This window comes from Hyla sarda, chromosome 4 (assembly GCF_029499605.1).
Source record: "Hyla sarda isolate aHylSar1 chromosome 4, aHylSar1.hap1, whole genome shotgun sequence".
Classification (NCBI taxonomy): domain Eukaryota; kingdom Metazoa; phylum Chordata; class Amphibia; order Anura; family Hylidae; genus Hyla; species Hyla sarda.
Genome location: NC_079192.1, coordinates 263,452,009 through 263,524,097, shown reverse-complemented (window position 1 = coordinate 263,524,097; position 72,089 = coordinate 263,452,009). Strand labels below are relative to the sequence as shown.

At 42.5% G+C, this 72,089-nt stretch overlaps 1 protein-coding gene across 3 annotated transcripts; it reads right to left on the bottom strand.

Moving 5' to 3' along the window:
* Positions 1 to 14,504: 14,504 nt before the first annotated feature.
* On the bottom strand, positions 14,505 to 36,057 carry PHLDA1 (pleckstrin homology like domain family A member 1). Of its 3 annotated transcripts, none has more exons than XM_056574088.1 (3): positions 35,881 to 36,057; positions 32,247 to 32,825; positions 14,505 to 19,025 (listed from the first exon to the last, which is right to left on the bottom strand). In XM_056574088.1, the coding sequence occupies exon 2, from the start codon at positions 32,724 to 32,726 to the stop codon at positions 32,283 to 32,285; it is 444 nt and encodes a 147-aa protein (XP_056430063.1). In that variant the 5' UTR covers positions 32,727 to 32,825; positions 35,881 to 36,057; the 3' UTR covers positions 14,505 to 19,025; positions 32,247 to 32,282. The 3 variants fall into 3 exon arrangements, with proteins under 3 accessions (XP_056430063.1, XP_056430062.1, XP_056430061.1); XM_056574087.1 differs by lacking the exon at positions 35,881 to 36,057 and adding an exon at positions 35,141 to 35,220; XM_056574086.1 differs by lacking the exon at positions 35,881 to 36,057 and having other exon boundaries at positions 32,247 to 33,050.
* Positions 36,058 to 72,089: the final 36,032 nt, after the last annotated feature.

Here is a 72,089-nt window from a genome sequence, read left to right as displayed (position 1 = left end):
CTATCTTGGTCCTTTTAAAGTTTTGTGTCAAATTAATCCTGTCTCTTACAAACTTCTTCTTCCTCCTTCTCTTCGTATCCCTAATGCCTTTCACGTCTCTCTTCTTAAACCTCTCATCCTCAACCGTTTTTCTCCTAAATCTGTTCCTCCCACTCCTGTTTCCGGCTCCTCGGACATCTTCTCTGTCAAAGAGATTTTGGCCTCTAAAAAGGTCAGGGGAAGAACTTTTTTTTTAGTGGATTGGGAGGGTTGTGGTCCAGAAGAAAGGTCCTGGGAACCTGAGGACAATATCCTGGACAAAAGTCTGATCCTCAGGTTCTCAGGCCCCAAGAAGAGGGGGAGACCCAAGGGGGGGGGTACTGTTACGCCGAGCGCTCCGGGTCCCCGCTCCTCCCCGGAGCGCTCGCTACACTTCCCTCACTGCAGCGCCCCGGTCGGTTCCACGGACCCGGGGCGCTGCGTTACTACCTCCGGCCGGGATGCGATCCGCGATGCGGGTAGCGCCCGCTCGCGATGCGCACCCCGGCTCCCGTACCTTACTCGCTCCCCGTCAGTTCTGTCCCGGCGCGCGCGGCCCCGCTCCCTAGGGCGCGCGCGCGCCGGGTCTTTGCGATTTAAAGGGCCACTGCACCGCTGATTGGTGCAGTGGTTCCAATTAGTGTTTACACCTGTGCACTTCCCTATATCACCTCACTTCCCCTTCACTCCCTCGCCGGATCTTGTTGCCCTAGTGCCAGTGAAAGCGTTCCTTGTGTGTTCCTTGCCTGTGATTCCAGACCTTCTGCCGTTGCCCCTGACTACGATCCTTGCTGCCTGCCCCGACCTTCTGCTACGTCCGACCTTGCTTCTGTCTACTCCCTTGTACCGCGCCTATCTTCAGCAGCCAGAGAGGTTGAGCCGTTGCTAGGGGATACGACCTGGTCACTACCGCCGCAGCAAGACCATCCCGCTTTGCGGCGGGCTCTGGTGAAAACCAGTAGTGACTTAGAACCGATCCTCTAGCACGGTCCACGCCAATCCCTCTCTGGCACAGAGGATCCACTACCTGCCAGCCGGCATCGTGACACTCATGTTTATTTTAATGCAATTTTTTCACTTCCTGAAGAAACCCTCTAATGGGTGAAAAGGTACTAAGATGGTAAACCCCATTGTTAGGCCCCTGGCTGTGTTAAAGTGGTATTCAGAGGGTACAGTGTCTGGCAGTGTTATATTAAGAGGGCATGGTATGTGGCAGTGTTATATTAAGAGGGCATGGTATGTGGCAGTGTTATATTAAGAGGGCATGGTATGTGGCAGTGTTATATTAAGAGGGCATGGTATGTGGCAGTGTTATATTAAGAGGGCATGGTATGTGGCAGTGTTATATTAAGAGGGCATGGTATGTGGCAGTGTTATATTAAGAGGGCATGGTATGTGGCAGTGTTATATTAAGAGGGCATGGTATGTGGCAGTGTTATATTAAGAGGGCATGGTATGTGGCAGTGTTATATTAAGTGGGCATGGTATGTGGCAGTGTTATATTAAGAGGGCATGGTATGTGGCAGTGTTATATTAAGAGGGCATGGTATGTGGCAGTGTTATATTAAGTGGGCATGGTATGTGGCAGTGTTATATTAAGAGGGCATGGTATGTGGCAGTGTTATATTAAGAGGGCATGGTATGTGGCAGTGTTATATTAAGAGGGCATGGTCTGTGGCAGTGTTATATTAAGAGGGCATGGTATGTGGCAGTGTTATATTAAGAGGGCATGGTATGTGGCAGTGTTATATTAAGAGGGCATGGTATGTGGCAGTGTTATATTAAGTGGGCATGGTATGTGGCAGTGTTATATTAAGAGGGCATGGTATGTGGCAGTGTTATATTAAGAGGGCATGGTATGTGGCAGTGTTATATTAAGTGGGCATGGTATGTGGCAGTGTTATATTAAGAGGGCATGGTATGTGGCAGTGTTATATTAAGAGGGCATGGTATGTGGCAGTTTTATATTAAGAGGGCATGGTCTGTGGCAGTGTTATATTAAGAGGGCATGGTATGTGGCAGTGTTATATTAAGAGGGCATGGTATGTGGCAGTGTTAGATTAAGAGGGCATGGTATGGGGCAGTGTTAGATTCAGGGAGCACAGTGTGAGGCAGGGCTTGATTTAGGTGACATGTTGTGTTAAAGTAATAGATTGAGGGGACACAGTGCCTGGAGGGGTAACTGGATTATTGTTTTTAAATAGAGGCTATGAAGAGTAAGGAACCAAAGCTGTCTGGGCATTCAATGGGGAAATGTAGCTGGAAAAAAGTCATGGCACAAGATGAAAAAGTATAGAAAAGACCTGTGATGTCACCTGGGAGTCACTGATATTGTTGTGTATTCGGCCTGATTGTGTCCCATGCAGTTCTGTAGTAACTTGTACGTTCTGCAGTGATGACAGCTGAAACAACCACTCTCAGCATACCCTTACCCCAGCTTAGGTCATACTGGAAGCTGTGGTTACACATGGTAAAAACTTCTTTAGCAATTTACCCTTACTCAGCAAGTATGGTAGCTGTTGTTAAAATTTTAAATCCACCCCCTGCATTCCAACCTCTGCATGCACCCTGTTAGTTTCATGTCAGCATATATATGGACATTTATCAACGGGTTTAGTCAGGTTTTCTTTACTATAATTGTCGCAAAATTGTCGCAACTGCGACTACGCGATTTCTCGTGCAACATTTTGACTGGAAAGCAAGAAAAGCAAGTTTTCCAAAAATTAACTACGTAGTAATAATTTTAAAATGGACTACGAGTAGTTAGGTATTTATTAACTGCGACAGTCGCAACTGCGCAAAAAAACAGGGTTAAAAATTTACTAAATTTACTCCAGCTCAAACATGGAGCAGAAAAAGCTACTACCAAAGTAAAAAAGGAAAAATTGCTTACGTGAAAGAAAATTATCAACAGGCTGAAACCAGTTGATAAATAAGTCACACATAAGCAAAAAAAAAGTGGGGAAAAAAATTACTCAAAAAAAGAATATATAAGCAAACATTGATAAATGTCCCTCATAGTGTCCAGTCAACTGAAATTTTCATTGACGCTTTGCAGCAATTTAAAGTGCTTCTGAACTTGATCTACAATGGTTAAAAATGGTTAAACACACTGTGATAACGGTTGTACGGCATATACCTTTGTGGTGGCCCAGTATGGGAGGTGTTACCCTGTGCTCCTGCTGTCCTGTCAGGCAGCCTCCTTTAGTGTCCCAAAGGCCCCCTCCACTTGTTTCCCCATTGTAAATATGTTCTACCATGTGAAGTGTTATAAAATGTAATGTTGCTTTAAGAATTATACCATGTGATGTCATGCGATTGTTACCCAGGAGGTACCAGTGACCAGGTGATCCCAAGAGTGACCTATGGGCTCCCTGCTAGTCTACCCTTATAAGCCCTGGGTGGAGCTAGCTTCTCTCTCTTTGAGCTCAGGCGCTTGGCGCTTAGAGCTCTTTCTTCCTGCTGAGGTTCAGTGCAGTCGTGCCTAGTGTGTGTGTCCAGAGTGTTGGAGACCTCAAAGTCAAGTCCTGCAGCCACCATCAAGTCAAGTAAGCTAAAGTCACAGCTTTATGAGTCAAGCTACTGTTGTCCGTAACTTGGCGTCTGAGTCTTTATTGCCCCCGTGCCTAGCCCAGGATCCAGTGGTATACTATCGGGTGGTCACAGGCAAAACCACACCCTGGCTTCACCAATACAAGGGGTTAATGCCATCTGCCCCTAGGGTTACAACATCTGCCCTGCACCACACACCCCACCACCACACCTTAGTGTTTGGAGCTTTTGGCTTTATTCCTAAAAAAATCATAATGTCTTTCTCATCTGAGGTCTCATCTGAGGTCAGAGCTCCCAGCCTCTAGTGATTGGTTTTCTCTGTGCATGCGTGGGAAATCTACACAGAGCTGCTGGCGAGCTCTTTGTGTCAACCAAGCAGAACGGGCCTGACATCAGAGGAGAAGTGTTGTGCCGCAGGGCATAGCAGATCCCAGGCCAAATTGTTTTTATTGGAATAAAGCCACCAGATCCACATACAAAGATGTCCACTTAGTGTATTAAGCTTTTTTTTTTTAAATGTGTCACTGTGCGCCTACTTGTGCCAGTGGGCACCATTTTGCTCTAAACTGCGCCAATCCCATTACTAATGTGAAAAAAAGACCATTTTAAAGTTGGTCAGAAAAGAACAAACACCATGCAGTTTCATTGTGCCTTTATAAGACAATAAACACCAAAAACTGTAGGAAAACCCTTTGTAAATATTTGATGGGACATAGGAAAAACATAGGAAATGCTTCTGTGAGGGTTTCTGAACTGCTTTGTGGGTCTCAGTGAAAAGGAAAAACCCAACAGAAACACTTCATCATAATTGAAAGATTCTCAGCTCCCTGCCACATGCAGCCCTATGCAAGTGCCAATCTTCTAGATGTTGGCGCACGTGCCCTATTACAAAATGATTTTGATGATTGCTATAAGCATCTGAATGGTCATCAGCTGATCGAGTGCCCTATTACACAGGGCAGTTATCAGTCTGCTCAACCAATAATCACCCTAGGTTCACACTACGGAATTTCTGCCTGCAATTCCGCTTTGAAACTGCAGGCAGAAATTCTGCTTACTAAAATGTACAGTATAGTGAATGGGTTTCCGTTCACAAATTCACACTTCTAAATTGTGTGGAATTTGTGAACGGAAAATCCGCTTGAAAATTTCTGCCTAAAGAATAGCGTTGCTCATTCTTCAGGCGGAAATACTTGCAGAAAAACATTGCAGTCTATGGCTAGGTTTCTACTAGTTTTTTTTTTGGGGGGGGGGGGAAACGCCAAGCAAAACGCCAATTCTGCCGCATGGCATTTTTTCGGCTGCGGCCAGATGTTAGCTGTAAATCAATGAGAAATTGCAAAATTCTTTTTCCACTTGGTGTTTTTCAGTTTGCCGTTTTTTTTTATCCTTTTGGCGTTTTTTCACTCTTTTTTAGCTCCTTGGCGATTTTGCAAAGTCGCAGCATGTTGAGCCAATGGCATTTTCCCCCCTGAAATTGTGACGTTTTTCTCCCATAGGAGACATGGGTTTTAACTTTGGTGCTTTTGCAGGTGGTTTTTATTATTTTTTGGACTTTAGCGATCCAAAAAAGTGATGCAGATATCTTTTTTAATAAAATGTCATATTGTACCAATAAAAAATAAAAAAGATTCAGTAGTGAAGGAAAAAATTGTATCTAATGAAATTTATCCTTATAACAAAATTTTAATTAATTTTTAAAATGTGATCAATTTATATGTGCGGGCAGGGCACTAAAAATGTAGCCGACAATAATAAAAAAGGTAGTGTGTCTGTGTTCTTCACTTTTTTCTTTATTTTTTTCATTTTTTTAGGTAGTACTACTACTCCCAGCATGGAACACATTGTTCCATGATGGTAGTAGTAGTACCTGTACTAATTGACAGATCACCTGGGTTTCCTCCTGTATATTTTATAGATGCGGCGGGCTGCTCTACTATGGTCCCCTGCACGGCCGTATATATACACATATTCATATTTACCGCAGAGAGCTGTGATTGTTCAGATGGTTCCAGCCAATCACAGCACTCTGTGGGAAATTTGAATAGGTGTATATATACGGCAGTGCAGGGGACCACAGAAGAGAAGCCGTCCGAATCTATACATCATACTGGAGGATCACAGTGGGTGTCAGGAGTGACATCCGCTGTGATCTTTCCTTAACTGCACGTTCTACTGCTCCCAACATGGAGCACACTTTGCTCAATGCTGGGAGATGTAGTAGCTTTCTTAATAGGCAGATCACAACAGGTGTCAGAAGTTACACTCACTGCGATCTGTCTATTAATGCAGTTACTACAGCTCCCAGCATCCCTGCAACAATCCGGCCAATCATCCCTCTGGGCAGAGAATATGAATTAATGATGTTCTATTTACATCAATGGCCGGAGTATAGTGCAGAGATACGAGCGCTGTATAGAGCCGCTACACATCTCTGCTATACTATGGACGATCGGATCGGGTGTCACGACTGACACCCGGGATTATATGTTTATTAGTACAGGTACAATTACTCGCACCATGGAACAGTCTGTTCCATGCTGGGAATAGTAGTACTACCTACAAAATGTAAAAAAAATAGAGAAAAAAAGTGAAACACACACTATTAAAATTTCGTTCTAAAAAATATAAATTTCATCCTTTTTTTTTTTTTTTTTTTTTTTTGGTACCCAACAAGTTTTGGGTACCAAGAAAAACGCCAAAGGGGCAAAAAATGCAATTTCCACTCAAATGCAAAAAATGCCAGGAAAAAAACAAGAAAAAAACGCCAAACACAGGAAAATGCTTTGGCGTTTTTTCTGGTTTTTTTTTTTTCTTGCGTTTTTTTTTATGCAACACAAAAAAAAAAAAAAAAACAAGTAGAAACTTAGCCTATTGGAGACTGCTGTGTCCGCGTGGTCCTAGCGCCGACTGATTCAGTCGGTGCTGGCTGCATTCGGAATCTCTGGGCACAATTTTCAGACCTGACATTCCGCAGTGTGAACCTAGGCGGAATCTCCAGGCAGAATTTCCGCTGGAGATCGAGCCGGTGACACTAGGACCACATGAACTGCATTGCATTCCCCATAGATGGCAATGCATTTCTAAGCAGATCTCTCAAAAGATCCCCATCTATGGGGACGGCAATGCAGTCCGCATGGTCCTAGTGCCGCCGGAAATCCTACCCAGAGATTCTGCAGTGTGAACCAAGCCTTACTCTCAGATCCAGAGGCATTGATTGATCACCAAGAGTAGTGGACACGGAGAGCAGGGGGTGGCTGGTGATCGAACATTTATCACCTATCCTTTGTTTTAGCCTAGAATATGCCTTTAAGCAGACATCACCATAAGGTACTGATACAAAAAGGTAAATAAAACCGAGACATGAATAGGTTGTCTGCTCTGTGGTCTTCAAGGCCTCTAAACTAATAGGTTCCCTGTTGCGTGTATTTGGAATCTGTGTATTTATAAAAAGCTTCTATAGCCCAGACTGTAAGATATAGTACATGTGTTAACATAAGGCCTAAATCTTGTAGAGATGTAACTTTAAGCTCCCATACCCTAATGTCAAATCTGTAAGGTCCTGAGTTTTTTCTTACATTCAGCTACAAGGGAAATCTCTAGGGAAATTACTGTGGAATTCTCTGGCTTTGTGCAGTGAATATTAAAGCCCTTGTTAACATAGGTTCCTATTTAAAAGAAACGTATCCTTAGTGCTATATGTTTCTTTGCAGAAAAGGTATGAGTGCCATACCCATTGAACATATGCCAAAAGAAGATTATTTTAGGAGATGTCAGGCATATGTGTGGTGTATACACTAGGATCACTATGCTGAAAGTAACCACAAATATATGTATATATTTAATAATGATATACATGCCATGCGCCACATTTATTATGTGTTTTAGACACTTTTTGTGCCTTGCTTAACAAAGGAGGGCATCTCTTGCAGTAAAGGTCTGTGGCATTACTGTCACCACAGATACATGGCATGTCATCTCAAAAAAAATCACTAGGCAAAAAAATAACTAGTTTCCTACAGCATCAAATCTCATTCCAGATTACATTTTCCAATGCAATTGTGTGGAACCAAATATTCATACATTTTACATTGAAATCCTTGTGAAAATGGCACAAAATTTACATCCCATTGTTTTCAATAAGAATCCAAGCATAGTGACTATTTTTAAATTATGGCAAAAAGGTCCTTTGGTATTACAAAAATTTTTGCCCAGTGCCCCAGATCTCCAAGCGGCTGCCTCCTCTGGACATAGGTGCAATAAAGTAGAATGCTGTCAGTTCCATGCTCCACCATTCACCCCTATAGGCTGCAGGCACACAGCCTAGTAGCCACATGGCACAATTTCCATACTGGCCAGCGAGTTGCCCATCACACCTGCCTGGGGATCCTGTCCCTGCGGCTCACAGACTGCAGGCCAGAAGAAAGAGATGACAGCTTTAATGATTATTACTGCATGGGAGACAAGTTGTAGTTGGAAAAAGTCTTCATGGCTGTCTGGGTCAGATGGAGACGAAAAGGTAAGAGAACAACTCTGTCCAAAGAAGGTATCACCTATGAGTCACTAGGTGTAACTGTTATCAGTTACAAGGTCTGCAAAGCTCCTATATATTACAAGTATTTACCACTATATGGGCAGCGTATGCGGGTAATGTTGGTTATATTGGTATATTGGTCTGTGCAGTAGACACAGTATATGTGATGATGGTGTGGAGGGATACTTTTGCCCTTGTATAGTGCTGTAAGTAAATGCAGGTCTGTATTATGCCGAGATTACATTGATGTCATATATGTGACCATACATGGGATATCATCTGTTGAAATATCTTTGGGTACAGGTTTCATAATAAAGTAAAATCCAGGAACAGGATACTGATGAGAGGTATCTATGTCCGTGTTTCATAAGTTTTTATAACAATGATACTTATGATGTTTTATAATAATTTTATACTTATTTGCACTGTTTTTCAAATGTGTCATTTCTTTAAAGGGGTACTCTGCCCCTAAACATCTTATCCCCTGTCCAAAGGATAGGGGATAAGATGTTTGATTGCGGGGGGTTCAAGCCGCTGGGACTACCTGAGACCTCCAGACCGGCACCCGGCGTTCTGAACATTTATGTTCAGAACGCTGGCTGTACTAGGCTTCGGGCGGCCATGGTTGTCATGCCCCCTCCATTAATTTCTATGGGAAATATATGGAGGGGGTGTTACAGCTGTGGACGCTCGTAATCCGGCACAAAGCAGAGCATGCTCTATGCATGCGGATTACTGGGGTGCCAGTCCAGAGATCTTGGGGGGGCTGGACCCTCACAATCAGACATCTTAACCCCTATCATTTGGATAGGGATAAGATATCTGGGGGCAAAGTACACCTTTAATGGAATTGTAATTGGGATTTACCAGCAGGGGCGCTTCTGACTCTTGAGTGTGTTGCCTCAGGCGGTACCTGCTGTCAGAAGGGGGGCAGCACAGGAGGTGACTGGTAAATCTCAGGACTTGCTGTTGACAGCTACATATCCTGGGTTGGTTTTCCATCAGGAAGGGTTGAGGCATGACAGAGAGCCAGGGATCATGTCACTCACATAATTTTGACGCTAGTCAGGTCACAAGCGGCACATATCATGACAAGCTGGCAGTGTGATCTCCTCATCTTCTCCTGCATTCTCTAGAGTGCACGCATCTCAGCGTCCTGTCCTGTAAGAACACATACATAGGATAATGGAGGTGTAGGGCACTGCTGGAGCTGCCCCCATGGACTTTGGCTCTGCCTCCAAGTACTGCCCCAGAAATCACATTGTCCAAAGTGACCCTAGTACCAATAGTAGTGCAGTGTATTAGGAGGTGGCATGCAAAAGTATTCTAGTGGGACTAAATAAAAAGTAAAAGTATTGCTACAGATTCATTACATAATTGCCAACATCATGTCCACGTCAATAGTCTTATTGACACTGCTAATTCAATCATTTTAGCAATTTCCTTAGCTATTTCATGATTGCTGCTCACAATGTAAATGCTGTCAGAGTCTATATACCTCCATTGTTGTACATTACAGCATATGTCTTACTTGCTTATACTTATAGCCGGAATAATCTTGGAAGAGATTTTTGGCAGATTGAGCTTCTTACTTGGAGCAGTTCCCAGTGATGGTATTGAATACATTATTAAGAATTCCCTGTTAAAACCTTTATCTGCATAAAATAATAGACAGCAGGCATGAAAGGGGTACTCCCCTAGAAAACATTTTTTCTAAAATAAACTGGTGCCAGAAAGTTGAAGAGATTTGTAAATTACTTCTATTTAAAAATCTTAATCCTTCCAGTATTTATAAGCTGCTGTATACTACAGAGGAAGTTCTTTCTTTTTGAGTTTCTTTTCTGTCTGACCACAGTGCTCTCTGCTGACACCTCTGTCCATGTCAGAAACTGTCCAGAGCAGGATAGGTTTACTATGAGGATTTGCTTTTACTCTGGACACTTCCCAAAATGGACAGAGGTGTTAGCAGAGAGCACTGTGGTAAGACAGAAAGGAAATTCAAAAAGAAGAGAACTTCCTCTGAAACACACAGGAGCTGATAAGTACTGGAAGGATTAATATTTTTAAATAGAAGTAATTTACAAATATGTTTAACTTTCTGGCACCAGTTGATTTAAAAAAAAAATGTTTTCCAGTGGAGTAATCCTTTAATGTGGATCTGTCTGCTGCTAAACGGGTTAAAATATGCCCAAGGCTAAATAGGGTTTTCAAATGTATGGCTTTTATATGACAATTTTTTTTTTTTTTACTTACTTTTGCTTACATGCGACCTATTTATGAAATAGTCACACGACTTTGATAAATAAATCGCACATAAGCAAAACCCGGGAATCCCGCTTACAAAAGCATTTTTTAAAGCAGAAAAGTTTTCCCTTATGTTAATAGCTGAAGTTCTTTATCTACCCTTTATTACCAGTAATGTTGCTACAGAGTGACGGGGGGGGCGTACCACATCCGGTGACACCATCACTGGCCTGTCTGGCACTAAATAGCTGCACTCCAACTATCCCGCAACAACCCATCCACCCTTCTCAGAAAAAAAAAAATTTAAAAACATACTATGCCGCACCATGAATATCCGTACTCTGGAGGCTTTTTTTGTTTAATTTTGAGCCGCATTTTGTGATGTTGGTGGGCGGAGTCTTGCGTTGCTGCGCTGAGGCCGGAGTTTACGACAGGAAGGAAGACAGCGCAGCACCAACAGGCACATAAACAATAGTGAAGCCACAAGAAAAAAATGGCTCGGTCCGTTACCCACCCCCCAAAATGTGCATAAAGCTGTATTACTATGGATGTTTCTTTTTTTAACCCCTTAAGGACTCAGCGTTTTTCCGTTTTTGCATTTTCATTTTTTCCTCATCACCTTCTAAAAATCATAACGGTTTAAATTTTGCACATAAAATTCCATATGATGGCTTATTTTTTGCGCCAACAATTCTACTTTGCAGTGACACTAGTCATTTTACCAAAAAATCCATGGCGAAACGGAAAAAAAATTCATTGTGCAACAAAATTGAAGAAAAAATTTAAGAAAAATTGAAGAAAAAACTTTTGGGGGCTTCCGTTTCTACGCAGTACATTTTTTGGGTAAAAATGACACCTTATCTTTATTTTGTAGGTCCATATGGTTAAAATGGGTTTGATTTTGTCTTACTTCTGAAAAAAATCATAACTACATGCAGGAAAATGTATATGTTTAAAATTGTCATTTTCTGACCCCTATAACTTTTTAATTTTAACGCGTACGGGACGGTAGTAGGGCTCATGTTTTGCGCTGTGTTTTTGTGCGTACGCCATTGACCGTGATGTTTAATTAATTATATATTTATATAGTTCAGACATTTACGCACGCGGTGATACCACATGTTTATTTTTATTTACACAGTTTTTTTTATGGGGAAAAAGGGGGTGATTCAAACTTTTATTAGGGAAGGGGTTAAATGACCTTTATTAACTTTTTTTTTTTTGCAGTGTTATAGGTCCCATAGGGAACTATAACACTGCACACACTGATCTTTTACCCTGATCCCTGCAAAGCCATAGCTTTGCATGGATCAGCGTAATAGGGGCTTGATTGCTCAAGCCTGTAGTTCAGGCTTGGAGCAATCAAACGCCGATCGGACGTGACGGAGCAAGGTAAGGGAACCTCTGCTCACGTCCTAGCTGATCGGGACATCGCCATTTTATCGCGATAGTTCCGAACCCCCCCCCCCCCCCCCCCCCCCGACTGAGCTGCCGGGAAGCTTTTACTTTCCTTTTTGGGAGCGGCGATCAACTTTCCCATAGACTTTTGTTGAGGGGGTGGGCGTGACGTCACGAGGGGGCAAGCTTGAGGGGGCGGGCGTGAACACAGAAGCCCGCACACAGCGTTTGGAACAATAAACTTCTCGACGCTGGGGAGCGGAGCTCCGGAAGCAGGGCAGCGGAGTACCCCATTAACAAGGTGTGCAGTGTATATTTTCAACCTTAAAATGAATTAGTTATATAATACATTTTTTCTATAATTAACATTAATGTAGTAGCTTTGTTTAAAGTGGGTGTTATTGTCCTTTACTGCGGATGTATGCACTTTCTTTAAGCCAGGGTGGACCTGGAATAGATATGCGACTTTTAAATGGAGATGCAACTTTTTTTTCTTCATAAATTTCTGCTTATTTTCACAGACACATCTGTTTACTTATCTTCGAAATCAGAAAATGTCCAATAGTGCCATCAGCTCCCAACTGGCAGAAAAAAAGAGGGACTCTCCCCATCTACTGTTCAGAGAAGTCCGTCCAAAAGTTGTTTTCACAGAAGAATTGCATCCAAAAAGCCATTCCTTGTACAGAGACATTTGTTACAGTATAGCTAAGTATGCTTTAGCAAGAGCAAGTTTGACCCATACAGGAAATATGACTTCATATATGTGATAGAGACAGATCAGAAGTTTGCATTGGGAAGAGTCTACAAAACTTTCAATTACACTGTGTGTTTGGCTTTCCAAGGAGAGAAGCAGAAACGAATGGACATAGCACTCCGCCAAGGGCTTCTGCACCTTTGATCTTGCAATAGGTGGTTGTCTAAGCACCCGGAGCCCTGCCAATCCAAACTCTATGACATTTTAAAAGTTTGTTTAAAGTTTAGGTACACTTTAAACTAGGGATGTCCCAATACCATTTTTTTAAAGACTTTTTCTTAAGTACTCGCCGATACCAATTACTGATACTTTTTTCAATGTCATGTGACGTTTTTTTTCCCTTAAGGGTACATTCACAAGGGCAGATCCACAGCGTATTTTATGCTGCGGATCCGCTGCTGAAGGACCACCACGTGGTGCAGGTACTTCTAAAGGCAGCATGTAGTGGTCCTTCAGCAGAGGATCCACAGCGTAACATACGCTGTGGATCCGCCCGTTTAAACGTACCCTTGATGGACAAAAGGGGTATTTGTTTAGTTTTTATAAGAGAAAGGGCTTTTTATATTAAAATATATATATATATATTTTTTTTTTTTTTATTTCATTTAAACTTTTTTTTTTTTTTTTTTTTTTAAAGGGGGGTGATACAAATTTTTTTAACGGGAAGGGGTTAATTCACATTTGCGAGCACCAGTAGCCAGGCAACCCCGGCTCCCTGTATGACAGCAGGTTAGCGCTTAGCTCTGGGAACGAACTGTGACCCTCAGAACTGTAAGTGTATATCAGTCTACAGGCCTGGTGTCCTGCTACACTTTTTTCTTTGCAGGAAAAACAAACTAGAGTTAATGGCCAACAGTTACCATTGTCTTTAGACAGTTTTTTATGTCTAGAAAAGGCAAAAAAAGGGCGCAAGCAGGGTTTATTTGTGCCTTTTTCTTTACATGGAAGGGTTTTATGAACTGTGCCTATTTGTGAAAAAGCGCAAAAAAAGGCGCAAAGATACTGAAAAGTCTCTAAAACAACACTAGCCCAGACTTAGCTTTTTGGTGTATGTGAAGACAGAAATTTCAGAAAATGTGACCTGCACAAAATTCATCAAATACTCTGGGACCAGTTAATAAATGTGGCGCTCCTACACATTACCAGCACACAAAATAAAGGTGTAGAAAAATGCTTCATTACACCTACAATGATAAATGTCGGTCTATATGTCCATACAAATTGTGGACAATTAGAGCTATAGAGATGGTGATTTCTGCATGATTATACGTGTATATAGCTCATATGTGACATTATCCTATCTTTGCAAATAATTGTGTTATGTCCTTGGAGCTGTGCACAGATGTCTACATAGCTCAGGTGTAAGGATCACAGTAATCCATCATTTTATTCCTCACCTCACAGAATATTAGTTACTTTTTAACTGGACAGAATAAAAGTAAAATTTTAAGGCACATATCCTTACACGTTTTCCTGCCCCCCTCAATGCAAGTCTATGGGAGGAGGCGTGGCGGTCACCACACCCCCTCCCAAAAACTTGCATTGAGGGGGCGGAGCGTGACATCTTGACGGGTGGGTCATGATGTTACGAGTCTCCAGCCCCTGCATAACCAGTTATCAGACACGGACCAAAGTTCACTCCAGTTCCCTCTTGGAGAGATCGCGGGGGTTCCCAGTGGCGGGACTCCCGCGATCAGACATCTTATCCCCTATCCTTTGCATAGGGGATAAGATGTCTAGGGGCAGAGTGCCCCTTTAATCCACAAGCTGTGGCCCACTATAATGCCAAGTCTCTTACCATTATTTATTATAACAGAACCACCTTGGTCTTCATTCCATTTCTTCTACATTTGGTTAGGGATATACTCTGTTGTGTATGGCATGAGAAATAAGAAAACACCATTCAACTACTAGACTTCATTTTGCCAAGTCAGCAAATGCAATTTCTCTGTATATTCTGTGCAGTAACATTGAATAATAACCAGCCATTAGTCAAAATAAAAGGTCATTTCCATTGGAAGTTTATTTGAAATGGAATGTCTTTTAAAAAATAAATCACATCTCTCAGATATCATGAGTACTATTTACACACACAAAGCGGCAACAGCATTGTCTCTTTTTTCACAGTAGGTGACACGATGAAACATTTGGCAGATGATTGCAGCTTTAAGATTCTCTCATTTGCATATCCTCATCATTTGCATAATATGAATAGAAAGAAACAGAACAGCACAGAATCTCACAGAATACCTGATTGTACAGAGACATCATCATAAAAAAGCATTTACACGCCGCCTCTTGCACATATTCCTCTTAAACACCAGTAATCTTCAACAAGGGCAGCCAAAATTTTAATTGTGCTTCTCCCCTCGGCATCCAAAGATGGTACTATTATCTTTGTATCTCAGAACATGTTTATCATATTGGCCCTCATTTACTAAGAGTGGAGTCAAGTTTTCTTTGTGTTTTTTTTTTCCCCGACAGGTATTTTTCCATGGTATTTACTACTGTATCTTGTAGTTGGCGATTTTCCCTACTTTTTGCTTTTTATACACATGCTCTGAGCTGTTGGGTTTTCAAGAGCTCAAATCCGCCACATTTTATGTGGAAACCTTAATAAATTTGTAGTTTTTTTTTTATTTTTCATAAATGTAGGTTTTTTGGAGACATGTCCCTTTTTCGCAGATGGCCACGCCCCTTTTTTGGGTATTCTGAGTAAAGTGGAGAGTTAGTGTATAGTTTTTTGTCGGAAATTCTGGCGCACAACACATAAAACCCTACACAATCTACTCGGAAAAGCCTTAGTAGATGAGGCCCATTGTGTTCGATTTATTATTTTAATTAGAATCGACAGAGTACTGTATAAGGAAATTCAGAAACCCGAGACGTGATGCATTGCACAGGCCTTGAAAATGTACCTCTCTTTCTGTATATCTGGTCTAGATAATAATCATTGTATACATGTGTCATAGGCTAAGTTTTTTTCTGTCAGTTTTAGGAAAACTGCCACTGCAGTTTTTGAGCCAAAGCCAGAAGTCTACCACAAAACAAGACAAGAAAATGGGGAGAGCACTAAAGGGGCTATATCCTCGGTGACCTTTTGTCAAAGTCTCCTGCGGGGTGCACGTACACAAGTGTAAAGCATCAAATATGGAACAACCAAAGAACACGTAGGTGCACTCACCCCAAAGCAGAGACTGTCGGGTCTGGAAGTCAGATGACGGGATGCCGTATCACGGCATGGGCGCTGGTGATGTGTGGCGCTCGGAGGCCTCCACTTCTGACTTTGGTCAAAAACTGCAGTGGCAGTTTTCTAGAAACGGCCAGGAAAAAAAACAAGTGGAAACTTAGCCATAATATTCGGCCAGAGGATCATATTCCCATCCAGACAGTTTATGGGACTTTTTTGGCTTGCAACTATTATTATCACTTTAACCAGAGACCTGTGACATCCAAGACACTTGTCCGAACCCCACATAATAAACAAAGCTACATTCATGCTTTGATGCTGTTTACCTACTAATCTGGTGATCAGTACTGAACAAGTGTATGAACACATTCCTTAAAACACTGTAACACACTAACACGGGATACATCATCGGAAAATATGTGCTGTCCAGAAATGCTGCCCTTTGCCAATTGAGACATTCTAAATGGCTCAGTGTTTGACTGCTTCTTGGCAAGTTTCAAAGATGTGTTGTAAGGTTTCATGGTTCAGGTGATTTATAGTTAGAAACAGTTCTGCAAATAAAAGAAAATTCATATTCCTACAAAAAAAAAAAATCACCATTTAAAGAATGAACCTCTATTTACAAGAACATTATACACATTTCAAAGCCTTAAAGCAGCAAATATGAAAAAAAAGTACAAAAAAAAATTATAAAATGAAATTTAAACTTCATTTTAAACAGAGAAACATTATAAAGGTGATCTGATAATTGTAAAATTTCACCTAAATATTTCTCTACACAGGATTGCTGGTAGAACAATCCAATAATCGAGCTCCCTTCAACAAAAAATAAGTATCCAAAGCCAGGCTTTAACTGTAACAATAGGCATACAAACTGATACTGTACAAATCATTCTATCAAAAGGTATATACCTGTACTTCAATGGAACCTGATCAAGATTGGCTGTAAAATGGTGATGGATACAGACACATTCACACCAGAAAACCTAGGCAACTGTTTGTGTTTAGGTTGCTTTCATACTTGAGCTAAAATAGCATACGGCTTAGCATAACTGAAATACAATGTCAATCAGTTATGCCTTCTATCCTCCATAGAGGACAATGTAAAAAATACCAGAATCAAGATGAACTGCACCGTCATTAGAATGCATCATAAATAACATTCAGACTAGCGTACACTATGTTATCACAAGTTTGAACATAGCCTTAAAAGACTTATTGAGATTGTACAGGGAACTATATCATATGTTATAAAACAGCATGTGGCAGCGACAATAATAACAGAGATCAACAACGGTCCCACCCCCCAATGTGAACACCCACAATCATGTCGAGAATATACATTTTCCCCAATTAAGACACGATTCACATAATTATTTCACAGTATATTGGATTTATATGTCAGCAACCTATCAAAATGGGATGGAAACTTATTCAAGCATGTACTGAGACAGGACCCATTGATTTTATTGTCCCAAAAATATACATTTTCTGGGACTCAACACCATGGTTTGCTACGCTTTTGATTCCTGGGAAATACCCATTAATATTTGGGAAATGACCCAAACATAATAACATAATAACTAGTTGACTACATGAAAGTCAGTGAGCCCTGTATTAGTACATGCACATATAAATCGGTATCCAATTTTAACAGGCTGCCAATGTATATGTACAACGTACTGTTAAATCATGATGTGAACACAGTCTTAGTCACAAAAACAGCCATTTTTCTGTCCTGCAAACTTGTGAATTGACAGAATTAGTCTGGAATTATGTTTAATCCTGTTCTCTTCAAGTATGTTTTCTGAGATAACAGGGTTCTCTGGTTTTATTAAAACACTAACTCCTGCCTGCTAGGGTTAGAAAATAATAAACTACAACGTACTCTTGTCACCTGCTCCAGCACTGATGCTCCGATGAGCCCCAGTCCCTTGGTTAACCTGATGGCCCGCTGTCCCTCTTCTCATAATGATGTTCCGAACCCACTGCAGCCAATCTCTCAGGATGTAGTGGTGAAATTGTTTACAAATGTAGGGCCACATAGCATAAACATTTCATTCGAACCACCTTTAAGAGCCTCCTTAATTATGATCACCACCCCTAAGGAACATGTTTTGGCCTCAGTGCAATTGCACAGTTGGTTCTCAATACTGAAGCTAAACATACTCATTACATTAATAATGATAATAATGCCCAATTTCTGTGGGATTGACTGACCATCTGTGTACCAAGGTCTCCCAACTAATAGTCAGGCCTCATTTTGAAAGGTTCGCCCCTTTTCAGGGAGATAAGTCACAGCCAGAGGTGTCTGCCAGCTCCTAATGATCAGTGTTCCTCAACCTGTGGAATGGGAGCCACTTGGGGCTCCTGGGCCCAATGAATGTAGCCCCCTAGCTTTAGTATTGCGCACTAGTGCCAAAGATATTTCATCATTATTATTATTTAAAAAAATGTGGGACCTCGGCTACAGTACTAAGATGTATCATTTCCTAAGCAGATCTTGTCAAACCTTATCAATAAGAGGATGATTATTTTCATTCTAATACATTGTAATTGGACAAGCCATAAATAAGAGTATATTTCGCAGGTTTCTAACAAGTCACACCTGCCTCTGAACCAACATTCAGGCTTTACTCTTTTTACCTACTTTCAACATGAAACAGGCAAACATGGACTAGTCATCCGTGAAGTTCTCTCAGCCTTTATAGAGATAATGGAGGCTGGCTACAAATATACAGTGGCTAAAAGATGCAAACACAGCTGATAACACAAAGTCAGACAACATCAGATGGGAATTATCAGCCTGACCAAACAGAACCATTGGATCCTACTGTTTGATTTTCATCTTCCTCTGTCTTTTAGGTTTATTCAGCTGGAAAAATAAATATTTCATGTGGTTTAACTTGAGGTGTAAATCTCAGTAGAAAATGTCTGTGTCCTCCATAGTACTGATAGAGAAAGAAATACAGCATATCCTGGTCTTAGGTGTAGCATTGATACATTAACACTTTGAGAATGGAGAAGCCAAGCGAGACGTGGAGCAGATTAGACATTATTACACTGAGCTGATCGCCTTATACAGTCATGTTTGGCACATAGCAAGAAAGGAAGAAATAAATAGAACACAGTAAAATGAAGATTCATTGTGTCCACACATGTTTTCCATCACGAGTGTACATCCTATGGTCCATAGATAACTGCAGACATTCCTGCATGTCTTCAGCTGCAGCATATGGTCTTAGGCCAGCATAGTCATATGTCAATTTATGAATGTATTAGGAGAGTTGAGCAAAAGACTTCTTGTACCCAGTAAAGTGCGTCCTTAATTCAACCTGTAAAATAGCAATACACACTGAATTAGTGACATATGCAAAGACTGTCACATCCACGGGCTTCACAAGCAAAAGTTATACTATCATTTAGCAATGTTACTATACAGTCATCCCTTAAAGGGGTACTCTGCTGCCCCAACATTCAGAACATTTCGTTCCAAACGCTTGATGTGGGCAGCGGGGGTCGTGATGTCACACCACGCCGTCCTCAATGAAAGTCTATGGAAGGGGGCGTGGCGTCACGACCCTCGCTGCCGGGACCCAGTAGTCTAAACGAACGCTGGATGCTGCACAGAGATTGAGGGGGTCCCAGCTGCGGGGCTCCCACGATCAGACATCTTATCCCCTATCCTTTGAATAGGGATAAGATGTCTAGGGGAGGAGTACCCCTTTAAGTTACAATGGCCTCAAGTTACAATAATTTAACATACGATGGTCTTTCCTGGATCATTGTAACATGAAACACACAATGCCAGAAACAGTCTGGATATGTGGCTCATGTGAATGGCTGGAAGATTTGATCATTTCGCTGGTAAAACCCCTGTATAAGTGAAGTACTTGCTTTCTCTGTATTAGTTATTTTATCGTCATTTTTCTTCAGTCGTCATTTTTTCTTAATTTGGGTTACATATTGGAGACCTTGGAACCAATTACTAGTTTTCATAGAGTTTTAGTCTCAACATACAATGGTTTCAACATACAACGTTCATACTGGAACCAATTGATATTGTAACCTGAAGGATCACTGTACTAAGAAATGTCTAAAAGCATACATGAACATGAGGCCCCATAGCAAATAGTTTGGAATAGCAAAATAGCTGATCACAGGCATCATCATCAGTGAGTCAAGAAAGCCTGGTATGCCCTTAAAGGGGTACTATGGTAGAAAACAAATGTTTTCAAATCAACTGCTGCCAGAAAGTAAAACAGATTTGTAAATGACTTCTATTTAAAAATCTTAATCCTTCCAGTACTTATCAGCTGCTGTTTACTACAGAGGAAGTTGTGTAGTTCTTTCCAGTCTGACCATAGTGCTCTCTGATGACACCTCTGTCCACGTCAGGAACTGTCCAGAGTAGAAGCAAATCCTCATAGGAAACCTCTCCTACTCTGGACAGTACCTGACATGGACAGTGGTGTCAGCAGGGAGCACTATGGTCAAACTGGAAAGAACTACACAACTTCCTCTGGAGCATACAGCAGCCAATAAGTACTGGAAGGATTAAGATTTTTACCTAGAAGTAATTTACAAATCTGTTAAACTTTCAGGCACCAGTTGATTTAAAAAACTGACAAAACTGTATGAATTCTATGCTCAATACGGTTTGGATTAACCACAATGTTATAAAAACTATACGGGTGATATACTGTTTTTATAAACCATTGTAGACCCAAAAACAGGACAGAACCAGGAACAAAACCGTCGTTGACCACAATTTTGTGCACAGGAAAAATAATGCAGAAAAACGGAAAAGTACAATAACTTACACAATTATCACAAATGCATAGGAAATAGCAGGGCTCCAAGAGGTTGGAAGCCCTGTGATCATACAGTATTCCCCTATCATGTGGATAGGGAATAGGTTCTTAAAGGGGTTGTGTGCTGCCCTGCCTTTCGGAGCTCCGCACGCAGCGTCCGGAAGTTCATTACTCCGAACGCTGTGTGCGGGCTTCCGTGTTCGCGGCCGCGGCCCCCTCGTGACGTCACGCCCGCCCCCTCAATGAAAGTCTACCATAGACTTTGGTAGAGGGGGCGGGTGTGATGTCATGAGGGGGCCGGGCATGACGTCATGCCCGGCGGCCGCGAACACGGAAGCCCGCACACAGCGTTCGGAGTAATGAACTTCCGGACGCTGCGTGCGGAGCTCCGAAAGGCAGGGCAGCACACAACCCCTTTAAATGCTTGAGTAATCCTTTAGGCTTCTGGGATCCTCTATTGGTGCCCTAATTTAACATTCTGTGGCTGTGTGAAGGGAAGGAGATAAGTTGGATTTCCATAACAGAAAAACAGAGCTCTGACCCTAAAAGAGATATTCACAGAATTAAAGAGGTTACACTAAAACTAAATGTAACAATAAATCAACAACACTATAGAAATACAGTGCTATGATTCTTCTATTATTTTTACATTTAAAATTGTAAAGTGTTCCTCTTATATTTGAATCTATATTGGTCAGAAAAGCTGTGCTGATCTCAAGATTAAGAGTTATTAACTATATCTAGGATAGGAGGTAACTACCTGATTAGTAGGGGTCAAAAGGATAGGGTATAACTAGCTGACTATACTGGTCAGATGACTGGGAACCCTGGCAATTATGAAAACAGTGGCCCTTTGTCCCCTGGAAGTGAATGGATTAGTAGTGCACATGCTTGACCTCCACTAGATTTACTCCCTATGGCACTTCTGAACATAGCCGTGTACAGTGCTCAACAATGTTGAGCGGTCCCATAGAGCAGGAATGGAGTGGCAGTTAAGCATGCACGCTACACCTTCATTCACTGGGGGACAAGGGGCTACTGTTGGGGGGTGGGATTACCAGTGATCTGACCAGCACAAGCAGCTAGGTTTACCCTTTCCACTAGATACCTCGTTATCATGGTATATCCCCCTTATTTGGCACAGAATGTCTGACCAATTTAGATTCAAATATTACAGGAACGTTACAATTTAAAATATAATAACAATATAAGAGTTAAAGCATTGTGGCCCCCATTTTTCTACACCTTTATTTTGTGTGCTGGTTATATGTAGGAGCAGCACATTTATTAACTGGTCCCAGAGCATTTGATACATTTTGTGCAGGTCACATTTTCTGAAATTTCTCTCTTCACATACACCAAAAAGCTAAGTCTGGGCTATTGTAGTTTTAGAGACTTTTCAGTGGCTTTGCGTCTTTTTGGCTCCTTTTCACAAAAAGGCGCAGTTGATAAATCCCGTCCATATCATGTATATTGCCAAAATCTGTGGATTATAACTCAAAATCAGCAGAAATGTGTAAACAAAAAGGCGCAAAAAACCTGCTTGCTCCTTTTTTTGACCCTTTTTAGACACAAAAAACAGTCTAAAGACAATGATAAATGTGGGCCTGTATTTCTATTTTATTTATTGTTACATTTAGTTCCCGTCTAACAAGGCACAAAGTGTCTCAGCAGTATTTCATCATTATTTAAAGCTTGCCAACTGCTAGTCAAGACATAAGCATAAATCTACAATTGACCCTAGAATGTCCAAGGCCAGAATACAAATTGCTGAAGTCAGTATAATAATTCTTTTTGGGTTAAGCTGCTGTACGTTTCCTAAGTCTGAGCCAAAATGGTTTTGAAGAATAGAAGAATAAAAAAAAGGCATTTTAGGACATTCTGCACATCTGTACTAGAAGAAACTCAGTACTATATATTTGTGTACCAAATAATATTTAGCATTATACTCCCCTTTATATAGATGTTAAATGCTCGTACACGTCATGTTTTTTTCGGGTTCAACATTTTGTTAGATTTAATAATAACATTTCTATAATACATAATGACCCTGATTTACTAATAGTGGAGTGGAGTTTTCTTTGTGTTTTTTTTTCCCCAACAGATATTTTTAGACGGTATTTACTAATGTTTCCCTACATTTTGCACTTTTCCCTGTTTTTTTTTTTTTTTTTTTTTTTTACGCATGCTCCGAACTGTGGGGTTTTCCTCAGCTCAAATTCCCCACATTTTCTGTGGAAAACCATATTTCTGTAAATATGTTGGGATTTTTCAAAAATGTCGAGGACACGCCCCTTTCGGGTGACCATGCCACTTTTTCAGGTTCTCTCAGTAAACGGTCTGTTTTTTTGTTTTTCAATTCTGGCACAGACAGAATTTCTGGCACAATGCTCCAGAATCTGGTGCACAATCCAACAAAACATGTCGGGTTTACAATAGTAAATCAGGGCCAATGTGCATGTGTATTTGTGAAACCGTATTAAAAAAGTAAGATTGAATTACAATTGAGAAGCTAAAGTTATATGTCCAAACACTTCTGCAACCCCACTTGCACTGCTGAATTTCCCTATGTCAGTGAATTGGAATATAATACTAATGAGAACAGAATCTTTTCATCTCCATGTGTAAGCACTTACATTTGACTTCTATAGCAAATGGCTTTCAGAGGTGGCATTGCCACTGGCCCATTGGTCCAAGATACTGAATATTCCTCTTGCAAGTTTAAAGTGTCTTTGTCATTATGCAAAACTTTTGACTTGATCAGTTAGGGTTTCAGTGTACTGACCTCCACCAATCTTTCGATGCACTCAACCGGGGATCTTGATAGCAGAAGACTTTATTACATCAACGGTGTGACACGCAGGCGGGTAGGCGCAGAGGAGCCTCCTCTGTGCCTACCCACCTGCGTGTCACACCGTTGATGTAATAAAATCTTCTGCTATCAAGACCCCCGGGTGAGTGCATCCTTTTATTTTCGCCTTCTTGATGAAGATTTGTAAATTAATTCTATTTAAAAACCTTAATCCTTCCAGTACTTGTTAGCTGCTGTATACTACAGAAGAAGTTATTTTCTTTTTACATTTATTTTCTGTCTGACCACAGTGCTCTCTGCTGACACCTCTGTCCATGTCAGTAACTGATAGATTGCTGTGGAGATTTGTGGCAGAGGTGGCAGCAGAGAGCACTGTGGTCAGACAGAAAATAAATTCAAAATGAAAAGAACTTCCTGTGGAGCATCCAGCAGCTGATAAGTACTGGAATGATTAAGATTTTTAAATATACAGATTTGCTAAAATACTTCTAACTTTCTGTACCAGTTAATTAAAAAAAAAAATTCCATCGGAGAACCCCTTTAAGGACAACATAGTATGCATACAAGTCTGTAGGTTTACTATAATAAAAATGTTATTTTTATTGTGGCTGAAGGCTGCAGATATAGTAGCCTATATAGCAGATATAGGCCTATACAGCAGATCATTCTACAATGAGAGGGCTGAAAGAATCGGAAAAAGATTAAAACATGAGTAGGATTGAATATACCAAAATTCATAAGCACAAACCTGTTTCCTAAACTGCTGGGGCAAAGTTTACTTTGGCCAACTCGACTGCAACATATTCAACCAGTTGTTGGAGAAAGAAGATTTGACCTAATCACTTTAGACATGATAAACTGTGCAGCAATTCCCTCTCCATAAGCCATAAAACCTTAGTAAACAAGGACCTTAGATGTTAACTCAATGATCACGATGTTCGTTTTGAATGAGGTTAGGGGTGTGGAGGCATCATCCATTTTCATCTTTGCAATGAAACCCCCTTGACTTCACCAATAGTGATGCTTGCTACAGCGAAAAACTGTTGTACTATACTACATCTAAATAAAGATATACGCTAGGAGATACACTTTTAATTCTTTAGCCCCCTATCCGACAATACAAAGTATAGTATAAGCTTTGTGAAGATAATCCGATTGTTTTCTAGAATAATTAGGATGTCATTGTCACTCTGCTACACGACCTGATGTTCATCTGCAGCTTTGTTGTTGTACGAAGGAAAGGCTAATTCAAAATGTAGCTAATATTTCCCAAATACCACAAATGCAGTTAAAAATAGCAGGCAACCCAGCATCTGCTTACGACTTCCGATATCACTGAAGATAAATAAGGAAAGTATCAAGTGAATCATTCAGCCACTCCTCTGTTTTACATTTCAAAGCATTTATGTAACAGCAGAGAGCGAACAAACATTTATATGAAAGCATGTTAAAAGCTTATATTGTATATGTAAATTTTACAGGACTATTACTATTAACAGCGTGTTCCCAGACGACCAGAATGCCAACCACCATGGCTTCAAAGAAATTTAGAGTACCACTATTTCTAGTTACCATGAAGCCGTTTATGTATTCTTCATCCATATATTTATACAATCAACATAGTAAAATAGAAACAAAGGGTTCTTACTGTAGATATGGGAACACTGTTGTAAGAAGCTAGCACACCTTTGTAAGAACCAAGCACACCTTTGTAAGAAGCTATCCCAATTTTGTTAGTCCTTTAAAAACAAGAACATTTATAGACAACACTACAACAAACAGAACCGTACCAGTTGTACTTTCCTAGATGCATCAGCTACCTGTCTCTTGGGCTTTGTCTTTTTGTAGTTTGTTTACTCTAAGGGTAGGGTCACACGTAACGGACCCATTTTGTGCCTCCAGCTGTTGCCACCCCCCGTTCCATGCCACCCCCACATCGCTCCACCCCTGGCCTGCTCGCAGCGGCAATCCGCCCCCTACGAGTAGCCACACAAGGGGGCCTGCGAATCGCCGAGTCCACTCAGACAATGCAGAGCCGCCGCGATGTCTGAGTACACTGCACATGCGCAGTGTACTGCACTGTCAGAGTGCATTCGACGATGCGCAGGCCCCGTGTGGTCAGATTGCCACTGCGAGCAGGCCAGGGGCGGAGCGATGCTGGGGAACGGGGGGGTGGCAATAGCTGGAGGCACAAAATGGGTCGGGTCACCGGATCTGCAGCTTAAAATACGGTGCGGATCCGTTACGTGTGGTCCTACCCATAAGAGGTATTCTGGCCATAGACATCTTATCCCCTATCCAAAGGATAGGGGATAAGATGTCTGATCACGGGGGACCCACTGCTGGGACCCCTGCGATCTCTGTGCAGCAACCACATTCTATGCCAGGCTGCTGCTCCAGTCTCAGAAACCTGTGTTTCCAGGACTGGAGACGTGATGTCATGCTCCTCGTGACATCTGACCACGCCCACTCCATTCAGGTCTATGGGAGTTAGCGTGACAGATAGGGGATAAGATGTCTATGGCTGGAATACCCCTTTAAGCCATCATCCTCAAATCAATACATAGACAGGAATGGACACACTTCAAAAACAATTCCTTATACTATACTAATAGGACTAAATAAAATATCTCTGAAAGTCTACACCACATTTAAAGGATCTGTAGGTGATGTACAAAAACAGATGTCCCATTGTGGCGAATGGAGTTCTACATTTGACTCCACACTGTATTGACCCAGATCAAATATAGTGATCAAGGCCTGGAAGGGCAGAACTTTTGGCTTTGGCCTACTGCCATGATCAAAATGCTATATATTTCATTCTATGTATTACACTACACACTGAAAACCACAATTATGTACAGTGTTGGCCAAACTAATAGTAATGTTAAAAAAACAAAACAAAAAAAACATTTTTATAGTAGTTTTGTCCCGTATCTCAGTACAAACAAATTACACTAAATACAGTTTTATAAGAAAAACATTTTCCGATAGAAAACTACTGTTGATGATCCTTTGGTGAATATCAAGGATTTAGCTTGTTCAGAAATAGTGGACAAGTTCTTGCAGTGTTCTCTCCTACAGGCATTACGTGCCAGGCTGAGGGAAGTCTTCAGTTGCTGCTTGTTTGTTATGGATCTTTTTTTCATTTCAGACTTCAGCTCTGCCCATCGTTTCTCTATAGGAATCATGTCTGGACTGTTGCATGGCCAGGGTAACACGTCAATGCCATGATCCTCAAGAAGACATGTCACTTTATGATCCTTGTGACAAGGGGCACCATCATGCATAAAGATAATGTCTCTGATCTCTGTATATCTGCCTGGTTACACAGCAGACGGATCAGACGTTGCTCTAGGTGGAACTTGGATGGCTTCTAATTTATATAACCCTGCATAATGCATAGCCTGCCTGTCCTAAAGCTGTCATGACGCTCTACCCCATGACCAGAGTGGGGTCCTTGACTGGCTGGACAATACAGTCTTTCCTTTTTTATTCTTCAGGCTGTCATTGGACAAATTGCTATCCAGAACACCGTTGTGCTTGTCACTAAATCTGAATAAGTAACCAAAAATATTTTTTAAATAATATTTTGCTACCCAAATCAAAACAATTATGCTAATGAAATGTGATATTTTTTACTTGATTCCAGTCTGTTCACCAGTTTATAAACCCAGACAAGTCTTGTTTATTCAGTTGCTGTTTCTTCAAAGGTCTGCAGGCTCAAAGCCCAGAATCCAGAAGTCTTTTTCAAACAGAACTCAAACTTTTAAAGGAAATCTGTCATCAGTGTGACCTGGACTAACCTGTTGGTACAGACAGGTAGTGCAGATAACACTGATGACAATGGTACTTACCTTGTCCTGTTCCGTGCTGTGGTTCTCCAGCAATCCTCTACGGTATCTTCAGCTCCGGGCCTAACTTGGAGCATGCGCGGAGCTTAGTGACAACACTGCTGCTGTTTGCGTGTAGCGGGACCCAGCAGAGAACAGCAGCAGTGATGTCACTAAGCTCCGCCCCTGCTCCAAGTAGGGCCCAGAGCTAATGATACCGAAGAGGATTGCCAGAGAACCACAGCACGGAACAGAAGGTAAGCGTCATCAGTGTCACCTGCACTACCTGTCTGTACCGACAGGTTAGTGCAGGTGACACTGATGACAGATTTAATTTAAAGACTCCATATTGTTCCAGCAAGTCGGCTGGGTGCTCTGTGATTCTTTTTGGCATTCCATGATCGAAATTACTTTTAGTCATCCCGATTTGTTGTTTTCCTGTTGTCACCACATTTGCCACCATGTCTGGATGGCATGGTTTCATTGGCCATTAGTGTATTTATATTGGGCTATAGTGTGGGTAAATAGCTGTAAAAAGAAGTGTAACTTACATGTTTAAGTTACTTATGTTCGAAGTTCTGAAGGCGGGGAGCCGGCTCGCGCAGCTCCCCCTGCCTCATTAATATTTTGCCCCGGCCCACCCCCCTTCAGTGATGTCAGAGCCGGATGTAGCAGGGAACAGAGCGCTCATCACCCCCCCCCCCCCTTCCCGGCTCTGATGACATGGAAGAGGGTGGGCCAGGGTGGAATATTGAGAAGGCAGGGGGAGCTACGCGAGCCAGTCTCTGGCCTCCAGTGCACGGAGCTGTGGTGGCGGGGTATGTGGTGCAGGGCAGATGTTGTTACCCTACGGGCAGAGGGCATTAACCCCTTGTATTCGTGATACCAGGGCGTGGTTTAGCCTATAACCACCTGAAGGTATACCTCTGGATCCTGGGCTAGGCACGGAAGCAAGTTACGGATGCCAAGTTACGGACAATGGTAGCTTTACTGAGGGAAGGAAGTTGGTAAAGTCTATAAAGTTCAGCCAGGGCCCAAGGAGGTGACCAGTGATGCAGAGACCTTAAAGGGGTATTCCGGTGAAAACCTTTTTTCTTTTAAATCAACTGGTGCCAGAAAGTTAAACATATTTGTAAATTACTTCTATTAAAAAATCTGAATCCTCCCAGTACTTATTAGCTGCTGAATGCTACAGAGGAAATTCCTTTCTTTTTGGAACACTGATGACATCACGAGCACAGTGCTCTCTGCTGACATCTCTGTCCATTTTAGCAACCGTGCATAGCAGATGAATGCTAAGGGCAGCATGGTGGCTCAGTGGATAGCACTGCTGCCTTGCAGTGCTAGGGCCTTTGGTTCAAATCCCACTCAGGACAACAATAAATAACAAAAGACTTATTATTATTATTATAACCTCAGCAGAGAGCACTGTGCTCGTGATGTCATCAGAGAGCATTCCAAAAAGAAAATAATTTCTTCTGTAGTATTCAGCAGCTAATAAGTACAGGAAGGATTAAGATTTTTTAATAGAAGTAATTTACAAATCAGTTTAACTTTCTACCACCAGCTGATTTAAAAGAAAAAAGGTTTTCACCGGAGTACCCCTTTAAGGGCTTGCTGGGACTTGTAGTAGGACTAGACAATTAAATGCAGACCACGCTGGCTTGTCGGATGACAGGGACTGACTTGACTCAAAGCTGTGACTTTAGCTTACTTGACTTGATGGTGGCTGTAGGACTGGACTTTGAGGTCTACAATACTCTGGACACACACACTAGGCACAACTGCACTGGACCTCAGCAGGAAGCAAGAGCTCTAAGTGCCAAGAGAGAAGAGCTCAAAGAGAGCAAGCTAGCTCCACCCAGGGCTTATATGGAGGAGACTAGCACTAGCAGGGAGCCCATAGGTAACACTTGGGATTTTTGATCCCTGAACATTATCTTTAAGCAAAATTTGAAAATATGTTACAGTATCTTCAAGTCACAAGGGTCTTGAAGTGACATTTTCTCAAAGGGGTACTCCATCCCTAGACATCTTATTCCCTATCCAAAGCATAGGGCATAAGATGCCTGATCGCGGGCTTCCCGCCGCTGGGGACCCCCACGATCTTGGATGCGGCACCCCAGACATCCGGTGCACGGTGCGAACTTCGCTCCATGCCGAATGACTGGAGATGCGGGGCGGAGGCTCGTGATGTCATGGTCACACTCGTGATGTCATGGCCATGCCCCCTCAATGCAAGTCTATGGGGGGGGGGGTCATGACAGCCGGCCAGATGCGCTGCTGTAGAATACTTTTCATTTATAGTGATGCGAAGGCATTTGATTATAGAAGCACTGTGGGAGCCACTCATATGGATATATGTCTGACCCCTGCAGCGCATCTCTATACAGATGCCGCTGCAGCGCTATGAATGACAAGTATTCTTTCAGCAGCACATCGCACCAGCCAGATGCGCTGTTGTAGAATACTTTTCATTCATAGCGCTGCGAGGGGAACATATATATGCGCTGCTGTGGTAACATATATAACTGCGTTGCGGAGGGGAAAATATATAAATGCGCTGCGGGGGCAAGATATATATATAGAAGCGCTGTGGAGGCCAGATATATACCCCCCCAGTACATTTTTATTTATCTGTAAAAAGGCAGCACTGGTAATATTCAGTAGTGAGGTTAAAGAGCACAGATGAATGCGGCTCCTATCCATATTTCATATTTGGGCATATGGGTGTCATAAAGGGGTGTTCCTCTGCACACAACCTCCATGTATAAGCCATAGCAGGGAACAGTTAATAAAAGATGGACTATTGCTTGGCAGACTCATACTGGAGATGTACTACAAATAAATGTTGCCCATACACTTGAATTATGCCATATAGTACAGTATTTAATTTCCCTTTGGGCTTGAAACTTGCCCTGGATACATCCGCTGACTGCAGGTCTGTTTCTATTAAAAGGGGCTGTCTTGATGAGACAACCCCTTTAAATTATTTATGAAGGACACAAAGTCATGCAATGTCATATTTATATGAAAAGATACAACAACAAATGCCTCATAAGGGGCTTTCCATGTGACGTGTCAATAAACGTGACAACACATTTAGTATATTTTTTCTTGTATGATGAACACTTTGTCTACATGCTCCCTTTGTGTTTTTATTTAATAACATTAATTCCCACCCCTCTCCAGTGTTGGTGTTTATATGCTTGAAGATGTGAAGGATTACCTTGCATGTGTGTCAGATAAGCAATATAGACAATCGTTCCCTAGGAAATCTTTGAGCAGCAGTGAAATGAAGCATAGGCTTCCTTGCTATGGCAGTGTTATTCTTAGTACTGTGCAGATGTGTTACTCCCCTGGAGACAGGACCAGATGATTGTAGCGTATACTGTGACAGGACTAGCAAGGCAAGAGTATCATTAAGCTAAACAAAGAACAGCACCACTTACCCAGGTGCAGCAGCCAGAAGTATAGCGTAAGCACAAGCCCATAGCAGTATTAGAATGGAATGTGTTTAGTAGAGCTTTGATCACAAATTGTATTTATAAAAAATCCATGCAGTCATCTAGGGGTTTTACAGAGGCCTTGCTCATTTTCCCCAACATCCTGTACTATTTGAGCACACATCTGTACAGTCTCTCTTGTAAACTACTATAACTCTATTAAACTCCATACTTTGCAGTTATTTGCCAATAAAAACAGCAATTTTTGCATATTGGTAGTGGTCCAAGCATCTAGACCCAACAATAGAAGCTCCTTGATATGTGAGGGACATGTCCAATCATGTTTCAGTGTAAAAAAACAAACCCTTTGAGGGCACAGAATGTGGCCCTTCCTTTGAGGGTACGTATTTTCGGCAAAGTTATTTTAAGAAACATGAAAACAGGATATAGCACACAATCTGTATGGATGCAGAACAGCTAATGTATATACATAGACATTTACAGTCTTTACTGTGTCACCTAGATTTTTTTTCTGATTAGAGTAAGATACCGCAATTTTAATGAAAAAAAATTTAGAGGGAGTCATCTTGCCTGAGTTGTTTTTAACAGCAAATAGAGATATTATGCTTTACAGCAAGCTTCATGGACACAGGCAACAGTACACTAACTCTGTCCCATTGAAATAAATAGGAAAGGTGTCTTGGCATGATATTTGACCTTTTAGGGTCTATTCACACGTACAGTATTCTGAGCAGATTTGATGCGCAGGATTTTCTGCTTCAGATTTCAATGTAAACTGAACACAGCTTGAATCCTGCACATCAAATCTGTGCAGAATACTGTACATGTGAATAGACCCTAAAAGGTCAAATAACATGCCCAGACACCTTTCCTATTTATGTCAATGGGACAGAGTTAGTGGACTGTTGCCTGTGTCCATGAAGCTTGCTGTAAAGCATATCTCTATTTGCTGTTAAAAACAACTCAAGCAAGATGACTCCCTGTAACTTTTTTTTTAATAAAAATTGCAGTGTCTTACTCTAATCAGAAATAAAATCTAGGCGACGCAGTAAAGACTGTAAATGTGTATGCTTGAGGAAATTCAACAGGGAAGGGCAGGCTGATCTGTAAGTAACAGCTATTTTTTGTACATCTGTTATAACCTTTCACTTTTATCCTGTCTGTGATGATAAGGAGGGTACTACAGGAAAATTATCTGTATAGAAAATCTCTGCTAAGTTTTAGGTCTGGTAGCCAGCATTGACATCGCAAGATTTCACAAATTTTAAATTTATATAGTAAAATGGAAAATTTGGGTTAAAAAAAATTAAAAATATATTTAACATATTACGAACCTGATTTAAATAATTGAACTTGATTTAAATAATAGGTTACTTTCGGGTGACACACCTCACCATAACACCCAATTCTATAAAAGTAATCCATCCTATTCACTGTTATGTTTTAAACTATTCTACTACCCAGAACTTTTGTTTATCAATAAACATATATAAATTCAACACCAGCTCTAGATGATAGAATATTCCTACTAGAGAAAACTTTATGAAACAACAGAGATGGACGTGGTTTGTATTTTGCATCACAGGTATGGGGATATGTGGCTGGAGTGGCCAGTTATTGCAGAAATTACCTGGAACCTGATGGAAGTGCTGGTCAGGATGCTGGGTTATGCAGAGTTAGAAGCGCTCCTGATGCGGTGCCCATGTTGCTGGACCAGGTGCTGCTGCTTTTGCCTGGTGGACTTGACAGCCAGGATAGCTTGTCTATTCTTATATTGTACCATCTGCAAAGTGATCTCTGCATTCCATCCCTCGTCCTGTGGACACCGAAAATCAATCTCCCGGCCCTCTGCCATGACTACTGTAAAATAGACATATTTGCCTTTCCTCTCCACACAGTCCACTGTCTTCATGTTGGAGAAATGCAGCTCTTTGATCCTGGCCGGTTCGGCTGGAGTGCCAGGCTGCTGCTGCTCCAGCTGTTTCGGTGGAATGAGCAGAAGCCCTTCCTCGGTCAGCAGGCACCTCTTCTTCTTCCAGAGCTGCAGCAAGCCATCGCTCCTCTTCTCCAGAAGTCCTTCTTTCACCACCTTACAGCTACTCTCCAACATGCTACTCACTGATGGACCCAAGTGCCAAGGGTGAAGCCCTGCAGTGCCCAGAAGGGTATAGGATGACTTCAGCTGGGCAATCCAATTCGAGGTCAGACTCTGAAAAGGAATCATTAACAGTGAGGCAGTGACAATGCAATGTGCCAGGCAGACAGCAACACTGTGGGCAGAGGGTGACGGCAGCAGCTGCAGTCTGCTCTCACTCAATGCTTCTGCTGCTGCTGCTGCTGCTGCTGCTGGTGATTTCCCAGAATATGGCGTTTTACAGAGGCTAGAAATGGACACCACCTGCTGGTCAAACTGTGTCATTACAGATTTGTCTTCATATGGAAGATCCAGCTCTTTTCTAGTAATGTGAACTGTCTAGCTCAGTGTTCCCCAACTTGGGTGCCTCCAGCTGTTGCAAAACTACAACTCCCAGCACGCCCGGACAGCCGAAGGCTGTCCGGGCATGCTGGGGGTTGTAGTTTTGCAACAGCTGGAGGCACCTTGGTTGGGAAACACTGGCGTAGCTAGTATAATTAAAGGAGAACTCCAGAATACAAAAATACAAAAATTGTCCTCCATACTGCCGGCAGTAAAAAAATAAATAGATACATAACTTTCTTCACTCCCACGGTGCCTCTGGTAATCCACTCCGGTCTCTGCCGCGATCCTCTTCCTGGTTGCCGGTGGTCGGTGAGTCATACTGCACTCAGCCAATCACCGGCCACAGCGAAGTCCTAACCCGGCCGGCGATAGGCTGAGCGGCAGTGTGACGTTTTCGGCCCTGGCAGCAGGTGGCGGTGTAGTGAAGAATTTTGTGTCTTGAAGCGTTCTCACACTGCCGCTCAGGCTATCGCCGGCCAAGTCGGAACTTCGCTGCGGCTGGTGATTGCTTGAGTGCAGTATGACTCGCCGACCACCGGCAACCAGGAAGAGGATCGCGGCGGAGACCGGAGATGGTTACCGGAGGCACCGGGGGAGCGAAGGAAGGTATATATCTATTTATTTTTTTACTGCCAGCAGTATGGAGGACATTTTTTGTATTCTGGAGTTCTTCTTTAAGGCCCCTTTCACACTACAGGTATCATCCTGTAAAAAAAGCTCCGTTATTACTCCCGGCAAAAAGTCCTGAAAATGGCCGGCAAAAAATCCCATTCATGTCAGTGGGATTTTATGAGCATCCTTTTGCCTCAGGTATATCTGTTTTTACTAAGGTCAGTTATTTTTGCCGGCACAAAAGACGGTGCATGCACAAATTTTTGGTCCGGCAAAAAAAAAAAAATGGGTAAAAACCTGATGTTAAAATTTAACACTGAAGTCTATGGGAACCGGATGTTAAAAAATAAAAAACACATCTGTTATCATCAGTTATTGTCAGTTTTTTTTTACATCTTTTTTTTTTGTACCGAGCATGCTCAGTACAGCTTTACAAAATAAGGGTTAAAAACCTGATTAAAAAAAACGGATGTAACTGGTAATAACGGATGATAACGGATGAACAACATCAGGTTTTTTTTAAGAAAAAGTAACGGGTGACGGTCATCAGTTATCATCAGTTATTAAATCCAGGGTTTTTTCATCCGTTTTTGTAAAATAATGGCAGTAAAAAAGCAGGATGATACCTGTAGTGTGAAAGGGGCCTTACACATGTATACTACTGTTTAGGGGCTTCTTAGAACTAGATATATGTGAGATAAAGTAGTGAACATAAGAGAAGATAGTTTCCTAGACTTCCGATCAGTAATCTTATTATAATACATTCAATTTAATGCCAGTCTCTCCCAGTATGAAATTGCTTCCAACTTTATTATGTATTGACCTATGTAGACAAAACATACTTTACTTTAGGGTCCATTCACATGTACAGTATCCTGCGCAGATTTGAAGCGCAGGATTTGAAGGTGCAGATTTTATGTGGCAGATTTCAATGTAAACATCAAATATGCGCAGGATATCGTTCATGTCAATAGGCCCTTAAACTACTGCTGATTTCCATTTACATCCCTATATATTCTAATGTCATCAAAGATCAAACAAATGCTATTCAGTGCTGCATAAACAAATAGTTACTTCTAACCAGCTGACATAAAACATGACATGGCTAATGAATTCATGCAATGACTGATGGGTAATCTTTCATTAATATGTATATTACCCCAACACGTATGAATCTCTCCATAAATTCAATGTGAGTTTTACTTTATGGTGTGTAGTTATTACCAACACTGCCACATTTCCAGAGAATTCATATTTCCTACAGAGGCTAAAAAATGTGTTTCATGTGAATTAGAATCTGGCATGAACCTGTAAAAATAGTATGGTGATTTGGAAAATGTGATTCATAAATATTACCTTATTTAAAGTGATAGATGGCTAAAATATGTTACTAACTCAACAATATATGTATGGCCTCCAGCTAATGTACCTACCAGCGTAACACTAAACATTTGCCATTTTTTTTCATGTTTCTTCATTATAATCTGTGGTTTTCCATAGAACTGCACATAACCTTCCAGTTATCACAATGCATTAAGGCTGCTTTCACACTATAAAAATACCTCCTTATAAATGTCAGTCATAAAAATCTTGAAAATCGTCAGTTAAACGGCCATAAGAAAATCCCTAACGGCCGTTACAAAACCCATTATAGTCTATGGGATTTTTCTAATAGCCGTTTTAACCCGTTATTAATAATGGCCGTTATTTTGTGACGGGCGATAGTAACGGGAGAAATAGAGCATGCACTATTTCTTCCGTTTATTCGCCCATCACAAAGTAACGTCCGTTATTAATAACGGGCAATAACGGGTTAAAACGGCTATTAGAAAAATACCATAGACTATAATGGGATTTTCTAACGGCCGTTTGATGGCCGATTTTCAAGATTTTTATGGCGGACGTTTATAACGGAGGTATTTTTATAGCGTGAAAGCAGCCTAACAAAGCAGCTCCGAATATTGAAGTGCCATATTCCATTCTGATACATTTGTATCAATACAATTCAGTTTGCCCCCACTGACTGCTTCAGAATAGTGCTGCGGTAAAATGCTACACTTCCTTGGATTGGTATTAGTATACAATGAACTCAAGTCTATCACTTGCACATGGAGTTTATTGGGAGGATGTTATGCTATTAAATAACATTCCAGAGAATAGATGTGATACTTACTTGGCAAGCAGCGCAATAATGCTTGATGTCCCACCAGGCAGATATATAGATATATAAAATAAATCCTCCAGTAAATAATAGGCTTGTAATAGGGAGCGCAACTCAATCCTGTGTGACTGCAACAGCTGCAGCCTTGAGCTCTCCCTTGAAAATCTTCCCCTCTGGCTTTTGAAGCAATTCCCACCCACTGGCCGCAGCAATCCAGAGACATCAGAGCTAGAGATGTTGCAAGAAGGGTTCAGCTTCCAGCCTGGAAGTGCAGAGGAAGGAGTAGAGGGAGGGAAGACAATAGTAGCGGCACACCAATCATCATTTCTCCATATGACTTATTTAGTCGATTTCTAGATTGTGTAAGACAGATAATAGTGTCAGTTTTCCTGAGTCAAACTCTACTGTAACTTGGTAAATGGATTATTTAACCCATTTTCTAATATATGTACTGAAGGATTCTCCATTTTTTGATGTTATAAAAGAGCCCAATAATGTTTTAACCCCTAATGACATGACCTTAGGTTGGACGACAACTGCCAGGGATGTACTCCCCTTGGAGACAGGCTACACCATTACTATGGGGCTTTTTGTGAGAGGGGAACCAGTTCTGACCTCTTCCTGCTTCCAGACATAAGAGCCCTAGCCTTTTTTTTGGTAGCCACCACTGGTGTAGCTCATAGAGATTTCACAGCTTCCTGAGGATAAATGGGTTTTCCGTGGCACCTCTTCCGGTCAGCTCATTAAAGTGGCCCTGGCACTTGTGTGAGCACTGCAGCCTCATCAACACCTACCAGGCACCGTGCCATATCCATATTGCCTATCCTTAGGGCTTTGCCTGCTATTGCTACTTGTCCCATAAAAGTAAATGATGCTGGAAGTCATATCCCCAACAATCTTTTATAAGGATAGGCCATTAATATAACAGTCCTGGAAAACCCCTTTTTAATGATAGCTGTATAAATTCCGTGTATGGGGGGGGGGGGGGGATTACAATGTATTTATGCCTGTTGTGTGGAATAAAGACGTTAAAAAATATTTTTTATTGACATAGCTTAGGCTAGCATTTAACAGAATAAGTAGACAATTTTTATGCCACTATTTGGGGGTACGTACAGTACAATGTATTGTTTCTTCTGAACACTTTTTTTTTTTCTTTTTTTTTAATCCCACTAAGGGACTTCATCCTGTGATTGCTTTAAATGCTTAGATTATATACTGCAAAACAGAAATCTCTGTGCAATACACAGTGTAAGGCTCCTTTCACACTGACATTGTACCCCGTCGACAAATGTCCGTCAGGCACTTTTTTAGTACTGTTACTGGGAAAAAATGGGAAAAAATTTTGCATGATGCATTTTTCCTCCCGCTATTCTCCCCGGGTTCCCACAAAAGGAGCCTTACATGCAGACCAGGTAACCTTTGTAGGTAGGGTTGCTGATGGGCTTATGTTTCATGGTCTCTTAACCACACACCTCGTGGGTTAAATGCCAGGAATCTGAAATATCTGTTTCTGGCAACTGCAGCAGGTTTTCTGGTCCTGAGCCCAAAAATTCCCATACTGTTACAGTACAACATAGTGCTGTAAGCTACCCACTCTCTGACGTACATTATTACAGCATAGTGTGGAGAAGGGTAAACCCTGTGTTGAAAACCAGCAGAACTGGTAGAAATCTCACAGATATTTACCACCTTAATTTACCAATAAATACGCTTAAAGGGGTTTTCTGGCAAAAAGGATTTTTTGCAAACATGCCCAGTCAAATATGCCCAGTCCCTGTAGCCTCCAGTATCGCTGCTCCAAGTCTCAGCAGTAATTGGCAATTTCTTACACCAACCACGGCACCCAATCTCCAGTGACCTAAACTTCATGGTGCCGCATTAATCATCAATGGCATGGACATGTTTGAAAAAAAAATCCCTTTTTACTGGTTAGCCCTTTAAAAGTGCATAGTTTACAAGTGTTGACTAAAGCTGTGGTGGTCATTGTTACACCTTAGGACACAGCAGTCTGTTTTTGTTTCAATTATCATACTCAAAAATGTCTCATTCACAAATCTATATTATCGCTCATTAGGTAGGTAGCTGTAAATAAGGATCCCTGGAAGTCTTTTGTGATCTGCTATACTTCTATATGCCTTTCATTTCAGACTAAAGAAATGTCCTACTTACCTAAGGAAAAGATGACATCAGGATGCACTATGTCAGGCCAGCAGAGCTAGTGCAATGCTGTGAGCAATGTTCTACTGGCAAAATGGAGGTCCTGGCATTAATGGGGATGTTACCGTACTTTGTACCACATACCTAAACAGTGTTGTAGACCAAGTACCCCGCTTCATGAAACTCCCTAATGGCAGTGCCCTCTAAGCAGAATAATGCAGCCTCAACACTGCACAATATGTTCAGGAATGGCTTAAGGGTCATAAAAAAGGATTGAAAATGTTGACTTGGACTCTAAATTCCCCTAATATAAATAAAACAAATACATGTAAGATGTGTTGGGAAAAAAATCGAGGGAGACCCAGCCTCACAACTTGTAGGACTTAAAAAACTGATGCTTTCTTGGTGGCACAAGGGGAACGTACACAATACAAGGGAGAAGTGGCGTGCCTACCATAGAGACAGGGTACGCCATTGCTATAGGACCCTGTGGACAGGGGGGCCTGGTTAGGAACCAAATTGCCTTGTTCCCAATCCACCCTGCAGACTATTATGTGGGTGGTTTGGACATCCAATGGTGAGACAAAGGCCGGCATTTATCATTGTAGTGTAAGTGAAGCATTTTTGTGTGCTGGTAATGTGTAGGAGCACAAAATTCATTAAATAATAAAAGAGCATTTGATACATTTTGTGCAGGTCACATTTTCTGAAATTTCTCTCTTTCAAAAAGCTAAGTCTGGGCTGGTGTAGTTTTAGAGACTGCCTACGGGCCAGACTACCTGAATACTGATAAGACATACCTGCCTAATGGGGGGAGGCTATCTGCATAATAATAATAGGGGAAATATCTACCTACGGACTTACCTACCAAATGGGGGAACTTCCCAACTGCTCTGGGAAACATACTTATGGGGAATCATCTACCAAATGGAGTACCTACTTACCTACCCCCTTTTACTGTGTGGGGCACCAAGGATGGCATTATTACCATATGGGGGACTATAGGGACATTGTATAGAGATGGAATGTGAGTTAGAAAAGGATGGAGCCTAAAATCATTTTCTGGCACATTCTGCAGAAAAGAGTCATGGCTGGAAGAATTTTTCATGGCAGTTCGGGGAAAAAAAAGGAAATAATTATTTCAAGAAGACTGTTACGTTATGTGCTCCGGCCGCACACCCTGGCCATGAGCGCATGGTCCCCTTGCCTGCTGTATCCCCAGTACGTCACTCTCCGGGTGTTTCTCCTACCTCCGCTCCTCTGCTCCAGTGCGCATGTCCCCGACCCCTAGGGCGTGCGCGCGCCGGAGCTTTAAGATTTAAAGGGCCAGTACGCTCATTAGTGTAATCCACCTGTGGCTCATTTATAAATTCCTCCACCCTCCTCAGTTTTCTGCCGGATGCTTGTTGCCTTGAGCCTGAGAGAAAGCATTCCTGTTAATGCCTTGCCGTGTATCTGATCTCTTGCTTTGTGACCTTGCTCCTCTGCCGCCTGCCTAATGACCCCCTGCTTCGTCTAGACTACTACTGTGCTGCCTGCCCTGACCTTCTGCTATCCAGACTATGAGCTGCCTTATGCCTCCTGTGCCTCGCATCTCCTCAGCCGCCTGTGTGGTCGAGCCATGCCAGGGGTAACGACCTGGGTGCCGCCTGCAGCAGCAAGTCCATCCCGCTTTGCGGCGGGTTCTGGTGAAAACCAGCTGCACCTTAGACTCTGCTCCCTGGTACAGTCCAAGCCATCTGCCACACAGGTCCAGCGGATCCACATCCACCAGGGTTCCTGTCTTTAGAAACGTGAGTGTTACAAAGACATTACCTGTGGGTCAATGGGATGTAACTGCACTGTATCTGTGTTACTACTGGTGTTCTTTCTGGACCTTCACCTAACTACAAGACTCACAGGCTGGACAATGAGCACAGATGTTCTCCTGTTGGCACGGTTTTATTGGCCAGCTGAGTTTCTCACACACTGGGCCTTATTTATTAAGAGTGTCAGGTTTTTACTAGTGGGAAAAGTTGTTTTAGACTTGCAGGATTCCTCTCTATTTACTATTGGGAAAAGTCGGGAACATTTTCTGACCAGCTTTTTCTAGGTCGAAATTTCCAGCCATTTATCCACAGGATTTTCTGGGAATTCAATAGTAAATCGGTCGGGTTTTGAAACCACGCCCACTTTTGGACCGACTACACCCCCTTTGCGACCGACCACACATCTTTTTCGGCTTTTCACAGTGCAATGTCGGGTTTGTCAGTTTTTCCAGGTGCACACTGTCGCACACTGGCGCAGACTGGCGCAGACATGTCTCAGAAACTCAGTGCCAAAATAACCAGACAAAAACTGGCCGGTTTTAGCTTAGTAAATGAGGCCCACAGTGGGCACCGCACATAACTGATCACTCCTCCTCATCTCCAGTTCACATGCACCGTTACCTGCCTGGGGGTCGGTTCTGATTTTTACTATGGGGCCCCAAAAATTCTATGTATACCACTTTAAGGAATATTGTTTGAATACTATGGTTGTTTAGTGTATATACAATGGGAAAACTAGATGAAACTACTGGCTTATGTTTGCCATTACCTTGTATGTTTTTTTGTTTTGTTTTTTTGAATCTGTGTATTTTTTTGAATCTGTGTATTTAGTCACGAAAAAGGAGTAATTTATACAACAATTGTATCAACACAATTATCCTGTTGCTCACACAATGGATTGAATGATATCTTTGTCTGTTTGATAATTATAGCTCAATATATATATATATATATATATATATATATATATATATATAATGTCTAGTCAACTCAGCATGATATTCCCAGGCTCTGCCATGTACTTCATTTAGGAAGGTAGCAATTTCCTAGGAGGCGTGGTCTTTCAATAGGAAAAATCATAGCAACCAAATAATCTTAGTTACCATCAGCAAGCATTTTGTTAGTGTTTCTTATGAAAAGAAAATGTCAGAGCTCCATCTATGGATCTGTTTTTGAATTTTTTTTGTTTCAGTCTAAGCCGCATGCAATGTTGTCTCTGGAAATAACTTTGTGTCAGTATCCATTCATTGTTCTTTCATAGGGACCTTCTGCTCTGATATTGTATATTGGGATTGGTCTGTTACTTGCATTAAGTGTTATTTTAGATAGCAAAACAAATCTTAAAATGTAAGGAAAAACTAATGGCATTAGTCCTTCCCCCTAACCTCTGAGGGCAACCCACATGTGACAAAACATGTTGGGGGGGAGCACTATAACATACTGCAGGTGTGTCTGGGCTACTGGTTTAATCTGTACCCATGAAGAGCGACTATATATATATGAAAAAATTGTAGTGTAGGAGTGCTGGGTTTTTAACCTCTTTGTTTTAAATTATAGTGGGGGAAATAAGTGGATTTGGTTACACTGTCATACACAGAGTTGGTTTAATAATATCTGCTGCCATTACAACTCATCGGGCCCCAGCAATCACATTGTGATGGTTCAGTGAACTCCCTGAGCTAACCGGCACCTATGACATGATACTTTAGATGCTCTGATTGACAGCATCTAAAGGGTTAATGATGGGCAGCTGCAGGATTGCAACTTCCCATCACTAGCAGTGAGTGTCCGGGTACTGACAGTAGTCGTCACACCAATATGAAGCGAATGCAGCTCCTGGTGCATTAAGTCCCAGACGTCAAGTGCTTACATTTATGGGGGCTAGACGTCTAGGGGTTAATTCATTTCTGAAGTGGATTTAAGGGCTTGGATGCTCGAAGCCCCTTCATATCAAGCCATTTTAAATTTTAATAATGTTTTTCCTGCAACACAGCAAGTATTAACAGAAAATGTATCTGAATTCATCTTAAGGACACAGGGCATAAATGTAGACCCTCCGCGCCCGGTCTACAGTGGTGATCAAAAGTACTCCCTGAGCTAACCGGCACCTATGACATGATACTTTAGATGCTCTGATTGACAGCATCTAAAGGGTTAATGATGGGCAGCTGCAGGATTGCAACTTCCCATCACTAGCAGTGAGTGTCCGGGTACTGACAGTAGTCGTCACACCAATATGAAGCGAATGCAGCTCCTGGTGCATTAAGTCCCAGACGTCAAGTGCTTACATTTATGGGGGCTAGACGTCTAGGGGTTAATTCATTTCTGAAGTGGATTTAAGGGCTTGGATGCTCGAAGCCCCTTCATATCAAGCCATTTTAAATTTTAATAATGTTTTTCCTGCAACACAGCAAGTATTAACAGAAAATGTATCTGAATTCATCTTAAGGACACAGGGCATAAATGTAGACCCTCCGCGCCCGGTCTACAGTGGTGATCAAAAGTTTGGGCACCCCAGGTAAAAATTTGTATTAATGTGCATAAAGAAGCCAAGGAAAGATGGAAAAATCTCCAAAATGAATCAAATTACAGATTAGACATTCTTATAACATGTCAACAAAAGTTAGATTTTATTTCCATAATTTACACTTTCATAATAACAGAAAACAAAAAAATGTCTGCAAAAGTTTGGGCACCCTGCAGAATTTATAGCATGCACTGCCCCCTTTGCAAAGCTGAGACCTGCCAGTGTCATGGATTGTTCTCAATCATCATCTGGGAAGACCAGGTGATGTCTATCTCAAAGGTTTTAAATGCCCAGACTCATCTGACCTTGCCCCAACAATCAGCACCATGGGTTCTTCTAAGCAGTTGTCTAGAAATCTGAAACTGAAAATAGTTGACGCTCAAAAGGCTATAAGAAGATAGCGAAACGTTTTCAGATGTTAATATCCTCTGTGCGGAATGTAATTAAGAAATGGCAATCATCAGGAACAGTGGGAGTTAAAGCAAGATCTGGAAGACCAAGAAAAATATCAGACAGAACAGCTCACAGGATTGTGAGAAAAACAATTCAAAACCCACGTTTGACTGCACAATGCCTCCAGAAAGATCTGTCAGACACTGGAGTTGTAGTACACTATTCCACTATAAAGAGATACTTGTACAAATATGGTCTTCATGGAAGAGTCATCAGAAGAAAGCCTCTTCTACGTCCTCACCACAAAAATCAGCATTTGAACTTTGCAAATTAACATATAGACAAGCGTGATGCATTTTGGAAACAAGTTCTGTGGAAGAATGAGGTTAAAATTGAACTTTTTGACCGGAATGAGCAAAGGTACGTTTGGAGAAGAAGGGGAACAGAATTTAATGAAAAGAACCTCTGTCCAACTGTTAAGCATGGGGGTGGATCAATCATGCTTTGGGGTTGTATTGCAGCCAGTGGCACAGGGAACATCTCATGAGTAGTGTTGAGCGGCATAGGCCATATTCGAATTCGCGAATATATGGACGAATATTTGCCATATTCGCGAATATTTGCATATTCGTAATATTCTCGTTTTATTTTCGCATATGCGAATATTCGCGTGTGCGAAAATTAACATATATGAAAATTCACATATGCAAAAAATAGCATAAACGAAAATTCGCATATGCGAACATTTGCATATGCAAATTTTCGTATATGCGAAAATTCGCACACCGGTCTCACACAGTAGTATTAGAGCCTTCTTACACCACATAAGCTGGAAGCAGAGAGGGGTGATCACTGTGATGTGTACTGTGAAAAAAATAAAAATAAAAAAAAATAAAAAAAACAAATATTCGTAATTACGAATATATAGCGCTATATTCGCGAATATTCGCGAATTCTCGAATATGCGATATTCGCGAATAAAATTTGAATTGCGAATATTCGCGAGCAACACTACTCATGAGTAGAAGGAAAAATTGATTGAACAAAATTTCAGCAAATTTTGGATGTTAACTTGATGCCATCTGTAAAAAAGCTGAAGTTAAAGAGAGGATGGCTTCTACAAATGGATAATGATCCTAAACACACCTCGAAATCGACGGGGGATTACATCAAGAGGCGTAAACTGAAGGTTTTGCCATGGCCTTCACAATCTCCTGACCTCAACATAATTGAAAATCTATGGATAGACCTTAAAAGAGCAGTGCTTGACAGACAGCCCAGAAATCTCAAAGAACTGGAAGACTTTTGTAAGGAAGAATGGGCAAAGATACCTCAAACAAGAATTGAAAAACTCTTGGCTGGCTACAAAAAGCGTTTACAATCTGTGATACTTGCCAAAGGGGGCAGTACAAGATATTAACTTTGCAGGGTGCCCAAACTTTTGCAGATGCCATTTTTTTGTTTTCTGTTATTTTGAAAGTGTAAATGATGGAAATAAAATTTAACTTTTGTTGACATATTATAAGAATGTCTTATCTGTAATTTGATGCCTTTTGGAGACTTTTCCATCTTTCCTTGGCTTCTTTATGCACATTAATACAAATTTTTACCTGGGGTGCCCAAACTTTTGATCCCCACTGTAGGCTTCCTAAATTTAATCTAATTCAAATATTCGGCATCAGATGTACAAGCACAAACAAAATATTGAAATATAGTACACTACTTCCTTATATACTTCTGTATTTGTAGTATATTAAATTTACAAACTTAAAAATGTGATTTAGGAATACATTAGGAAATGTTCATACAATGTAAATTTGTTGCAGAATTTTCTTTGATTGTCACTAGAGATGAGCGAAATTCAGAAAAATTTGGTTCGGACCGAATTTATTTGCGGCGAAACGCTATGAAAAATGGCTATTTCTGGCCTACAGAGAGGCGCAATAGGAATGTAGAACACTTTGCCTTGTCCTAACATGCATAAGTAGTGTGCTGTGTTAGTGAAATAACACTGTTATTCAGTATGACATGTAGATTACAGGCATCGCTATTAAAATCACTGCCGCAGAGCATCTGGATGTGGCCGATTTTTTATGTAATTTTTCTTTAATTTAATTTGAATTTATTAAAAAATTTTGATTACCCATAATGGTGAGCATCGAGCTGGTGGTGTGCTGCGAGGCAAGCTACCACCTGTTCCAGACCCTGCTTCTCAGCAGTGCGAATGTTTCATTTAATCAATTATGGTTCATTGTTATCGCTCCAAGCTGTTTCATTGAATCCTTGTGATAATTCCACATGTAATATCACGTCGACGACCTCAGTCTTGAAAAGATTACATCGATTTTTTTAAATTTAAGATTTATATTAGATTCCCAAGTTTAATGTGCCGGTGTTTACTATGCACTAATACTGTAGGACCACAAAACCCAATCTAACAAGAAGTCACATGAGGGCACAATGACACAGCCTGGAATTGGCGGCAGCAAGAGGAGACAATAGGGCTTCACAATACCTAAGATTAAAAGATGAATTTTCAAATTTAAATTGAAGATTTATGGTAGCTAGTGGTACCATAAAAATGTTTAGGTAATGTCCCAGGCCCAGCAGCATGAGTAAACCATATAGTGGCTGAATGGCATAGCCTGGAGGTGGCGGAAGCATGAGGAGACCATATAGTGACTGAATGGCACAGCCTGGAGTTGCCGGCAGCATGAGGAGAACATATAGTGGCTGAATGGCACAGCGCGGAGGTGGCGGTAGCATGAGGAGAACATATTGTGGCAGAAAAAGACAGCCTGGAGGTGGCAGCAGCAGCATCAGGAGTCCTGAATGTGACCCAGTGACAGAGTGGTGCGGTGGGTGGCAACACCAGTACCCGGTGACGAAGGTGGGTGAAAAAAGGTCTGATGCAGAGGAATGTTTGTAACTGGGAAGCAGCACCTTAAATCTGTTTGGCACTATCCATATTTGTGAAGTGTTGGTGTGGCACAATGGTCAATCTACTCTGATGCATCAGGCATTGGTGGCTGGAAATCCTGGCTGATCCATGCCTGATTCATCTTCACAAAGGTCAGTCTCTCCACATTTTTCGAGGATAGACAAGTTTTCCTTGGGGTGACTATGAGACACAGTGGAGGATGAGGAGGGTGAGTCACACACTATTGCAGGTAGACATGTGCAATTCGGTTCGGCACGAATGTCTAAATTACCGAATTTTACCGTTTTCGTGCATTCGGACCGATCCGAATGCACGAAAACATATTTTGAACATTCCCGAATAGCCACGATAATACGAATAGCAAAGTAGTGAATGCATTCGTTATTTCCCGGCCACATGCTGTAAATAACGAATGCATTCGTTATCCGTAAACGAACGTGAAGAATTCATTCTGATAACAAAGATAATAAAAAGGATACAGATAGTTTGATTTTTCGGATACATTCGGTATTCGGGTACATTCGGTAAATCTTTTTATTCTTTTTTTGGACTTTAGCGATCCTAAAAAACTTATAGAAATACCTTTTTTATAAAAATTTCGTAGGGTATCATAAAAAAATCATAATAAAAAAGATACAGTGGTGATGGAAAAAATTGTATCTAATGAAATGAATCTTTTTTATTATGAAATGTTTATTCATTTTTAAACAGGGATCAATTTATGTGAGCGGGTAAAGCACTAAAAATGTAGCCGACAATAGTAAAAATGTAGTGTGTGCGTGTTTTTCACTTTTTTTAAAAACATTTTTTAGGTAGTACTACTACTCCCAGCATGGAACACACTCTTCCATGATGGGAGTAGTAGTTACCTGTACTAATTGACAGATTGCAGGGGTCCCTTGCGATCCTCTTGTATAATGTATAGATGCGCCGGCTGCTCTTCTCTGGTCCCCTGCACTGATGTATATATACACATATTCATATTTCCCGCAGAGCTGCGATTGGCCAGATGGTTCCAGCCAATCACCGCTCTCTGTGAGAAATAGGAATATGTGTATATATACGGCTGTGCAGGGGTCCATAGGAGAGCGGCCGCCGCATTCATACATTATACAGGAGCATCACAGCGGGTGTCAGGAGTGATACCCGCAGTGATCTTTCCTTTACTACAAGTACTACTACTCCCAACATGGAGTACACTCTGCTCCATGCTGGGAACTGTAGTACCTGCATTAATAGACAGATCGCAGCGGGTGTCAGAAGTTACACTCGCTGCCATATGTCTATTAATGCAGGTACTACAGCTCCCAGCATGGAGCAGAGTGTGCAGAGTGTGCTCCATGTTGGGAGTATTAGTACCTGCAGTAAGGGACAGATCCCAGCGGATGTCACTTCTCCTGACACCCACTGCGATCGTCCTTATGTGAATGTCGGGATCAGCTGTTCTCAGGGCTACAGATCCGGGAGAACAGCTGACGCTGAGCCGTAGGTATACATCGTATATCTACTGCCCAGCAAGAACTTACAGTGAGCCTGCAATGTGTATACAGTATACACATTGCTGGCTCACTTAACCCCTTGCTGAGCTGTGCGCTATGCGCAAGCCCAGCAAGGGAAGAGTTAACTTACACTGCTGGACAGTGTAGGTTAACCCTTTGGGCGGTATACACTATATACAGCTATCTATAGATAGCTGTATATAGTGTATACAGAAGACGAAGTCCAGCTTACTTCCCTCGAGTCCCGGGCCGGGTTCGTGTAGCTCCGCCCCCTAGTGATGACGTAATTAGGGGCGGAGCTACAGAAGGGAACAAGGCTAGTTAATCTGAAGCTCTGTTCACATTGAACGTTTTGTATAATGTGAACAGACCCTTCTGACAGTGTCTACCCAGACAGGGAGACTCCAGCTGTTGCTAAACTACAACTCCCAGCATGCCCAGACAGCCAAAGGCTGTCTGGGCATGCTGGGAGTTGTAGTTTTGCACCAATTGGTGGCTCCCTGTTTGGGTAGACATTGCATCATGGGTGCTCTCCCCAGCGGACAGCGCCAAAAATGTCATAACCAATTTTTTGTGTTTTTTTCTTCTCGTTTCAGATCCGTGTATGCAGAGGATTACTGCGGATTCGATGGATTACGGCGGATTATTTATTTTTTCCTTTAATAAAATGGTTAACGAGGGCTGTGGGGGAGTGTTTTTTTAAATAAAATAATTTTTCCAATGTGTTGTGTTTTTTTTTTATTGAATTTTCAGGGTTAGTAGTGTAAGCTGTCTTATTGACGGAATCCATTACTAGGCCAGGGCTTAGTGCTAGCCCCAAAAACAGCTTGCGCTAACCCCCAATTATTACCCCGGTACCCACCGCCACAGGGGTGCCGGGAAGAGCCGGTACCAACAGGCCCGGAGCGTCAAAATGGCGCTCCTGGGCCTAGGCGGTAACAGGCTGGCGTTATTTAGGCTGGGGAGGGCCAGTAACAATGGTCCTCGCCCACCCTGGTAACGTCAGGCTGTTGCTGTTTGGTTGGTATCTGGCTGAGAATGAAAATACGGGGAACCCTATGCGTTTTTTTATTTTTATTTTTTTATTTAAATTTTTAAAAAAAACGCATAGGGTTCCCCGTATTTTCATTCTCAGCACAATACCAACCAAACAGCAACAGCCTGACATTACCAGGGTGGGCGAGGACCATTGTTACTGAACCTCCCCAGCCTAAATAACGCCAGCCTGTTACCGCCTAGGTCCAGGAGCGCCATTTTTGACGCTCCGGGCCTGTTGGTACCGGCTCTTCCCGGCACCCCTGTGGCGGTGGGTACCGGGGTAATAATTGGGGGTTAGCGCTAGTTGTTTTTGGGGCTAGCACTAAGCCCTGGCCTAGTAATGGATTCCGTCAATAAGACAGCTTCCGCTACTAACCCTGAAAATTCAATAAAAATAAAAAAAAAACACAACACATTGGAAAAATTATTTTATTTAAAAAAACACTCCCCCACAGCCCTCGTTAACCATTTTATTAAAGGGAAAAAAAATAATCCGCCATAATCCATCGAATCCGCAGTAATCCTCTGCATACACGGATCTGAAACGAGAAGAAAAAAAAACACAAAAAATTGGTTATGACATTTTTGGCGCTGACCGCTGGGGAGAGCACCCATGATGCAATGTCTACCCAAACAGGGAGCCACCAATTGGTGCAAAACTACAACTCCCAGCATGCCCAGACAGCCTTTGGCTGTCTGGGCATGCTGGGAGTTGTAGTTTAGCAACAGCTGGAGTCTCCCTGTCTGGGTAGACACTGCCAGAAGGGTCTGTTCACATTATACAAAACGTTCAATGTGAACAGAGCTTCAGATTAACTAGCCTTGTTCCCTTCTGTAGCTCCGCCCCTAATGACGTCATCACTAGGGGGCGGAGCTACACGAACCCGGCCCGGGACTCGAGGGAAGTAAGCTGGACTTCGTCTTCTGTATACACTGTATACAGCTATCTATAGATAGCTGTATAAAGTGTATACCGCCCAAAGGGTTAACCTACACTGTCCAGCAGTGTAAGTTAACTCTTCCCTTGCTGGGCTTGCGCACATTGCAGGCTCACTGTAAGTTCTTGCTGGGCAGTAGATATACGATGTATACCTACGCTCAGCGTCAGCTGTTCTCCCGGCTCTGTAGCCCTGAGAACAGCTGATCCCGACATTCACATCAGGAGGATCGCAGCGGGTGTCAGGAGGAGTGACATCCCTGGGATCTGTCCCTTACTGCAGGTACTAATACTCCCAACATGGAGCACACTCTGCTCCATGCTGGGAGCTGTAGTACCTGCATTAATAGACATATGGCAGCGAGTGTAACTTCTGACACCCGCTGCGATCTGTCTATTAATGCAGGTACTACAGCTCCCAGCATGGAGCAGAGTGTACTCCATGTTGGGAGTAGTAGTACTTGTAGTAAAGGAAACATCACTGCGGGTATCACTCCTGACACCCGCGGTGATGCTCCTGTATAATGTATGGATGCGGCAGCCGCTCTCCTATGGTACCCTGCACAGTCGTATATATACACATATTCCTATTTCACACAGAGAGCTGTGATTGGCTGGAACCATCTGGCCAATCACAGCTCTGCGGGAAATATGAATATGTGTATATATACATCAGTGCAGGGGACCATAGAAGAGCAGCCGCCGCATCTATACATTATACAAGAGGATCGCAAGGGACCCCTGCGATCTGTCAATTAGTACAGGTAACTACTACTCCCATCATGGAAGAGTGTGTTCCATGCTGGGAGTAGTAGTACTACCTAAAAAATGTTTTAAAAAAAAGTGAAAAACACGCACACACTACATTTTCATTATTGTCGGCTACATTTTTAGTGCTTTACCCGCTCACATAAATTGATCCCTGTTTAAAAATGAATAAACATTTCATAATAAAAAAGATACATTTCGTTAGATACAATCTTTTCCATCACCACTGTATCTTTTTTATTATGATTTTTTATGATACCCTGCGAAATTTTAATAAAAAAGGTATTTCCATAATTTATTAGGATCGCTAAAGTCCAAAAAAAGACTAAAAAGATTTACCGAATGTACCCGAATACCAAATGTATCCGAAGAAAACAAAACGAATACCCGAATACCGAATGTATCCGAAAAATCTAAACCGAAAATATTGCCGAACCGAAATTTTTTTCCAAAACGAAAAAACTAAATTAAACGAACATTTTTCTAGTGCACAAGTCTAATTGCAGGACCAAGGGCCTGAGAGCATGGAGGCAAAAGCGGCGTGACCTGTTCAAGTTGCTGTTGTGGCTGTGCAGGAACCCCATTCACCCAGTGGGCCGTAAACGACATGTATTATTCCTGACCATAGTTACAGCTCCACACTTCGGCGCTGCCGTGCACTTTGGTAGAGTCAGGTGGTGGGTGTTAATACCAGTACCCGGTGACGAAGGTCGGTGAAAGAAGGAGAACTTGGCATCAGATGTGTGGCAACAGGCGGGTGGTAGGCAGAAGAAAACAGCCTTTTTTTTTTTTTTTTTTTTTTAAGTGTTCGTGTGCACAAGTAAGCATTGAGGATATGCATTACGTAAAACTTAACTTTTAACATTATTCTTAGGATAAAATATATGGACCCAAAAACAAAAGGAAAGGTGTGCAAAAAACACCACGTGCCACCCACACCACCAAGTATTGATGCAATGCAAAGACCTCTAAAAAGGTGGAAGGGAACAACGTATGGTCCATTGTAACAAGTGGGGGTAAAAACTTCCCCTGTAAGGCCCTACTATCGCACTATTAATTCCCTTATTGGCCAGTGTTACTCGTCCTAAAAAGGGCAGCCCCACACAGGAACCTCTCCCTATTTCCACCTAAAAACACTGCCATTTCCTAGGGTTTTTTGGTCATAAATCGGGAGAGGTTCCTGTGTGTAGCTGCCCTTTTTAGGATGAGTAACAATTACCAAGAAGGGAATTAATAGTGCAAGTGTATGCCCTTACAGGGGAAGTTTTTACCCCCACCTGTTACAATGGACCATACGTTGTTCCCTTCCACCTTTTAGAGGTCAATACTTGATGGTGTAGGTGGCACATGGTGTTTTTTGCACACCTTTCCTTTTGTTAGATTTAAAAAAAAAATGGGTCCATATATTTTATCCTAAGAAAAGTTAATTTTTAGCTTATGCATATCCTCATTACTAACTTGTGGTCTAATGCAGAGGAATTTCTGTAACTGGGACCAGCACCATAATTATGTTTTGCAGTATCCATAGCAGCATAATAAGAGAGCCTGGAGGTGGCAGCATCAGCATGAGGAGACCATAGAGCAGCACAATGAGAGAGCCTGGAGGTGGCAGCATCAGCATGAGGAGACCATTTGATACTTGAAGCACGGTCTCAGCCAATAAATTGATACGCAATTGTATTAAATTTATTAAATCTATTACATTTATTATCATTGTCCTTGAGGTGTGGGCTTGTCTTCTTTTTCTCATTTACTCAAAATTTACACACCTTAGGTATAGGTGTATTGCTTAATGCACCTCGCCCAGTGCATAATTGTGAGCTGCACCATTATCTTTATTAGTCTTTCAATTATATATACCCAGTGTGAACGTGCTCCAATTATAATATGAATATCTGGTCCCACTTGGAAAGTAAAAAACAATCTATTGAAAAATTCTAATTTAATGATGTAAACACACAACAACACTTTCCAAGTGAACAGAAAGATATACAAATAATCCAGACATTTAGAAAACTGGAAAATGTTATGTCTTAACCCCTTAACGACGCAGGATGTATATTTACGTCCTGCACCGGCTCCCGCGATATGAAGCGGGATCGCGCCGCGATCCCGCATCATATCGCGTCGGTTCCGGCGCTCATCAACGTGCGGGACCCGCGGCTAATACCACACATCGCCGATCGTGGCGATGTGCGGTATTAACCCTTTAGAAGCGGCGGTCAAAGCTGACCGCCGCTTCTAAAGTGAAAGTGAAAGTGACCCGGCTGCTCAGTCGGGCTGTTCGGGACCGCCGCGGTGAAATCGCGGCTTCCCGAACAGCTGATGGGACACCAGGAGGGCCCTTACCTGCCTCCTCGGTGTCCGATCGGCGAATGACTGCTCCGTGCCTGAGATCCACGCAGGAGCAGTCAAGCGCCGATAACACTGATCACAGGCGTGTTAATACACGTCTGTGATCTGTGTAGAAGATCAGTGTGTGCAGTGTTATAGGTCCCTATGGGACCTATAACACTGCAAAAAAAATGTAAAAAAAAAGTGTTAATAAAGGTCATTTAACCCCTTCCCTAATAAAAGTTTGAATCACCCACCTTTTCCCATAAAAAAAATAAAACAGTGTAAAAAAATAAATAAATAAACATATGTGGTATCGCCGCGTGCGTAAATGTCCGAACTATAAAAATATTTCATTAATTAAACCGCACAGTCAATGGCGTACGCGCAAAAAAATTCCAAAGTCCTAAAAAGCGTATTTTGGTCACTTTTTATACCATTAAAAAATGAATAAAAAGTGATCAAAAAGTTCGATCAAAACAAAAATCATACCGATAAAAACTTCAGATCACGGTGCAAAAAATTAGTCCTCATACCGCCCTGTACGGGGAAAAATATAAAATTTATAGGGGTCAGAAGATGACATTTTTAAACGTATACATTTTCCTGCATGTAGTTTTTTCCAGAAGTGCGACAAAATCAAACCTATATAAGTAGGGTATAATTTTAACCGTATGGAACTACGGAATAATGATAAGGTGTAATTTTTACCGAAATATGCACTGCGTAGAAACGGAAGCCCCCAAAAGTTACAAAATGGCTTTTTTTCTTCGATTTTGTCGCACAATTATTTTTTTTTACGTTTCGCCGTGCATTTTTGGGTAAAATGACTAATGTCACTGCAAAGTAGAATTGGCGACGCAAAAAATAAGCCACAATATGGATTTTTAGGTGGAAAATTGAAAGGGTTATGATTTTTAAAAGGTAAGGAGGAAAAAACGAAAGTGCAAAAACGGAAAAACCCTGAGTCCTTAAGGGGTTAAACGGCTGAGAAACCAATGGGAGGTAAAAACTTTATCCCACTTATTAGAGATAAATGTTATCCCTAAAGGTTTAAGTTTATTTAACCCCTTAATGACGAAGGACGTAAATGTACGTCCAGGTGATGCGGTACTTAACGCAGCAGGACGTACATTTACGTCCTAAGCATAACTGCGGGCATCGGAGCGATGCCCGGATCATGCGCGACAGGTCCCGGCTGTTGATCGCAGCCAGGGACCCGCCAGGTAATGGCGGACATCCGCAATCCCACGGATGTCCGCCATTAACCCCTCAGATGCCGTGATCAATACAGATCACGGTATCTGCAGCATCGCGGACACTTAATTGGATGATCGGATCGCCCGCAGCGCTGCCACGGAGATCCGATCATCCAGCACGGCAGACGGAGGTCCCCTCACCTGCCTCTGCTGTCTTCCGGGAGTCTTCTGCTCTGATGTGCCTTCCCACAGATCAGAGCAGAAGATGACCAATAACCCTGATCAGTGCTATGTCCTATACATAGCACTGAACAGGATTAGCAATCGAATGATTGCTATGATTAGTCCCCTATGGGGACTATTAAAGTGTAAAAATAAAAGTAAAAAAATAAAGTAAAAAATTTTTAAAAACCTCCCCAATAAAAACGTAAATTGTCCCATTTTCCCTATTTCACCCCCAAAAAGTGTAAAAAAAATATATTATATACATATTTGGTATCGCCGCGTGCGTAAATATCTGAACTATTAAAATAAAATGTTAATGATACCGTACGGTGAACGGCGTGAACGTAAAAAAAAAAAGGCCAAATTAGCTGCTTTTTTATAACATTTTATTCCAAAAAAATTCATACAAAATGTATTAAAAGTTTTATATAATCAAATATGGTATCAATAAAAAGTAAAGATCACGGCGCAAAAAATGAGCCCTCATACCGCCACTTATACAGAAAAATGAAAAAGTTATAGGTCTTCAAAATAGGGGGATCTTAAATGTACTAATTTGGTTAAAAAGTTTGTGATTTTTTTTAAGCGCAACAGTAATCAAAAAGTTTGTTACCATGGGTATCATTTTAAAGAACACATGTCCCTTTTACCGTAAATTGTACGGCGTGAAAATGAAACCTTTCAAAATTAGAAAAATTGCGGTTTTCTTTTTAATTTCCGCACACAAATAGTATTTTTTTTTTGGTTGGGCCATACATTTTATGGTAAAGTGAGTGATGGTATTACAACGGACAACTGGTCGTGCAAAAAACAAGCCCTCATACTAGTCTGTGGATGAAAATATAAAAGAGTTATGATTTTTTGAAGGCGAGGAGGAAAAAATGAAAATGTAAAAATAAAATTTTCTGCATCCTTAAGGCCCAAATGGGCTGAGTCCTTAAGGGGTTAAGACGCCAGCAGGTGATTTGGAAGGTGAAAATTTCAATAAAAAATGGGAAACTACTTTAAAAGAATACTCTAGGGCAGTGTTTCCCAACATAGTCCTCAAGGCACACCAACATTCCGGGTTTTTTCAGTTACTCCATTGGAATCAGATGTCCATCAGAACACACCTCTTAAATATCCTGAGCGGTCTAGGGGCGGAGGCTAATTGGCCCTCAGGTGTGTAACCTGTGGCAACTCTGTATTACATTAAAACTTCAACATTTTACAACTATGATTGCATATTATCACCATGTGCACATAAATATATACTAGGGCAGCACGATATATATCGCAAAAGCAATATCACAATTTTTGCGATATGGCGAAACGGCCCCCCGGGAAAACATGCGATTATCTGCTCGGGCCGGCTCCCGTGTGCCGCTGCAGGCGGGGGTCGGCCAGAGCAGGTAAAAACCAATTTAAATACTAAAAGTTAGTGTTTCCCAACCAGGGGGCCTCCAGTTGTTGCAAAACTACAACTCTTAGCATGCCCGGACTGGCAAAGGCTGTCCAGGCATGCAGGGAGTAGTAGTTTCCCAACAGCTGGAGGCACCCTGCTAGAAAAACACTGAGCTAAGGGCGCAAGTAGAAAAATAAAAAACCCTTCTGCTCACCTAGTCCTGATCCCTGCAGATTCGTCTTCGTGCGCTCCGGAGTTTCCTCTCTTAGTATAGTAGGACCTTTCCCTTTTCAGCCAATCACTGGCCGCAATGGTGTCACATGTCAAGCCAGTGATTGGCTGATGGGGAAAGGTCTTGTACTGCAGCAATACACTAGGTTTCCCGGGTCCCGCGGAAGATTTGAAATCCGCCCGGGAAACCCAATGTATTGCTGCAGCACAAGAATACAAGAATGTGACAGGAGGGGAATGTGGCAAGGGGGGAGGATGTGACAAGGGGGGGAATGTGACAAGGGGGGAATGTGACAAGGTGGGGGGAAATGTGACAAGGGGGGAGAATGTGACAAGGGGGAGGAAAATGTGACATAGGGGAATATGACGGGGGGGATGTGACAAGGGGGAAATGTGACAAGGGGGAATGTGACAAGGGGGGAAATGTGACAATGGGGGGGGATGTGACAAGGGGAGGGGGAAATGTGACAGGGGGGGGATGTGACAAGGGGTGAGAATGTGACAAAGGGGAGGAGAATGTGACAAGGGGGGGGGGATGTGACAAGGGGGGGAATGTGACAAGGGGGAGGAGAATGTGACAAGGGGGAGATGTGAAATAGGCGGTGGGCATAAAATTGGTGGATACATGTGAAATGGAGGTGATTGGACATGAAATGGGGGGGGGGGAATTTCACCATTTTTTTTTTATTATATCATATCGCAATCGCAATATTTAGGTCCAGAATCGCAATCGCACATTTTCCCCATATCGTGCAGCCCTAATATATTCCATATATACATCGAATTGAGGAGAAAAGAAGAAAAAAAACTAAGGAGAAGAAAAACAAAAAACCAAATTCATATACAGCAAGTAATTATTCCTTAAACACACTCAGATCACTTCTCTCATTGAGACCCAAAGGGCTCAATGCTTGAGTTCTAATTATCAGGGAGGTTTCTTGTTTCAACAGTGCCGCATTGAGATCGCCGCCATCCTGCCGTGTGTGAATGCGGACTAACCCCATGAACCGCATGCAGGAGGTGTCACCTGAATGGCATTCCCGCATGTGATGGATTAAACGTGGGAATTCTTTACCTGTAGTGAATGATCTAACATTTCTCCTCAATTCGATGTATATATGGTATATATTTATGTGTACATGGTGATAATATGCAATCATAGTTGAATTATGTTGCTTTTCTACATATGTGTAAAATGTCGAAGTTTTAATGTAATACGGAGTTGCACACCTGAGGGCCAATTAGCCTCTGCCTCTAGAACGCTCTACTGTAGAAACCAGTAGAAAGAAGCGTCAGGTGGCCGCGAAACGGACGTTGTTCCATTCAGTCTGCTCCTTCCCCCATAATTGTACCCGCCTGACACATGTAAGTAAATAAAAATTGTTATATTTGTGCATCCAATCTGCGAATGCCATCCACATTTCTGTCTTATTGGGATTATTACCAGTGGCTTTTTGCTATTAGGATAGAGCACCGCGTTGTATGGAGTTAGCAGGGAATTGCACCTGTACCTCCAGGACGATCCTGCTCAAGTAGAAGCCTGTAGTGCCATCCCCAATTCCTTCTCTGTGACAATACTCACAGTCCCTATCAGAACCCCCATATGAGAAATTATACATATCAGAACAGACCACACCAGAAGCGATATTACAATCAAACTCCCTACAGAGATACTCAATTCCCAACCCACACAGACAACAAAAATATACAGAAAATCCAAACAGTGACAGCAGATGTACATCCAGCTCCAATAACATCCCAGGTTTTAGAAATATTAGGAACCCTCAAAAAAAGAGGGTACGCAGAAGATAAAGGAATAGAAGCACTAATCCAACCTCCATCAAAAATGGGCAAAGTCCAGTAAAATCTGTAGAAACATGTATTATAAATCTCAATAATCACCAACTCACACCGACACAAAAATCATTATTAAAGGGGTACTCCGATGGAAAACTTTTTTTTTTTTTTTAGCAACTGGTGCCAGAAAGTTAAACAGATTTGTAAATTACAATGTGCAAGGAGAAGGTGAAAAAAGTCGGCAGACTCACCAAGGCTTCTTTTTTCAGGGTTGCTTCTTTATTAACTTCTTTATTAAATACATACAAAACTTTGTGCGAAAGGGGAGAGAGGATCACATGGAGGGGGGTATTCACTGTCAGGCGATCCAGGTCCTTTTTGGTGGTCAGCAGCAGTGCCGGACATTGATATCTCTGTTTTTTGCCAGATTTGTAAATTACTTCTATTAAAAAATCTTAATCCTTCCAGTACTTGTTGGCTGTTGAATACTACAGAGAAAATTATTTTCTTTTTGGAACACAGTGCTCTCTGCTGAATCACACACACAGTGCTCTCTGCTGACATCTCTGTACATTTTAGGAACTGTCCAGAGCAGCATATGTTTGCTATGGGGATTTTCTCCTACTCTGGATACTTCTTAAAATGGACAGAGATGTCAGCAGAGAGCACAGTGCTGCTCGTGATGTCAGCAGAGAGCTCTGTGTTCCAAAAAGAAAATCATTTTCTCAGTATTCAGCAGCAAATAAGTACTGGAAGGATTAAGATTTTTAATAGAAGTAATTTACAAATCTCTTCAAAAATGTTTTTATTAACCACACCTCAAGGATCTCACCATCTTTGATGGTACACAATAAAAATTGGAAACAGTATTATAAAAATGATAAAGGTTTATTAAACATCAATTGTACCTTATTTATGAAATATAATGCATGTCAAAAACAGATAAAATCAAATAGAATCAAGATAGCACTGAATATATTGACAATTAACCATTGGGCCGTAATGGAAAAATGAATAGAACACTGCTTAGTATTGTAGAAGCACTAGGTGCAATCTTGTAGTTGTCTGCTGGTACAGAATTCCGATAGTCCGGCACCTGAAGATATTAAATGATTTGCATGGTGCACATTAAGCATATATTGCACAGTCAATGAAATAGTTCTTTTAAACAACAGAAATTAAAAAGAAAACCGCAATTTTGCAAATTTTCAAATGTTTAATTTACGGTAAAAATTACATGTGTTTACGCACGCGGCGATACCAAATATGTATATAATTTTTATTTTTATTTTTTTGGTGGTGAAATAGGGAACATGGGACAATTTAAGTTTTTATTGGGGGAGGGGGGTTTTCACATTTTTAAAACTTTTTTTATTTTTGTTTTTACACTTTAAAAGTCCCCATAGGGGACTATTTACAGCAATCATGCTAATACTGCTCAGTGCTATGCATAGGGCATACAAGCTGTGCAAGGTAGTCAGTTCTCCTCCGTGTCCTCTGCAGCGCGGACTGGTGCGGACCGCACCACTGTGCAAATACATAGAAAGAGAAATGTCCAACGTTGCTCCCGTAAAAGTATGCTTCTTTATTAGCTCTATAACATAGATACCACAGGTATACAGAGACCAGGTAGACACAGGTGACGTGTTTCAGCCCGTCAGAGGGCCTTAGTCATACAACAAACAGAGACTAGGTGAGTACTTACATAGGGATGGAGGGGTGTATTCCCACATCAAATGAGCTAGAGAACTAGTTTTTTACCCAAATATCCATGGTAAAATGAGGGTGCGTGTGTGCGCTTGTATACCCCGATACACCCCCAGGAAAGGCAGGGGGAGAGAGGCCGTCGCTGTTCGCTTCTCTCCCCCTGCCTTTCCTGGGGTCTAGAGCCCTGCTGCCGGCCCTTCTATCCCCCTGGCTATCGGCGCCACTGCCCGTTCTGTCCCCCTGACTATCGGTGCCGGCGCCGATAGCCAGGGGGAGAGAAGCGACACCGACAGCCAGGGGGAGAGAAGGGGCAGTGGCACCCATTGCCGGCGCCGCTGCCCCGTTGCCTCCCCCCATCCCGGTGGCATAATTACCTGGGTCGGGTCCGCGCTGCTGCAGGCCTCCGGCGCGCGTCCCCTGCGTCATTGCTATGCACGGCGCGGTGCAATGACGTCATGCGCCGCGCCGTGCAGTGCATAACAACGACGCCGGGGACGCACGCCGGAGGCCTGCAGCAGCGCGGACCCGACCCAGATAATTATGCCACCGGGGATGGGGGGAGGCAACGGGGCAGCGGCGCCGGCAATGGGTGCCGCTGCCCCTTCTCTCCCCCTGGCTGTCGGCGCCGCTTCTCTCCCCCTGGCTATCGGCGCCGGCAATGGGGCGCCAGCACCGATAGTCAGGGGGACAGAACGGGCAGCGGCGCTGATAGCCAGGGGGAGAGAAGGGCCAGCAGCAGGGCTCTAGACCCCAGGAAAGGCAGGGGGAGAGAAGCCGGCAGCGACATAGACTTTAGGCTAAAAATTTTAGCCTAAAAAGTGCGTGTTATACGCCGATAAATACGGTATGTAGCAATGCAATATATCAGATACACCTTATGATCGCTAAAGCATATAATACATCCAAAATCATGTGAATATATTTTCCAGGGACAGACCGCAAAGCCAATCACCACTTAATACAAAAAGTTTTTTTTTTGTTATAAAAAAAATATATATACAGTGACCCCTCGACCTACGATGGCCCCAACATCCGATAATTTCAACATGCGATGGCCTCTCTTTTGTATGTCGGGGCCATCGCATAAACGGCTATTCTGCAGCGCAGACTGCTTCAGTAGCCACCGGATAGCCGTTTACGGTGCCCCGTGTGGTCCGCTGACGATCACTTACCTGTCCTCGGGGCTTTGGCGCGTCCTTTTCAGGATCCCCTGCATCGTCGGCGCTCTCCATCGACGTCATCACGTCGCTGCGCACGCCGTCCCGTCATCCAATAGGAGTGGCGTGCGTAGCGACGTGATGGAGGTGACGGAGAGCGCGGATGCCGGGGAAGCAGAGGCCTTGCCGGAGCGTCGGGGACACCTCAGGGATGCAGCGACAATGATGGACGGCGACATCCCGGGCAGTGTTGATGAGCGGTGACGGTCCGGAGTGGCGGGGACAGGTGAATACAACTTCCTCTAACAGTGATCTACAACCTGTAGACCGCCAACGGCTGTCCGGGCATGCTGGGTGTTGTAGTTTTGCAACATCTGGAGGTCCGCAGGTTGTAGACCACTGTCCTATACTTTACATTGCACGGATCCCTCAACATACGATGGTTTCAACAAACGATGGTCCGTTTGGAACGGATTACCATCGTATGTTGAGGGACCACTGTATATGTTTTGAATTGGTGCTGCTGTCATGCCACACAAGAAACACATAATGTTGGATTGGACGCACAATGTGAACGGGTTTGTGAGGCCCGTGAACCAACATTAAATAACTCAAAATGAAAAATAATAAAGTTGTCATCAATATAATAAAAACATATTGTATACATACTAAAGTTGTAAATGTTGGTTTAATTGTGATGTAAACACATGAGCGACCTGGAAGGGCAAGATTCTCAATCGACATGACTACAGCAGCTATAATGAAAATGGCAAGAACACAATGATGTTCACTGGTTACCATTTTCATATAATGCTGCAATATACCATATGGTGTATCTTCTAGTCATATACTCCAGGAATAAATGTGTGAATGAATAACCAAAGAAAAAGGGGAAGAGAACTGCCTATAAAATCAAGACAAGAAACCGGATATATCCTAAACTGCAAAGTAGCAACCTAATAATGTAATATGGTATCTAATCTTTTATTGAGACCTTTTGGTACGTGGCCTTCTAATTTCAGGATCCAATAGACCTCCCGGTCTAATAATTTTTGTCTGATATTACCCCCCCCCCCCCCGACTGGCATCGTAATTCTTTCCAGACCCTGTACAGTTAGCGATGCGGTATTACCCGCATGTCTCTCTGCACGGTCGCTGGATACCATGGATACATGTCGCGAGTTGAAGTGCGGTATGTCGGATAAATGTTTCCTCACTCGTACCTTGAGTGGATTGGTGGTACATCCGACATACTGCAGTTCACACTCGCGACATGTAAAAACATAAACCACATGGGAAGTGTTGCAATTGTTAGGATTCGGCTAGCTGGATGTGGATCCTCTGTGTCAGCGAGGGATTGGCGTGGACCGTGTCGGTGGACCGGTTCTAGGTTGCTACTGGTATTCACCAGAGCCCGCTGCAAAGCGGGATGGTCTTGCTGCGGCGGTAGCAACCAGGTCGTATCCACCGGCAACGGCTCAACCTCGCTGACTGCTGAGAAGGCGTGGGACAGAAGGACTAGGCAGGCGGCAAGGTTCGTAGTTAATGGATATAGCAAGAGGTCAGGAACACATTAATGGCAAACACAATAACGCTTTCTCCAGGCACAATGGCAACAAGATCCAGCAGGGAAGTGAAGGGGAAGTGAGGTTAAATAGACAGGGAGCAGGTGGAGGCTAATTGACTGATTGGGCCAGGCACCAATCATTGGTGCACTGGCCCATTAAATCTTAGAGAGCTGGCACGCGCGCGCCCTAAGGAGCGGAGCCGCGTGCGCCAGGACGAGACAGCCGGGGACCGGGACAGGTGAGTGACTTGGGATGCGATTCGCGAGTGGGCGCGTTCCGCTATGCGAATCGCATCCCCGCCGGCAATGTCAGTGCATCGCTCCCGGTCAGCGGGTCTGACCGGGGCGCTGCAGAGAGAGAAACGCCGCGAGCGCTCCGGGGAGGAGCAGGGACCCGGAGCGCTCGGCATAACAGTACCCCCCCCCTTAGGTCTCCCCCTCTTTTTGTCCGGATGTCGCTCCACATGGGACGAGGACATTGGGTGCGATTGTAGAGTCTCCTTCTGGGGGACAGTGAAGTCCTGGGTATGCGCATCAACGGCAGACAGTTCAGAAGGAGTGGGAATGGGGAGGGGGGCAGAGGGTGAGGCTTGGCACGGGGCAGAGTGTTACCAGGACGGGGGCTATGAGGAGGCACGGCATAGTCCTGATAGGCCTTGGGGCGACCAGGTATAGGAGGAGACATAGGGATTTGACTGGCAGGACTGAGAGCAGATGTGAGGCATTTTTTGTGGCAAGAAGCACCCCAGCTCTTGATCTCCCCGGTGGTCCAATCAAGGGTAGGAGAGTGGCGTTGGAGCCATGGCAGACCAAGGAGGACTTCAGAGGTGCAGTTGGGCAAAACAAAAAGTTCAATTTTTTCGTGATGCCGTCCAATGCTCATGAGCAGGGGTTCTGTGACTGATTGGGCCAGGCACCAATCATTGGTGCACTGGCCCTTTAAATCTTAAAGAGCTGGCGCGCGCGCGCCCTAAGGAGCAGAGCCGCGCGCGCCAGGACGAGACAGCCGGGGACCGGGACAGGTGAGTGACTTGGGATGCGATTCGCGAGCGGGCGCGTCCCTCTATGCGAATCGCATCCCCGCCGGCAATGTCAGTGCAGCGCTCCCGGTCAGCAGGTCTGACCGGGGTGCTGCAGAGAGAGAAACGCCGCGAGCGCTCCGGGGAGGAGCAGGGACCCGGAGCGCTCGGCGTAACAGCAATTAATATACTGCTTTATTTGATAGATGTTGCCGTCAGAGGAGGATTTTACAAAGGTAGAATTATGCATGATGTTACATCACGTGCACCTGGTATGTGTGCATTTATATGAGCCCAAGTGTCTCAACCACACCGTTTTTTTCTTGTGTGGATCCACTTGGTCCAAGAATAAACTGGGTGAGATTTTTTGTCCTATGGTTTTGCCTTTCTAGACATGCACTTGTAACCATCAAGACATACTTCACTAAAAGCCGGATCACCTGTGATGATTGGCATATACTTATGAATGATGCCACATATACTTTTAAACTCATGACTGTACTGAGTTGAAAAAATTATCAGGGCATAGCACTGATCAGTGTTATCAGTCATCTTCTGCTCTGGTCTGCTCGATCGCAGACCAGAGCAGAAGACCCGTGGAAGGCAGCGGAGCCAGGTGAGGGGACCTCCGTCTGCTGTTCTGGATGATCGGATCGCCGTGGCAGCGCTGCGGGCGATCATCCATTTTAGTGACCGCAGCACTGCAGATGCCGTGATCTGTATTGATCACGCCATCTAAGGGGTTAGTGGCAGACATCCGCGCGATTGCGGATGTCCGCCATTACCGGCGGGTCCCTGTCTGCTATCACCAGCCGGTAGTGCGCATGACCCGAGCATCGCTCCGATGCTCGCGGTTATGGATAGGATGTAAGTGTACGTCCTGGTGCGTTAAGTACCACCTCACCAGGACGTACATTTATGTCCTGCGTCGTTAAGGGGTTAAGTGGAATATAGATGACCTGTAAATCTAGGAGTAATATATTTAATTGAATGTGGGTGCAAGAAACAGTACATAGGGCGTATTAAGAGACCCCTAAAAACTAGTGATGAGCGGCATAGGCCATATTTGAATTCGCGATATTTCGCGAATATATGGACAAATATTCATCACATATTCGCGAAAATCACATTCGTTATATTCACTTTTTGTTTTTTCTTGCGCAGATGCGAAAATATTCGCATATTCGCGAATATTGAGCCCTCCCTTCTTTAATGGTATAGGGAACTATCACTAGTGTATATTAACTCTGTGATTTTTTGCCAATTGAAACCAATAGGCCCATTGTGGTTTCTGGGGATCTCACGGCATATAAAACAGTAAGATTAGCAGGACTGTCTCGGCAGCGTAGTGGAATGGGAGACCACCACTGGTTTAAGTCCTGGGGTGAGACAGAGTGTTACAGTGTTGTGATTAAACTTTACTTTCCTGGAAAAGCTGCTGAGTTGCCCATAGCAACCAATCAGATTTCATTTTTCAGAGGCCTTTTCAAAAATGAAAGAAGCAATCTGATTGGATGCTATGGGCAACTGCACAACTCTTCCTCTATTAACTCTGTAATTTTTTGCCCATTGAAACCAATGTGCTGACCAGTGGCGTTGCTAGGGTTGGTGTCACCCGGTGCGGTAGAAAATGGTGTCACCCCCATACCTACCCCCCCCCCCCCCCAGTAAGTTTTTAGCCTGTTGTGACAGACACCACTGTTGTAGCGCATTGTGAGAAATTCCAGTATAACAATCAGATATACCAGTTGCCACAGAATGGGAAAGTGTTAAAGAAGTTTTCACCATTGAAATATACAGCTCCCAGAATTACTTAAAGGGGTACTCCACTGGAAAACATTTACTTTTATATCAACTGGTGCCAGAAAGTTAAACAGATTTTTTAATTACTTCTATTTAAAATCTTAATACTTACAGTACTTATAAGCTGGTGTATGCTCCACAGGAAGTTGTGTAGTTCTTTCCAGTCTGACCACAGTGCTATTTGCTGACACCTCTGTCCATGTCAGGAACTGTCCAGAGCAGGATAGGTTTGCTATGGGGATTTGCTCCTACTATGGACAGTTCTTGACATGGACAGAGGTGTCAGCACAGAGCACTGTGGTCAGACAGAAAAGAAATTAAAAAGGAAAATAACTTCCTGTGAATCGCTTATACAGCAGCTAATAAGTACTGGAAGGATTAAGATTTTTAAATAGAAGTAATTTACAAATCTGTTTAACTTTGTAGCACCAGCTGATTAAAAAAATGTTTTCCAGTAGAGTACCCCTTTGAGCAGTGGTGAGGTAATGCTGTGAGTTGTAGTTTAACTGACCTAACTGTAGAACTGACAAGTGACTACAGCTCTGATGTAGAGAGGAGAATGTAAAATGATATCAGTGGCTACAGGTGACGTCTTCTCTATAGTGAGGAGAATTCACAATGATATCAGTGACTACAGGTGACGTCTTCTCTATAGTGAGGAGAATACCCAATGATATCAGTGACTACAGGTGACGTCTTCTCTATAGTGAGGAGAATAAATGATATCAGTGACTACAGGTGACATCTTCTCTATAGTGAGGAGAATACACAATGATATCAGTGACTACAGGTGACGTCTTCTGTATAGTGAGGAGAATACACAATGATATCAGTGACTACAGGTGACGTCTTCTCTATAGTGAGGAGAATGTACAATGATATCAGTGACTACAGGTGACATCTTCTCTATAGTCTTTCCTTATCTAATTCAGATGGTACATACCGCCAGGACTTGATCCAGCTAAAACTTCTGTCTGTAGAATGTGACGCCCAGACGTCTCCTCACTATGTCAGCGCATTCTCATCCTCTATATGAAAACAATTATTATTATAAACCTGCCAGACACTGTATCCTCTAAATATAATACTACTATACACTATACTCTTTGATTATAAACCTTCCATACACCGTACCCACTGAATATAATACTACCACACACTGTACATTCTGAATATAATACCAACACATACTGTACCCTCTGAGTATAAATCTGCCACATACCGTACCCCTGAATATAATACCGCCACACACTGTACCCACTGAATATAATACTACCACATACTGTACCCTCTGAATATAATACTACCACAAACTGCGCCCTCTGAATATAAATCTGCCACATACTGTACCCTCTGAATATAAATCTGCCACATACTGTACCCTCTGAATATAAATCTGCCACATACTGTACCCTCTGAATATAAATCTGCCACATACTGTACCCCTGAATATAAATCTGCCACATACTGTACCCCTGAATATAATACCGCCACATACTGTACCCTCTGAATATAATACTACCACCCACTGCGCCCTCTGAATATAATACTTAGAGATGAGCAAACTACAGTAAATTCAACTCGTCACAAACTTCTCTGCTCGGCAGTTGATGACTTTTCCTGCATAAATTAGTTCAGCTTTCAGGTGCTCCCGTGGGCTGGAAAAGGTGGATACAGTCCTAGGAGACTCTTTCCTAGGACTGTATCCACCTTTTCCAGCCCACCGGAGCACCTGAAGGCTGAACTTATTTACGCAGGATAAGTCATCAACTGCCGAGCCGAGAAGTTTGTGACGAATCGAATTTACTGTAAGTTCGCTCATCTCTAATAATACTACCACAAACTGCACCCTCTGAATATAATACTACAACAAACTGTGCCCTCTGAATATAACGTTGCCATACAGTGCACCCTCTGAATATAATACCACAACCGCAGTAACACCCCTCAACATCCGTTAACTGATGCGATTATGACGGGAGGGGGGTATTGGTGGTGTTGCTAGTGGATGATGGGGGTGCTACTACTCGGGGGGGTGTTGCTGGAGGATGATGAGGGTGCTACTATCCATCGGCAGGATCATCCTCCTGGCAGGAGCACCACCATCATCCACCATCAGGATCTGCTGATGGAGGTGCTGCTGGGGGGGGGGGGGTGTTGCTGGTGGATGATGAGGGTGCTACTGCCAGGGGGGGAGCATTAGGTAGGCAGCAGTTCCCCCACATTAGGTAGGTCGCAGTTTCCCCACATTAGGTAGCATCTATTCCCCACATTAGGCAGCATAGATTCCCCACATTTGGTACCAGTTCCCCCACATTAGGTAGGTACCAGTTACCCCACATTAGGTAGCAATTTCCCCACATTAGGTAGCACAGATTCCCCACATTAGGTAGCAATTTCCCCACATTAGGTAGCACAGATTCCCCACATAAGGTAGCATAGAATCCCCACACTTGGTAGTAGTTTCCCCACATTAGGCCGCAGGTTCCCCACAATGGGTCAAAGTCTCCCCACAATAGATTGCTGGTTATACCACCACCCCCCCCCCCCCCCCCCACACACACACACACACAAAAAAACACATACAACACAGAGAGACACACACACAAACACACACAGTCAGAGAGACACACACTCACAGACACACACACACACACAGTCACACACACACAGAGTCACACAGTCACACATACACAGAGTCTCATACACACACACACAGTCACACACACAAACATAGATAGAGACAGACAGACACACACACTCACCCATCCAGCGCAGCGCTCCTTCTCACCGGGCGCCGTGCGAGTGACGTAACTGACGTCCTCCTGCGCGGCCAAGCGGTGTGACGTCAGCCCGGCGCAGACGTGGGAGCGGAGGCCGGGCACAATGCTGGTGAAGGTGAGGGGGGTGTGACGATGGACGGGCGCACAGTGCAGGAGAAAGAGGGGGGTTGCTGACGGACGGGCGCACCGCACACACAGCGCGGGGGGGGGGGGGGGGGGTGCTGACGGAAGGGAGGCCGGTCGGGCACAGATGGGGGGGGGGGGGTCTATGGAGCGTGTTGGTGTCACCCCATTAGGTTGGTGTCACCCGGTGCGGGCCGCACCCCCCGCACCCGGGTCGCAACGCCACTGGTGCTGACTGTGGTCTATGGGGATCTCATGGCATGTAAAACAGTAAGATAAGCAGGACTGTCTCAGCAGCACAGTGGAAGGGAGACCACTACTGGTTTGAGTCCTGGGGTGGGACAGAGTTTTGTGGTTAAACTTTACTTTCCTGGAAAAGCTGCTGAGTTGCCCATAGCAACCAATCAGATTGCTTCTTTCATTTTTTAAAAAGCCTCTGAAAAAAGAAAGAAGTGATCTGATTGGTTGCTATGGGCAACTCAGAAACTTTTCCTCTGGACAGGTTTTGATAAATCTCCCTCTATGGGGGAGATTCATCAAAACCAGTGTAGAGGAAGAGTTTTGCAGTTGCCCATAGCAACCAATCAGATTGCTTCTTTCATTTTTGAAAAGGCCTCTGAAAAATGAAGGAAGCAATCTGATTGGTTGCTATGGGCAACTCAGAAACTTTTCCAGGAAAGTAAAGTTTAACCACAACACTGTGTCCCACCCTGGGACTCGAACCAGTGGGGGTCTCCCATTCTACTGTGCTGCCAAGAAGGTCCTGCTTATTTTACTGTTTTACATGCCATGAGATCCCCATAGACCACAATGGGCCTACTGGTTTCAATGGCCAAAAAATCACAGAGTTAATATGCACTAGTCATAGTTCCCTATACCATTAAAGAAGGGAGGGCTCAATATTCGCGAATATAAGCATACAATTTCGCATATGCGCAAAAAAAAGTGAATATTCGTAAATACGAATATATAGTGCTATATTTGCGAATTCGTGAATATGCAATATTCACGATAAAAATTCGAATTGCGAATATTCAGGAGCAACACTACTAAAAACCCGTATTGCTGAACATTTAAATAATATTAAAAACGGAAACTTAAAACATCCTTACAGGTCATCATTACATTTTTCTTTTCGCTATATTGTACTGGTCTATTATTGTTACGTGTTTAATTTGATCCACTGTTTCTACATATATATCTTCTCTCACTGTTTTATCATTTTCCGTAATATTTGTACTATTTTTATTTTTATTTTTTATTTTGTGACCTAAATCCATAGTCTGAAAATATAAATTCTCCATACAGGCTATTTCTACCTTTGAATATATCCTTTGTTACACTGTCATTTGCTACATTTTTGACACATTGTCCAGCACCATCTAGTCATTCACGACATAGTAACATTTTATCACTTATTCCCTTTAGTCCATCCACTCACACTTCCTATTTACTCTATTACTGTAATTCACCATTCACTATTAACTAATTCTTATTTTCTACATGATTCGATTTTTTTATTCATTTGTTTATATTGTTAACTCAGAAAATCCCATTAGTGAAACTATGGGGGAGATTCATCAAAACCTGTGCAGAGGAAAAGTCCGCCAGTTGCCCATAGCAACCAATCAGATTGCTTTCATTTTTGAAAAGGCCTGTGGAAAAAAATGAAAGAAGTAATTTGATTGGTTGCTATGGGTAACTGGTTAACTATTCCTTAGCACAGGTTTTGATGAATCTCTCCCTATATGCGTAAAACTTAATGGAAATGTAAAGTGTATGTTCACAAATGCCAGAAGCCTAGCAAATAAAATGGGGGAGCTTGAGGCCTTGGTACTGGAGGAACATATTGATATAGTTGGGGTCACTGAGACATGGCTGGACTCCTCGCATGACTGGGCTGTTAATCTGCAGGGGTTTACATTGTTTCGCAAGGATAGAATGAACAGAAAAGGTGGTGGAGTCTGTCTGTATGTAAGAAGTGGTATGAAAGTCAGTGTGAACGATGCCATAGTGTGTGATGATTCTGAGGATGTGGAATCACTGTGGGTAGAATTACAAAAGGAGGGAAATATTGAAAAAATAGTATTTGGTGTAATCTACAGACCCCCTAATATTAGTGTTGAGCGGCATAGGCCATATTCGAATTCGCGAATATTTGCGAATATATGGACGAATATTCGTCATATATTCGCGAATATGCGCATATTCGTTATATCCTCGTTTTATTTTCGCATATGCGAAAATTCGCGTACGCGAAAATTTACAGATGTGAAAATTAGCATATACAAAATTAGCATAAGGTAAAATTCGCATATACGAAAATTCGCATATGCTAATTTTCGTATATGCGAATTTTCGCACGCCAGTCTCACACAGTAGTATTAGAGCCTTCTTTACACCACACAAGCTGGAAGCAGAGAGGGGTGATCACTGTGATGTGTACTGTGAAGAAAAAAAAAACAAAAAAACAAAAAAAAACGAATATTCGTAATTACGAATATATAGCACTATATTCGCGAAATTCGCGAATTCGCGAATATGCGATATTCGCGAATAATATTCGAATTGCGAATATTCGCGAGCAACACTACCTAATATCACTGAAGAGATAGAAGTTCGGCTTCATAAACAAATAGAGAGGGTCGCCCGGGCAGGTACAGTGGTAATAATGGGAGATTTTAACTATCCAGATATAGATTGGGGTCGGGGGCTGGCTAAAACTACAAAGGGGAGAAAATTCCTAAAAATGGATAATTTTATGGGCCAGTTTGTGGAGGACCCAACAAGAAGTGATGCCTTGTTGGATCTGATCATTTCCAACAACGCAGAGCTGGTTGGTAATGTAACTGTGCGGGAAAACCTTGGTAATAGCGACCACAATATAGTTACTTTTGACTTAAAATGTAGAAAACAAAGACAGACGGGGAAGACAAAAACATATAACTTTAAAAAGGCAAACCTTCCTGGGCTGAGAGCTGCACTACAGGACATAGACTGGGGGGAGGTGTTCTCAAATACTGATACAGAAGGTAAATGGGACATCTTTAAATCAACTCTCAATAACTATACAGCTAAATATATACCAAAGGGGAACAAATATAAATGATTAAAACTAAATCCTACATGGCTGACAAATGATGTTAAAAGAGCAATAAACAACAAAAAAATAGCCTTCAAAAAATACAAATCTGATGGGTCAGATATAAAATTTAAACCATACAAAGAGCTTAATAAAATCTGTAAAAATGTAATAAAAACAGCAAAAATTCAAAATGAGAGACAGGTGGCCAAAGAAAGCAAAACTAATCCTAAATAATTTTTTTAGATATATAAATACAAAAAAACCAAGGACAGAGCATGTAGGACCCCTCAATAATGATAATGGGGAGGTTGTCACGGGCGATCAAGAGAAGGCGGAGCTACTGAATGGGTTCTTTAGTTCTGTATACACTATGGAAAAAGGAGCTGACATTGGACAGGTCAGTGCTGGTAACACATCATGTAATGTACTGAACTGGCTTAATGTAGAGATGGTTCAAGGTAAGTTAAGTAAAGTAAATGTAAGCAAATCTCCAGGGCCAGATGGACTACACCCAAGAGTTCTTAGAGAGGTAAGTTCAGTAATATCTGTACCCCTGTTCATGATATTTAGAGATTCTCTGGTGTCTGGTATTGTGCCAAGGGACTGGCGCAAGGCGAATGTGGTACCAATCTTCAAGAAGGGCTCTAGGTCTTCCCCAGGAAACTATAGACCGGTAAGTTTAACGTGCATTGTGGGTAAATTGTTTGAAGGACTTATACGGGATGACATATAGGAATACATAGAGGATAATTGTATTATAAGTGATAGCCAGCATGGGTTTACTAAGGATAGAAGTTGTCAAACCAATCTAATTTGCTTTTATGAAGAGGTGAGTAGAAGCCTTGACAGAGGAATGGCTGTGGATATAGTGTTTCTGGATTTTGCCAAAGCGTTTGATACTGTCCCTCATAGACGTCTGACAGGTAAGTTAAGGTCTTTGGGCTTGGAAACTTTAGTTTGTAGCTGGATTGAACACTGGCTCTTGGATCGTACCCCGAGAGTGGTGGTCAATGATTCGTACTCTGATTGGTCCCCGGTTATTAGTGGTGTACCCCAAGGTTCAGTACTGGGCCCGCTGTTGTTTAATTTATTTATCAATGATATAGAGGATGGCATTAACAGCTCTGTTTCTATCTTTGCAGATGACACCAAGCTTTGTAGCACAGTACAGTCTATAGAGGATGTGCATAAGTTACAAGATGACTTGGATAGACTAAGTGTCTGGGCATCCACTTGGCAAATGAGGTTCAATGTGGATAAATGTAAAGTTATGCATCTGGGTACTAATAACCTGCATGCATTGTATGTCTTAGGGGGTATTAAACTGGCAGAGTCACTGGTAGAGAAGGATCTGGGTGTACTTGTAGATCACAGACTACAGAATAGCATGCAATGTCAGGCTGCTGCTTCCAAAGCCAGCAGGATATTGTCATGTATAAAAAGAGGCATGGACTTGAGGGACAGGGACATAATACTCCCCCTTTATAAAGCATTGGTACGGCCTCACCTGGAATATGCTGTTCAATTTTGGTCGCCTGTTCATAAAAGGGACACTGTGGAGTTGGAAAGGGTGCAGAGACGCGCGACTAAACTAATATGGGGCATGGAACATCTTAGCTATGAGGAGCGATTAAAGGAGTTACAATTGTTTAGTCTTGAGAAGAGACGTTTAAGGGGGGATATGATAAATGTATATAAGTATATAAATGGTCCATACAAAAAATATGGAAAAAAAA

Coding starts and splice junctions, on each gene's coding strand:
- PHLDA1 (XM_056574086.1), bottom strand. CDS start 33,035: ATGACACAGTTTGACCAGCAGGTGGTGTCCATTTCTAGCCTCTGTAAA.